Consider the following 72089-nt stretch of genomic DNA (forward strand, 5'->3'; position numbering starts at 1 on the left):
TTGGTGGTTGGTAGCGGAGTCGAGGGAACAAGCAGGGTTGGACACGGCCATGTTATTATCCCACACACAGTCTCTGTGGTTCATATGAACCCCATTCCTGGGAATTAGATTTGATCACAAATCACCCCTGTCTGTTACCACAGAAGGGTTCCGTCTGTCCCATTCCCAGCTAGGTTATGAGGCGCTTTGTCGCCAGTACCTATGACTGGTTGATAGGGGAAACCTCCATGCTTTTTATAGAAAAAGTAATTAGGGGAAAACTATTTAGTAAACTGAAATAAAACAACAAACCTGTTTGAAAAATTACAACTATTCCAAAACTATCTTTGACTCCAAAACTAAAATAGCCTAAAATAATAACCAGCATGAATTATGTTCAGTTTGAATAATTTATATCTTAATTTTGAGCAAAAATAGAATAGTGTTTTAAATATTTTTTATGTGGTTTTAAAGCTTCTGAACCTGGTGGCTGGTAAATGCTGCCATGGGATGGCAATGTTTCAAATAGACCTAGCTTGTGTATCACTGTCACTTGCTATCACCAGAAATACTTTAAGAATTGAGGATATTGGAAACTCCTTTCGATTCGTATTAACAGCTTAAATAAAATAACATTGGCATGAATTACCCTATGTGAACAAGAAGCACAACATTACAAATATTTTCAGAGATGTGAGATAATTAACTTGTTCTCTGTAATATCGTATAGATTTGCAATCGTGACATTACGTACTTTCAAGGTAAATAGGCATGTTTCTCGACTCATACCCTGACGTTAAAACGGGATTTCGTGAGAATTAGCTTAGGAACTGCGTTTCACAGCATGACAACGTGAACGTGATTGGTCGACCGTCTCTTGGACAGGCGTTATATACGCTTTGACATTTTCTGGAATAGTTTTTATTTGAAAACGTTTTTGTTTACTTGCCTGCCTATTGAATTTGGAATGCACTGTTCTGTTCATCTCTGGAACTCACTGAGATAATTCCTTTGATACAGCAGTAGCAATACAGGGATATAACATCTACAGAAAAGACAGGAATGCTTATGGGGGAGCTGTTGCTGTATACAGTGCATTCGGAAAGTATTCAGACCCCTTGACTTTTTCCACATTTTGTTACGTTAAAGCCTTATTCTAAATTGATTAAATTCTATTTTTCCCCCTTAAATTTAGCTAATATATTTGGCACACCTGCATTTGGGGAGTTTCTCCCATCCTTCTCTGCAGATCCTCTCTAGCTCTGTCAGGTTGAATGGGGAACATCACTGCACAGCTATTTTCAGGTCTCTCCAGAGATGTTAGATCGGGCTCAAGTCCGGGCTCTTGCTGGGTCACTCAAGGACATTCAGAGACTTGTCCCAAAGCCAGACTTGCATTGTCTTGGCTGTGTGCTTAAGGTCGTTGTCCTGTTGGACGGTGACCCTTCGCCCCCAGTCTGAGGTCCTGGGCACTCTGGAGCAGGTCTTTCATCAAGGATCTCTCTGCACTTTGCTCCGTTAATATTTCCCTCGGTCCTGACTAGTCTCCCAGTCCCTGCTGCTGAAAAACATCCCCACAGCATGATGCTGCCACCACCATGCTTCACCGTAGGGGTGGTCCAGGTTTCCTCCAGACGTGATGCTTGGCATTCAGGCCAAAGAGTTCAATCTTGGTTTCATCAAACCTTCCTTCTGGAAGGTTCTCCCATCTCCACAGAGGAACTTTGGAGCTCTGTCAGAGTGACCATCAGGTTTTTGGTCACCTCCCTGACCAAGGCCCCCCAATCGCTCAGTTTGGCCGGGTGACCAGCTCTAGGACGAGTATTCCATTTAAGAATGATGGAGGCCACTGTGTTCTTGGGGACCTTCAATGCTGCAGATTTTTTTTTGGTACCCTTCCCCAGATCTGTGCCTCAACACAATCCTGTCTCGGAGCTCTAAGGACAATTCCTTTGTCCTCATTGCTTGGTTTTTGCTCTGACATGCACTGTCAACTCTGGGACCTTATATAGACAGGTGTGTGTCTTCCAAATCATGTCCAATCAATTGAATTTACCACAGGTGGACTCCGAACAATTTGTAGATACATCTCAAGGATGATTAATGGAAACAGGATGCACCTGAAAGCAATTTTGAGTCTCATAGCAAAGGGTCTTAATACGTATGTAAGTAAGGTATTTCTGTTTTTTACCTGTTTTCACGTTGTCATTATTGTGTGTAGATTAATGAGGATTCAATTTTTTAAATCCATTTTAAGATTAAGCTGTAACGTAACAAAATGTGTAATAAGGGAAGGGCTCTGAACTTTCTGAATGATCTCTGTTTTATTTCATTTAAAAAAAATGTACCTTTATTTAACTCCCAATCACGGCCGGTTGTGACACAGCCTGGACTCGAACCAGGGTGTCTGTAGTGACGCCTCAAGCACTGAGATACAGTGTCTTAGACCGCTGCGCCACTCGGGAGCCCCAAAATCATGTTCTAGTGCTGTCCCCACCTAAAATAAATCTTGGTCAACCAAGAGTCATCTGTTATTTCTAACAATCGATGTGTGTATTTTTCCATATATAGACACACCTCATGTGTTTTAATAAAATCAACTGTATGTACTGAACTTGTCTGATGCTTTAAGCACGCTGTTTGATCAAATAATTAAGACACACAAATGACTCGAGGGAGCCAGAGATCAAGATAACCTAACCAGAAGAGAGAGAAATTCTGCCATTATGATCCTGAAGTTTCCGGTAATGGGCTACACCAGCGGTCGGCAACCTTTTCCATTTGGAGTGGCAATTTATCTGACCATTTCAACTGATCTGGTGCCAGTTAGGATTTACATATGCACATTTTCGTAGACCTACTGTAGGACCCATAACTTCACCTAACAACAACATAGACCTACTGTAGGACCCATAACTTCACCTAACAATAACATAGACCTACTGTAGGACCCATAACTTCACCTAACAATAACATAGACCTAGGACTATAAATAATTTAACATTTCAGGTGAAACATGGAAACTAAAATGTCTTCGTCATGACATTTCATAACCTGATCACCAGATAATTTTGTCAATAATCCCACTTGGCTACTCTTTAATGTGTTTTCCTGAATAAAGGAAAATAGCTCTGTGTGTTGTACAATAGCCTATACATCAAGGAACAGTTCTCTACACATTATGAGCTAAGTATCTCTGTGTGCAAACAGACTAACGAGACCCTACTGTAAATCAAGCAGACAATAATATTATAAACACCAATTTGTTAGGGCTGTTGGATCCAACGTGGAGCATGGCATAACTGTCTTTACCAGAGTAATGAATGAAGAAGCACTTTGATTGTTGTTGCATGTTGTGATGTTTGTCATTTGACTGTCATTCAGAAAATTATTTCCTGAATCAGCTGATGATAGTTGAACATGTGACTGTAACCTAATAGCTACAGTATGAAGAATTATGTCTAATTATTGAAGAACAGCGTAAATGACAGTATCCATTTGGGTGTTGTCAATAAAGTTTAGGTGACTCTTGGTTGGAACCATTGGATTTAGCAAACTCTGAAATGATTTAGGATTTCTGTGCCCATCAAAACTGTTTTCCCAGCGTAACATAAGGAGACACTAAATGTTACGTAGGTAGAGAGGATTTCAGAGATCTGAATACCAAAAACTGTCCCACAGCAAGATCCAGTATTTAAGTTGAAGTTCATCATCATATGACAAGCTTAACATTATGACTATAACTACTGTTCCCTGAAGGAGTGAAACTAGGTACAACATACTATTAAATCCACATGTTATGACCATAACTACTGTTCCCTGAAGGAGGGAAACTAGGTACAACATACTATTAAATCCGCGCCTCGCTGGAAGCCCCGCCTTCCACATGTGATGAGCGTGAGGCTCAGATTTATTCCTTCAATTTAATACCGCTCTTCACCGACCCAGGAAGGGGCGGGGCCAAACAGGTGTTGTACCTCGTTTCCCTCCTTCAGGGAACACTAAGTATAGTCATAAAGTTACACTCCCTTTCAGTCGGTCAACTTCGGTACAACATACATATGTTGGAACATATGGGGAAATACAATCATTCCCCATGCCGACCCAAACGGATACTAAATTAAACGGCCCATGGCAGACCACCCAGACCTGACCCTACAAGATGCGTCAGTTTTGTCAATTTATTCATTGTCTTTCATTTGAAATACTCCTGTCAATGTTAAGTAAGGACGCACACCTAATTACGCATATAGAAGTAGGACTAGTCTACCTGTCCTGCGCGCAAATGTAGGCCTATAAATGTGCCTATTTGGGGATGTCTGATAGTATTTCTGATTGTCTTAACGCACCACCACTAATGAGCTGAGGAGCTTCTCAAAGCAAATTTCTCTTCACCTCAAACAGCAAGTAAACAAAGTCTACTCAAAATCAATTAGAAATGAGAATAGTTCCTCAAAATATTTTTTTAATATTTCCATCTCTCACCCTTTCGATAACCAATCGGCACGAAAGGGAAAAATGTAATGCGCTGATCCAGTGGAAATGTCATAAAATACCTGATTACTTCTTATCCCTTTCACAAATAGCCTACAGCTGTGTCTGTCCCGAACTCACTGGCGAGGGTAACAGAGCCCAGAATATTTTATAAAATGTTTCAAGTTCGTTGTAGACAGGCCATGTGATTTATAGGATATTTATTTGCAATGTTTTTATTTGTTGGCTTTATGTAGGCTATTTTTTTTTACATAGTTGGCAATGGCAATAAAAGTTAGTTTTAGAATGTAGATTAATCAGACAATGATTTGAGATACTATTATAAATGAAATGAAACTGTTCCACGAAAATGTGTATATGAAAATCATAACTGGCACGAGATCAGTAGAAATGGTAAGATACATTTGCACTCCAAATGTAGGTTGCCGACTGCTTGTGTAGCCTATTACTAGCAACGTCAGAATTTACAAAGGCTAGCAGGAGGTGGTGGTTCAGGAAGAGTTCTCTCTCTTTTGGTTAGGCTATATTGATGTAATGGCATGAAAATAAATTGGCTGAATATTATACAATGACTTATCAAACGCTCTAACAATTTGACCCCCACAGGAAATCTACACTGGCAATTCTAGAATATACTAGATAGCCTAGAAACCTGGTTAAACTATGATTATGACATCATGGATGAATTCTAGAATATACTATATAGCCTAGAAACCTGGTTAAACTATCATTATGACATCATGGATGGCCAGTCCTTGTATTCATAGTGTATTGAATTCAGGGGGTAGCCCTGAGCTGAACTCAAACCTGGGTCCACTGACTGTCAAGCCAACACCTTATAACTGTTACGCCAAGATCTCTGGACTTCTTGACGAGGTCCCTAGGTTTTGGGTTACGGTTGATACAATAGCTTTCTCTATGAATTTGAGAGTGGTTACATTTCTCCAGCCCCATCCTTCAGCTGTTACCAAACCAAGTCTCAGGGTTGACATTTTGTTGCTGTTTAAAAACTAGGTTACCCCTTTAAAAAAGCCACATCAATCAATCTGCAGTTGAAACAATAACAAAGCTGTCATTCCATCAGTTTTGGTAAAATAAGATTATGGATAGGGCTGAAAAAATTTAACTACTCTCAAATTCATAGACAGACAGACCGGTGGAGGCAAGGACTGACCATCCATGATATCGGCTTTATAGTTTTAACCATGTTGAGGCTATAAAGTGTTGATTTACATTGTTTCTAAACATTGGAGTAAAAAAATATTATTTGGGGTTCTGATGGGGTACAACAGTTGAACTAAGCTCATGAGGCAAGTGTTATATTCTTCAAGAATCAATGGCTATAAATAAATAATTTAAAAGTCCAAATATGGGTGTAGCAATTGCATATTTCCCCTTTAACACCACACATCAGTTCAACAACTGCAGAGTTTGTGCCTCGGTATTTAAGACAGTACTTGCTAGTATTAATCAGGGCCAGGTTTCTCAAAACCATCTTACGGCTAAGTTCATCGTTGGATGCCTTAAGATGCGTTTGGGAAACCGGCCTCAGATATCCTCTTCTTCCTCGTTCTCCTTTTTCGATGTGACAGTCATCTCCCCCTCCTCGTCTTTCACTCCAAATACTGCATCCTCCTCCTCTTTCACTCTGAACGCGTCTTCCTCTTCCTTCACTGAAACGTATTTCTCTTCTTTCACAGTAACAGCCTCACCCTCTACTTGTTTTTGTATTGTAACAGCCTCCTCTTCCTTCTCCTCTTTCACCAGAGCTTCTTTCTCCGTCCAGCAGACCTCCTCTTCTTTAGCAGGTAGAGAGTAGCTTAGTGACCTCATGGTCGGAGACGTTAGCTAGCTAGGCTAATGCTAACTTAACCAGCCCGCTAGCTGACTAATAACAACAACACTGTAAATATGAAATTAAATCGGATAATAAACTAGATGACAGAAGTGGGTTTATAACACAGTGGCTGACTAACTGTTGCTGCTGTTGAAAGAAGCGTTCCATCCACTAGATTATACGCCACACTAGCAGCATCGCCTTAAAATCTCATACCGCCATCTGCTGACTGGAGTGGGTAACGCAGTTGAGTAAAATGTATATTTAATTTTCAGACAAAAAGTTAAAGGGTAGGAATCAGGGACGTCGCTAGGCCTAAAATATTCATTCGCCCCCCCCCAAATAAATCAATATCAGTCAATATATTTTTCTGTGATGTATTTTTTTCGTCAACCGTTCCATCGCATCTTAAACTTCTTCCGGGCCGGCACTAGGACTGGGGATTCTGCTGCTGCACTAGTGACGGTTAGACTTTCTTCATCAAAGATGGTGGACAGAAATACTAGGAGAGAGGGGTACCCCTACACTGAACTGGATCAAAGATGGCGGACAGAAATACTAGGAGAGAGGGGTACCCCTACACAGAACTGAACTGGATCATAGATGGCGGACAGAAATACTAGGAGAGAGAGGTACCCCTACACAGAACTGAACTGGATCCAAGATGGTGGACAGAAATACTAGGAGAGGGGTACCCCTACACAGAACTGAACTGGATCAAAGTTGGCGGACAGAAATACTAGGAGAGAGGGGTACCCCTACACAGAACTGAACTGGATCAAAGATGGCGGACAGAAATACTAGGAGAGGGGTACCCCTACACAGAACTGAACTGGATCAAAGATGGCGGACAGAAATACTAGGAGAGAGGGGTACCCCTACACAGAACTGAACTGGATCAAAGATGGCGGACAGAAATACTAGGAGAGAGGGGTACCCCTACACAGAACTGAACTGGATCATAGATGGCGGACAGAAATACTAGGAGCGAGAGGTACCCCTACACAGAACTGAACTGGATCAAAGATGGCGGACAGAAATACTAGGATGGAAGCAAATGTAAGGGATTATAACGTCATAACGAATCATGCAAAAACATGTACAATTGACAGGAATGTTAGTTAATGTAGAGACAAACGATTACACATTTTTTTATCATAAAGTTAATTTACGAAAATTGTGATTTAGTAAGCTAGCTCACTAGCCAGCTAGCTGGCTAGCTTTATGGGTGTTGTGACATGAGTATGAAATTGTACTTCTGGTTGTTTTGGGGACTCCTGAAACAACCAGCAAACCAGGCTGTCGTTTTGTGAAACATTGGATGTATAGAATCTAGCTAGCTGGAGAATTTACTGCAAATTGAATGTACAATTTTGTAAGCTTGCCTTGCTGATATTTGCCATGCAGATAGATTAAATAACGTAGCTAGCTATGTTCTTGCTTATTGTGCAGTGGGTGATTTAAAATCCCTGTATGCCTATGGATGTGTAGCTAGCTATCTAGCCGATCTGTGTATGGACCCAAACGTTTGGTATACATATTAGTTCAGAACCTAGCTATGAACCTCAGCTATCATAGCCAGTTGTATCAACTTCAAAACAGCCTGAATGACATTAATTAAGCCTATGGATTGAGTAGAATATAATATAATGTTGTGCCAAGGATGCAAGTCGTATATACATGTAGTTATTACCATACATGAGATCCCCACATTGTAGCCTGTACATTTAATATATTCACTGATCATGTACTCTACCTTGGCAAATAAAGGTGCAGTTTAGGTATGAATGTCTTTGAGATTATTTTAGGAGTATCAAATTCCAGTCTTTGAATGACACTGTGTTTGCATGTATGTATTACAATTATACACTTCAACAGTGTTTACCAATCTTGGTCCTGGGACATCAATGGTTACACATTGTAACTAATAGACTAGAAACAGGATTTAACTAGTTAATTCATATATACAGAAATAGAATTTAAAAAACAGTACACTACACTTCCTATGCATCATGTAAATACTCTTAACACCGGTTCATCTCAATATCTAATGCCCTTCATCTGCACTGATCTGATAAACACAGGGTAGGTGTAGTATTTCATCAAATTACACTTCATTTCAACCAGTAGAGAATGTGAAACGCTTTATTGAAAAGCTCATTATCCAAATGTTATAAATACAAGTTCAATCTGTACTTCAATGCACATCTGTTGTGCATTATAAAAACAGAGGAAGAAAGAGGGGGCGAGAGAGTTGTAAAAGACAGAAAGGGAAAGAGGTAAGCACATAGGAGCAGGGAAGGCAGCACATGATTAATGAATCACAGTGCTACCTAAATATTCTCTCAGTTCATCACAATTACATAATAGTGTCTCTAGTTGGCCCAAAGGTTATCTTAAAAGCGGGTGAGGTGGCGATGACGGGACTGGGGGTTGGCATCCTCTCTCACATCAAAACATATCTGCAGACGAGAGACAGATGGAGAGAGAGAGCATGTTTAAGCCTTGTGCTTTTAGTTTTTATTCTAACATTGTTAGTCATCAATCAGGTGAAATGCAAAACTGATCTTGGATCATTAACTCTGGGACTACTGCATCTCTATCTGTATTTCAATGTAAAGCATATCTTTAATAATACTTCCTGTATAATATAAACTGTCCTTGGATCATTAACTCTGGGACTACTGCATCTATCTGTATTTCAATGTGAAGCATATCTTTAATAATACTTCCTGTATAATATAAACTGTCCTTGGATCATTAACTCTGGGACTACTGCATCTATCTGTATTTCAATGTAAAGCATCTCTTTAATAATACTTCCTGTTGACCTGACCAAGTGACCTCGCACATCTGATCATGCTGTGCCCTCGATGTAGCCAGTTCAGATGCAGGAGGGGTTCACCGACACAGCTGATATAACCTAGAGGATTTAGAGAACCTCACAAAAAACAGACTTCATTATAATCAAATTACACCACACTGAATATTATGTTACTATTATCTCCATCCTCACTTCTAGGGACAGGAACTACACAAAAGTACCTGCCCTATCAAGAATAGCCTACTCTCTCACCTCACTGACAGGTGGGGCTGCTATCCTTTCACCCTCCATGGCTATTCTGACTAAACTCAAAATAGACATATACAGTATTCATGGAATTTACATAAATCAAATACGTTTGTATTATTTACATAGTTTATATACACATTATTCAAAATAAACATATATGTTTGATATTTACCTACAAATGCATTTGGAGTTCGTTTTTTACAGTGATAAATAGATAGCTAGCTAATATGAAGTTAGGTAGCTGGTGATATTTCATTCACTTAGTTATCTATCTATACAGTATTTGAAGTTGTCTAGATAGCTAGCTAGCCAACTAGATAGCTCATTTAGCAGCTCATTTGAGTTAGCCTGCACTGTAGCTAGCTAGCTAATAATACATCGTTTTTTTTTTTACATTTTCAAAATCTATTTACTTACTTACTTGAATAGGTTCTCCCAGCCATGTGGACAATTGGAAACAGAGCAGCAAAGTTTGTCACCAGAGCGTTTTAGAGGATATTACTATTGAACTATGTACCCATTTAATAGCCAGACCTTCATACAAACTTGCTCTGCTGAATTCTTGACTCGAGTCCCAATGGGCGGCCTAAGCCTCACACAGCAATTTACCGCTATTTATCTAGTGTACATTCACCCTCAGTCACCTTGCCCTAGAGAGATTTACATGGTTATCAAAACGTCACACCAGGGTACGCCTAAACAAAGCACAGCCCCGTGGGAAAAATGAATGGTGGAAAAACGATGTGAACCATTTCCCTGTTTGACCTGTAGTTGTTATGGATATTATGACTCTGCAGAGCCCCAAAGTGGACGTGTCAAAATATGTTACATTGATAAAGCACACTTTATTTAACCTCAATGTCAACTTGTTTTTACATGGCGTTGTAGATTTTAGCGCTATACAGGATGTATTTTGGATGTTTTCAGTGTGTTTTTAACCCTTTCAGACAATGAGATTAATCGCAAAAAAAACAATTGTCAGAACACAGGCTCTCTATTCTCTCATGTGTTTTCAGGTCCTCTGACTGGGAAAATGTCTTTCCACAATGAGAGCAGTAGTATGTCTTCTCTTCCTTTGTATTTGTTTGTATTCTTTCATGCTTTTTCAGGTACCTTAACCTGGGAAATCTCTTTCCACAGTGGGAGCAGTGGTACGTCTTTTCTCCTGTGTGTCCTCTCATGCTGGTTCAGGTTTCCTAACTGGGCAAAATGCTTTCCACAATGGGAACATTGGTAAGGCTTTTCTCCTGTGTGTATTCTCTCATGCTCCTTCAGGCTCCCTAACTACGTACAACTCTTTCCACAATGGGAACATTGGAAAGGCTTTTCTCCTGTGTGTGTCCTCTCATGCCTTTCCACGTTCCCTAACCACCTAAAACTCTTTCTGCACGAGGAGCAGTTTGTATTCTCTTGTGTGTTTTCAGGCTCCCTAACTGAGTAAAACACTTTCCACACTGGGAGCAGTGATGTCGTCCTGCTGGTTTGGACGTCTCAGGTTCTGGTTCCTGCTGGTTCCTGCTGTCAGAAGGAGAGTTTGGTCTCTCTCCTGTCAAAGACAAACAGATTATTTAATTAAACAGAATGAACCTGAATGAAACCTCCACATGATAAAACTTCCTATGACGTTCAATCTAGACTAGATCCCTCAATCACCTGAAGTCAGTTTTTACAAGTATTATTAAACCGACTTCAAAATGCAGGTCTCTGTGTGGTTCTTAGGATGTCCATGCAGGTGATTCACTTCTAACCGAAGTCTTGCAGGTGTTTACATGGTTTAACACATCTGCCAGGTGAACGAAAAATCTAATTTCAGTACCAGTGTATTATATATTATTTTTCTCAGCAATTTTGTGATATCCAATTGCAACTCCTCTACGGACTCGGGGGAGAGGCGAAGGTCAAGAGCCATGCGTCCTCCGAAACACGACCCTGCCAAGCAGCACTGCACTTCCTGACACACTACTGAAACACGACCCTGCCAAGCCGCACTGCACTTCCTGACACACTGCTGGAACACGACCCTGCCAAGCCGCACTGCACTTCCTGACACACTGCTGGAACACGACCCTGCCAAGCCGCACTGCACTTCCTGACACACTGCTGAAACACGACCCTGCCAAGCCGCACTGCACTTCCTGACACACTGCTGAAACACGACCCTGCCAAGCCGCACTGCACTTCCTGACACACTGCTGAAACACGACCCTGCCAAGCCGCACTGCACTTCTTGACACACTGTTCGCTTAACCCGGAAGCCAGCCACACCAATGTGTCGGAGGAAACACCGTCCAGCTGGCGACCGAAGTCAGTCGCTAGAGCGCGATGGGACAAGGACGTCCCGGCCGGCCAAACACTCCCCTAACCTAGACGATGTAGGGCCAATTGTGCGCCACCCTATGGGACTCCCGATCACAGCAGGTTGTGATACAGCCTGGATTAGAATCAGGGACTGTAGTGTGCCTCTTGCACTGAGATGCAGTGCCTTTGACCGCTGGCCACTTGGGAGGCTCTGCTTAAATATTTATATTCCGGAGTCTGACATCGTTCTAATATTTATTAATTTCTTGTTATTTTGGGGATTTGTGTGTGTATTGATTTGTATTGGTAGGTATTACTGCACTGTTGGAGCTAGAAAAGTAAGCATTTCGCTGCACCTCTGATAACATCTGTAAAATGTGTAAGCAACCACAAACATTTGATGACAAGTCTGATTTATTAGGGAAGTTTTTAGGATGTAAAGACTACTATAATAATAGACATTGTGGACTACAGTATTTAACTAAAATAATATATTCAATGCATGATTAATGCATTTTGTTGGTGGCCCGCTCTTTGATGGTATACACATGTTACAGCGTAGCTTCATCAATTGCTACATTATAAACAACATAATAAAAAGTAGGACTTACAGTTTTAAACCTGCATCAGTTCAACAACTGCAGACAGTTTGTGTCCAAGATAGTACTTACTGTTGGTAATAAGATCCCTAGTCGCCTCCTCCTCCTCTTTCGATGTGACAGTTATCTTCCCCTGTTCCTCCACCTCTTCTTTTACTGTAACATCCTCCTCCTCTCTCACTCTGAACGTGTCTTCCTCTTCTTTCACTGTAACATCCTCCTCCTCTCTCACTCTGAACGCGTCTTCCTCTTCTTTTACTGAAACGTCTTTCTCTTCTTCTTTCACTGTAACAGCCTCCACTCTACTTCTTGTTTTACTGTGACATCCTTCTCTTTCACAACAATGTTCAGCCCCAGAGCTTTTTTTCTCCGTGCAGCAGACCCCCTCTTCTTTAACAGGAGGGGAGTAGTTTATGGAGCTCATGTTCGGGGATGTTAGCTATCCAGCTAGCTACTAGCAAGGTAAATATACAATTAAAGGGGGTAACTAGCTAAACGGCATAAGCCGACAGAAGTGTGTTTAAAACATAGTGGCTTAAATACACCGAAACAGTCTAAACAGCTTGAATCTTTCAGCTATGTTGGCTACCGAGGTGGATGACTCGCTGTTATTGTTGAAGTGTTTCGTCCACTAGATTATACGTCACACTAGCAGCGTCGCCTGAAAGACACGCGTGCCGACGCAGTTGAGGACAAAGTTATGTTTTTACAAACAAATCGTTTTAAATGTTTTATTATTAAATAATAATATTACATTGAGACTATCAGATAGATGCATGTGTTGATTAGTGCAGATCATAATCAGTGAGAATCAAACTTTACATCAACTTGACATCTGCATTTTTAAGGAAGTTTCTGATTAATTCAGTCAAACTATCAGATAATGATAAATAAGCAGCGACGTCACAATACATCATGTAGATGTATATAATGAACAGACTAGGTCTATACTGCTCCTACATGGTGTAACAATACATCATGTAGATGTATATAATGAACAGACTAGGTCTATACTGCTCCTACATGGTGTAACAATACATGATGTAGATGTATATAATGAACAGACTAGGTCTGGTGTGGGGCTTTAAGGCAGTGCTGTTAGTGTGACGTATAATCTAGTGGACGGAACGCTTCTTTCAACAGCAGCTACAGGTAGTCAGCCTCCTCGGTAGCTTGCTAGCCAAAATAGCCGAACCAATAAATCTCTTTAGACGCGTTAGTGTATATTAGCCACTGTGTTTTAAACCCACTTCTGTCGTCTAGTTAGTTATCCGATTTAATTTCATATTTACGCTGTTGTTGTTATTAGTCAGCTAGCGGGCTTAAGTTAAGTTAGTTAGCATTAGCTAACTAAGTTAGCATTAGCCTAACTAGCTAACATCTCCGACCATGCGGTCACTAAGCTACTCACCTCCTGCTAAAGAAGAGGCGGTTATCACAGTAAAACAAGAGGATGAGGCTGTTACAGTTAAAGAAGAAAAAGAAGCGTTCAGAGTGAAAGAGGAGGAGGATGTTACAGTAAAAGGAGAGGAGGATGTTACAGTAAAAGGAGAGGAGGATGCAGTTTATGGAGTGAAAGAGGAGTGGGAGATGACTGTTACATCGAAAAAGGAGGAGGAAGAAGAGGAGGAAACTGGATATCTGGGCCCGGTTTCCCAAACGCATCTTAAGGCATCCAATTGTTCTAACGATGAATTTAGCCATAAGATGGTTTTGAGAGACCGTTCCCTGATTAACTCTAGTAAGTACTGTCTTAAAAACAGAGGCACAAACTCTGCAGTTGTTGTACTGATGTTTGGTGTTAAAGCGGAAATCTGCAATTGCTACATCCATATTGTGACTTTTAAATTATTTATTTATAGCCATTGATTCTTGAAGAATATAAACCATGCTTCATGAGCTTAGTTCAACTGTAAATAAGCTTTTTTTACTCTAATGTTTAGAAACAACGTAAATCAACACTGTATAGCCTCAACATGGTTAAAACATGGTTAAAACTATAATGTTGTTATCATGGATGGTCAGTCCTTAGGTCTTTATGTCTGTAGTTACATTTCTCCAACCCCATAATCATCTTATTACCAAAACAGTGGTGGAATGACAGATTTGTTATTGTTTGAACTGCAGATTGCTGGGTTGTGTTTTTGTTTTAAACAGCAACAAAATGGCTGCCCAGAGACTTGGTTTGGTAAACAGCTGAGGGATGGGGGAAGGAGAAGTGTAACCACTCTCAAATTCATAGAGAACGATATTGTAGAAACCGTAACCCAACACCTAGCGACCTCGTCAAGAAGTTCAGACATCTTGGCATAACAGTTATAAGGTGTTGACTTGACAGTCGCTGGACCCAGGTTTGAGTTCAGATCAGGGATACCCCCTGAATTCACTACACTATGAATACAAGGACTGGCCATCCATTAGGTCATAATGATAGTTTAACCAGGTTTCTAGGCTATATAGTATATTCTAGAATTCATCCATGATGTCATAATGATAGTTTAACCAGGTTTCTAGGCTATATTGTATATTCTAGAATTCATCCATGATGTCATAATGATAGTTTAACCAGGTTTCTAGGCTATATAGTATATTCTAGAATTGCCAGTGAAGATTTCCTGTGATTATTAGAGCTGTTGATAAGTCATTGTATAATATTCAGCCAATTTATTTTCATGCCCTTACATTAAAGGCAAGACATACCTAGATTCAATTACATTCATGAATTGGTTTGAAACCTTTGTTTTAAACCCTTCTCAAAGTTGGTGCCTTGACGGATTTGTAAAAAATGGTTTGTCATGAAACACTTATTTATTTATTTAAATGTAACCTTTATTTATCTAGGCAAGTCAGTTAAGAACAAATTCTTATTTACAATGACTGCCTACACTGGATGACGCTGGGCCAATTGTGCGCCGGCCTATGGGACTGCCAATCATGGCCGGTTGTGATACAGCCTGGATTTGAACCAGGGTGTCTGTAGTGACACCTCAAGCACTGAGATGCAGTGTCTGCTGCGCCACACGGGAGCCCCAAAATCATGTTCTAGTGCTGTCCCCAACTAAAATACATCTTGGTCAACCAAGAGTCATCTGTTCTTTCTACCAATCGGCCCATGTGTTTTTATAAAATCTATGTGCTGAACTTGTCTGATGCTTTAAGCACACTGTTTGATTAAATAAATAAGACACACAAATGACTAGAGGGAGCCGGTCGTCAACATAACCTGACTAGAGGGAGCCGGTCGTCAACATAACCTGACTAGAGGGAGCCGGTCGTCAACATAGCCTGACTAGAGGGAGCCGGTCGTCAACATAGCCTGACTAGAGGGAGCCGGTCGTCAACATAGCCTGACTAGATGGAGCCGGTCGTCAACATAGCCTGACTATGCTAAATCCAATAGTTCTAACCGAGAGTCACCTTAAATTTATTGACAACACCCAAATCGATACTGTCATTAACGTCATTCTTCAATAATTACACATCATTCGTAATACTGTAGCAATTTAGTTAGTCACATGTTCAACTATCATCAGCTGATCCAGGAAATCATTTTCTGAATGACAGTCACATGGCAAACATCACGACATGCAACAACAACCAAAGTGCTTCTTCATTCATTACTCTGGTAAAGACAGTTATGCCGTGCTCCACGTTGGATCCAACATCCCTAACAAATTGGTGTTTATAATGTTATTGTCTGCTTGATTTACAGTAGGGTCTCGTTAGTCTGTTTGCACACAGAGATACTTAGCTCATAATGTGTAGAGAACTGTTCCTTGATGGATAGGCTATTGTACAACACACTGAGCTATTTTCTTTTATTCAGGACGTTTTGAATGACAACACATTACAGAGTAGCCTAGTGGGATTATTGACAAAATTATCTGGTGATCAGGTTATGAAATGTCATGAAAGACATTTTAGTTTCCATGTTTCACCTGAAATATTAAATGACTTATAGTCCTAGGTCTATGTTGTTGTTAGGTGAAGTTATGGGTCCTACAGTAGGTCTATGTTGTTGTTAGGTGAAGTTATGGGTCCTACAGTAGGTCTGTTACTGTTAGGTGAAGTTATGGGTCATACAGTAGGTCTATGGTATTGGTATAACTAGTTGTTTCTGCATTAGCATGGAGGAGTTTCTGTAACCAAATTGTGTGGGCATCGCCCTCGTGCCGCTAATGTATTAAACACAGAAAGGGGCCTATATTGGAGACCAAAAGTCGTCTGGCACACTGCTTAGGATTTCAACAACTTTAATAACTTATTTCTAGCCTACAATCATCAATGTCATTGATGTTACGACTAATGTGAAGCAGGACAAAATATGACTATTGTTGTTCACTTGACTGTCTTAAGACAATTGTCAAATAATTTTAACATTCATTACAGACGTCAATTGTTGTACAACATCATGGCTACGCTGGTGGCATCACCTTTCACAGTGGAATTCTGCTGGGCCTTTAACCATCTGTCTGACTTGTTGTTCACGCAGGAGAGAGACGTGACTGTCGTGGATCCTCTGGGGAGCCTCAACAACATCATGATGCTGACGAGGCACAGAAGAGTCTCTCCAGATCAGAACACCTCAAGAAACACCAGCGGAGACCCACAGGGAAGAAATCTCACCGCTGCTCTGACTGTGGGAAAGGTTGCAAATCTTCATCAGAATTTAAAATACACCAGCGAGTACACACAAGAGAGAAATCTCACCACTGTTTTGATTGTGGGAAGAGTTACTTAAGATTAAAATCACTAAAAGAACACATGAGAATTCACATAGGAGAGAAACCTTTTAGCTGTGATCAGTGTGGGAAGAGTTTTACTACATCAAGCCATCAGATTGTACACCAGAGATCACACACAGGAGAGAAATCTTATAGCTGTAATCAATGTGGGAAGAGTTTTAATACATCTAGCAACCTTATTGTACACCAAAGAACACACACAGGAGAGAAACCTTATAGCTGTGCTCAATGTGGGAAGAGTTTTACTCAGCTAAGCGGTCTGATATACCACCAGAGAACACACACGGGAGAGAAACCTTATAGCTGTGATCAATGTGGGAAGAGTTTTACTACATTTAGCAATCTGACTAAACACCAGAGAACACACACAGGAGATAAACGTTATAGCTGTGACCAGAGATAATCTGATTAAAGATCTCTGATCAAATATTAGAATATACATGCATGAAGGAGTTGTTTCATGATTTCAATGAATTAATGTCACAATTTAGAATGTTAACACATTGTAGTAGGAGTATTTTAATGATGTCATAATGTAGAACCCTAAACGTTTGCCCCCTTATCAATTGATTTCAGCATGATATGGATATTAGCCTCAGGGGAAAAATCCAGGCTCTGAATTGAAAGAGTACTACACTGCTCAAAAAAATAAAGGGAACACTTAAACAACACAATGTAACTCCAAGTCAATCACACTTCTGTGAAATCAAACTGTCCACTTAGGAAGCAACACTGATTGACAATAAATTTCACATGCTGTTGTGCAAATGGAATAGACAAAAGGTGGAAATTATAGGCAATTAGCAAGACACCCCCCAAAAAGGAGTGATTCTGCAGGTGGTGACCACAGACCACTTCTCAGTTCCTATGCTTCCTGGCTGATGTTTTGGTCACTTTTGAATGCTGGCGGTGCTCTCACTCTAGTGGTAGCATGAGACGGAGTCTACAACCCACACAAGTGGCTCAGGTTGTGCAGTTCATCCAGGATGGCACATCAATGCGAGCTGTGGCAAAAAGGTTTGCTGTGTCTGTCAGCGTAGTGTCCAGAGCATGGAGGCGCTACCAGGAGACAGGCCAGTACATCAGGAGACGTGGAGGAGGCCGTAGGAGGGCAACAACCCAGCAGCAGGACCGCTACCTCCGCCTTTGTGCAAGGAGGTGCACTGCCAGAGCCCTGCAAAATGACCTCCAGCAGGCCACAAATGTGCATGTGTCAGCGTATGGTCTCACAAGGGGTCTGAGGATCTCATCTCGGTACCTATTGGCAGTCAGGCTACCTCTGGCGAGCACATGGAGGGCTGTGCGGCCCCACAAAGAAATGCCACCCCACACCATGACTGACCCATCGCCAAACCGGTCATGCTGGAGGATGTTGCAGGCAGCAGAACGTTCTCCACGGCGTCTCCAGACTCTGTCACGTCTGTCACATGTGCTCAGTGTGAACCTACTTTCATCTGTGAAGAGCACAGGGAAGCTCCACAGTGAGGTGGAAAGTTACTACGGATATTGCAGGAGTTTCCTCTTGAAATCAGACATGCCTGTGGTAAGGACAACTTGGTTGCTGATTGTCTCAAGGGTCGGCAGTTAAAAAGTTTTGTGTTTAGCCAGTGCGTTGCCATGGATCACAATTTATTTTGACTGCATGTTTTTCTTTATTGGAGATGAGTTTTGTTTGGTCTCGGGGACGAGAGTTCTAGAAGCTAGTGAGTTTTAGGATTCTATAGAAAGAAAAAGGAGAAAAATAATACTATTGTATATTATTTAGAAATACGTGTTTTTTCTTGCTTTTAATTGTTTACAGCCAGTAGACACAATGTTTATATTGTAGAAGGTGACGCATTGTAGTTGATTATAATGTGAAATGGAAGTTGTTTTCTGTTGGTGAACAAACTTGTCCAACACAAATATAGGATATATTTGTTGTCTTAAAGGGGAAGGTGTTACAGGCTTTGGTTTTTATGTTCGACTTTAGCACGTAGGAAAGGGGGATACCTAGTCAGTTGTACAACTGAATGCATTCAACTGAAATGTGTCTTCGGTGCACTGATTGGTGTCACCTCGTTAGTCAGTATGTATTACACCTGTGCTGGCTTGTCCATCTCGTTAGTGGGAAGGAGTTTCACCTGAGCTGGTCCAGGTTCTATTTAAGAGTGTCTGGCCCAGTGCTCCAGTTGTCTTGATAGATGTGGAGAGTCAACACTTTTAGTTGCTCCACCTTTTTGGTTTGCTTCCTGTCTTTAAGTTTGGTGTGGGTTTTTCTTTTGTTTGCCTCTTCTTGGGCAGATTTAGTGGGTCTCATGGTGGTTGTCTTTTAGGTCCCAGTTGTTGTTACTAGTCAACTTTCAGTGGACACCCCCATAGTGTCATTCAGAACCCCTCCTAAACTCCACCTGTTTAGTTGTGGTTGTTGTCAGTGACTTTGTTAGTTCCCTCTTCTGTTTAAGGGACATTTTTTGTTTTCTTGCTGGGGAACGTAACAACAAACAATGTAGTAAAACAAGCTTCTATTTTGGGTTGTAGCATCCAGCTCTTGTTAATCAAAGGCATTTCCTTGAAATGTTCATTAGTCTTTCAGTTGTTATTCTTCTGTTTGCTGTGTATGGTTTTTATTTGTTTTTCTGTGAAATGCATTGCGTTGCATCCATGTCTGAAATGCGCTGTATAATTAAAGCTTGGTTTGGGTTGAACCTATTGCAAAATAAATGAACCCAATGACCAACCAATCAACAGACTCTTGCTCAGTATGAAAAACAGAGTAAATTCAGTGCATTTGTTGAAGATGAAAAATGTTGAAATCAACAATAAGTCAAAGGATTCAACTACTGAGAACTGAAGCAAACAAATGGATCAAACCGATCAATCTCACTTTTCAAGCCTGCTGAAGGAGTGGTCAACACCACCCCCGGCTCTACCAGGGGCTTGAGGTGGTCTCCCACACCTCTGCTTATGTCATGTTCTGTGGCCTTGCCGTTCCATTTCTCGACTGCACCTGCAACGCAAAGTAACACATTTAGTCATATTATATAAACCACTCAGGTCCGATTTCACATAAATGGCTTAAGCTTAGTCCCGGACTAAAATGCTTGTTTGAGCTGTCTTAACTCAAAGCGACTTGCACAGACGTATCTTAAAATAGTGGTAGATTTAGCCTGTTCTGGACTAAACAAAGCCGATTGCAAGAGGGAGGATTAGAGCTACTTCAGGACTAAATGGAAGCTTAAATTAATATTTCAAAGAGGCAGGTTTAAACTTCTGCTTAGTGCTGTTTGTGAGGGAGCCTGGACTATGTGGAATGTCTAAATGAAGACCAACATGCACTACAGAGGCCAGACCAGTACTGGTGGATAGGAGTAATCCATTACATTACTTTGAGACAGCTTTCGTATATACAAAGAAAATGCATTGGAGATAATATCTCGACTTTCCTCTCTGTCTCACAGAGGACGGCCTTTACCCAATTCTCTCCAAGTTCTGATCACTAAGGCTTTTGGCATCTGGAATCTTTCATTGTGAAACTGGTGATTTGTGTGGTGCCAGTGAAGCAACTGTGTGTTTAATTGTTCACAAAGTCTGCAGGGACATTTGTGAACTGAGGAGTCTTTACATCAAGTTTCCTGATGCTGCTGGCCAAGCCAACTATAAAGTGCAATTCCATGAATATGGGCACTTCCCAGAGTATATTACGGTGAGAAACATGGTCTACTAATAGTTACTACATAGTAATATGATCTACTAATAGTTACTACATAGTAATATACAACTATAAAGTGCAATTCTATGAATATGGGCAGTTCCCAGGAGTGATTGGCTGGTTAGATGGATGTCATGTTCCCATCAAGTGTCCATCAACTCCTGATGCTGAGGAGTACCGTAACCATAACAACTGGTTTTCCATCACCTCCTGATGCTGAGGAGTACAGTAACCATAACAACTGATTTTCCATCAACTCCTGATGCTGAGGAGTACCGTAACCGTAACAACTGGTTTTCCATCAACTCCTGATGCTGAGGAGTACCGTAACCATAACAACTGCTTTTACATCAACTCCTGATGCTGAGGACTACCGTAACCGTAACAACTGGTTTACCATCAACTCCTGATGCTGAGGAGTACCGTAACCATAACAACTGGTTTTACCATCAACTCCTGCTGCTGAGGAGTACCGTAACCATAACAACTGGTTTTCCTTCAACTCCTGATGCTGAGGAGTACCGTAACCATAACAACTGGTTTTCCATCAACGCCTGATGCTGAGGAGTACCGTAACCATAACAACTGATTTTCCATCAATCCTGATGCTGAGGACTACCGTAACCGTAACAACTGGTTTACCATCAACTCCTGATGCTGAGGAGTACCGTAACCATAACAACTGATTTTACCATCAACTCCTGCTGCTGAGGAGTACCGTAACCATAACAACTGGTTTTCCTTCAACTCCTGATGCTTAGGAGTACCGTAACCATAACAACTGGTTTTCCATCAACGCCTGATGCTGAGGAGTACCGTAACCATAACAACTGGTTTACCATCAACTCCTGATGCTGAGGACTACCGTAACCGTAACAACTGGTTTACCATCAACTCCTGATGCTGAGGAGTACCGTAACCGTAACAACTGCTTTTCCATCAACTCCTGATGCTGAGGAGTACCGTAACCATAACAACTGATTTTCCATCAACTCCTGATGCTGAGGACTACCGTAACCGTAACAACTGGTTTACCATCAACTCCTGATGCTGATGAGTACCGTAACCATAACAACTGGTTTTACCATCAACTCCTGCTGCTGAGGAGTACCGTAACCATAACAACTGGCTTTCCTTCAACTCCTGATGCTGAGGAGTACCGTAACCATAACAACTGGTTTTCCATCAACACCTGATGCTGAGGAGTACCGTAACCATAACAACTGGTTTACCATCAACTCCTGATGCTGAGAAGTACCGTAACCATAACAACTGGTTTTCCATCACCTCCTGATGCTGAGGAGTACAGTAACCATAACAACTGATTTTCCATCAACTCCTGATGCTGAGGAGTAACGTAACCGTAACAACTGGTTTTCCATCAACTCCTGATGCTGAGGAGTACCGTAACCATAACAACTGATTTTCCATCAACTCCTGGTGCTGAGGACTACCGTAACAACTGGTTTACCATCAACTCCTGATGCTGAGGAGTACCGTAACCGTAACAACTGGTTTTCCATCAACTCCTGATGCTGAGGAGTACCGTAACCGTAACAACTGGTTTTCCATCAACTCCTGATGCTGAGGAGTACCGTAACCATAACAACTGGTTTTACCATCAACTCCTGCTGCTGAGGAGTACCGTAACAACTGGCTTTCCTTCAACTCCTGATGCTGAGGAGTACCGTAACCATAACAACTGGTTTTCCATCAACGCCTGATGCTGAGGAGTACCGTAACCATAACAACTGGTTTACCATCAACTCCTGATGCTGAAGGAGTAACCGTAACCAGTAACAACTGGTTTTCCATCACCTCCTGATGCTGAGGAGTACAGTAACCATAACAACTGATTTTCCATCAACTCCTGATGCTGAAGAGTACGTACCGTAACAACTGGTTTTCCATCAACTCCTGATGCTGAGGAGTACCGTAACCATAACAACTGATTTTCCATCAACTCCTGATGCTGAGGAGTACCGTACCAGTAACAACTGGTTTACCATCAACTCCTGATGCTGAGGAGTACCGTAACCATAACAACTGATTTTCCATCAACTCCTGATGCTGAGGAGTACCGTAACCATAACAACTGGTTTACCATCAACTCCTGATGCTGAGGAGTACCGTAACCATAACAACTGGTTTTCCATCAACTCCTGATGCTGAGGAGTACCGTAACCATAACAACTGGTTTACCATCAACTCCTGATGCTGAGGAGTACCGTAACCATAACAACTGGTTTTCCATCAACTCTTGATGCTGAGGAGTACAGTAACCATAACAACTGGTTTACATCAACTCCTGATGCTGAGGAGTACCGTAACATACAACTGGTTTTCCTATCAACTCCTGATGCTGAGGAGTACCGTAACCGTAACAACTGGTTTTCCATCAACTCCTGATGCTGAGGAGTACCGTAACCATAACAACTGGTTTTACCATCAACTCCTGCTGCTGAGGAGTACCGTAACCATAACAACTGGCTTTCCTTCAACTCCTGATGCTGAGGAGTACCGTAACCATAACAACTGGTTTTCCATCAACGCCTGATGCTGAGGAGTACCGTAACCATAACAACTGGTTTACCATCAACTCCTGATGCTGAGGAGTACCGTAACCATAACAACTGGTTTTCCATCACCTCCTGATGCTGAGGAGTACAGTAACCATAACAACTGATTTTCCATCAACTCCTGATGCTGAGGAGTAACGTAACCGTAACAACTGGTTTTCCATCAACTCCTGATGCTGAGGAGTACCGTAACCATAACAACTGATTTTCCATCAACTCCTGGTGCTGAGGACTACCGTAACAACTGGTTTACCATCAACTCCTGATGCTGAGGAGTACCGTAACCGTAACAACTGGTTTTCCATCAACTCCTGATGCTGAGGAGTACCGTAACCGTAACAACTGGTTTTCCATCAACTCCTGATGCTGAGGAGTACCGTAACCATAACAACTGGTTTTACCATCAACTCCTGCTGCTGAGGAGTACCGTAACCATAACAACTGGTTTTCCATCAACGCCTGATGCTGAGGAGTACCGTAACCATAACAACTGGTTTACCATCATCTCCTGATGCTGAGGAGTACCGTAACCATAACAACTGGTTTTCCATCACCTCCTGATGCTGAGGAGTACAGTAACCATAACAACTGATTTTCCATCAACTCCTGATGCTGAGGAGTACAGTAACCGTAACAACTGGTTTTCCATCAACTCCTGATGCTGAGGACTACCGTAACAACTGGTTTACCATCAACTCCTGATGCTGAGGAGTACCGTAACCGTAACAACTGATTTTCCATCAACTCCTGATGCTGAGGAGTACCGTAACCATAACAACTGGTTTTCCATCAACTCCTGATGCTGAGGAGTACCGTAACCATAACAACTGGTTTCCATCAACGCCTGATGCTGAGGAGTACCGTAACCATAACAACTGGTTTACCATCAACTCCTGATGCTGAGGAGTACCGTAACCATAACAACTGGTTTTCCATCACCTCCTGATGCTGAGGAGTACAGTAACCATAACAACTGATTTTCCATCAACTCCTGATGCTGAGGAGTACCGTAACCATAACAACTGGTTTACCATCAACTCCTGATGCTGAGGAGTACCGTAACCATAACAACTGGTTTTCCATCACCTCCTGATGCTGAGGAGTACAGTAACCATAACAACTGATTTTCCATCAACTCCTGATGCTGAGGAGTACCGTAACCATAACAACTGATTTTCCATCAACTCCTGATGCTGAGGAGTACCGTAACCATAACAACTGGTTTTCCATCAACTCCTGATGCTGAGGAGTACCGTAACCATAACAACTGGTTTCCATCAACGCCTGATGCTGAGGAGTACCGTAACCATAACAACTGGTTTACCATCAACTCCTGATGCTGAGGAGTACCGTAACCATAACAACTGGTTTTCCATCACCTCCTGATGCTGAGGAGTACAGTAACCATAACAACTGATTTTCCATCAACTCCTGATGCTGAGGAGTACCGTAACCATAACAACTGATTTTCCATCAACTCCTGATGCTGAGGAGTACCGTAACCGTAACAACTGGTTTTCCATCAACTCTTGATGCTGAGGAGTACCGTAACAACTGGTTTACCATCAACTCCTGATGCTGAGGAGTACCGTAACCGTAACAACTGGTTTTCCATCAACTCCTGATGCTGAGGAGTACCGTAACCGTAACAACTGGTTTTCCATCAACTCCTGATGCTGAGGAGTACCGTAACCATAACAACTGGTTTTACCATCAACTCCTGCTGCTGAGGAGAACCGTAACCATAACAACTGGCTTTCCTTCAACTCCTGATGCTGAGGAGTACCGTAACCATAACAACTGGTTTTCCATCAACGCCTGATGCTGAGGAGTACCGTAACCATAACAACTGGTTTACCATCATCTCCTGATGCTGAGGAGTACCGTAACCATAACAACTGGTTTTCCATCACCTCCTGATGCTGAGGAGTACAGTAACCATAACAACTGATTTTCCATAAACTCCTGATGCTGAGGAGTAACGTAACCGTAACAAATGGTTTTCCATCAACTCCTGATGCTGAGGACTACCGTAACAACTGGTTTACCATCAACTCCTGATGCTGAGGAGTACCGTAACCGTAACAACTGATTTTCCATCAACTCCTGATGCTGAGGAGTACCGTAACCATAACAACTGGTTTTACATCAACTCCTGATGCTGAGGACTACCGTAACCTTAACAACTGCTTTACCATCATCTCCTGATGCTGAGGAGTACCTTAACCATAACAACTGGTTTTACATCAACTCCTGATGCTGAGGAGTACCGTAACTATAACAGCTGGTTTTCTTACTACATAGTAATATGTTCAGAGGATATTAGGATGAGAAACATGGTCTACTAATAGTAACTAGATAGTAATATGGTTTACTAATAGTTACTACATAGTAACATGGTCTACTAATAGTTACTACATAGTATCATGGTCAGAGGATATTAGGTTGAGAAACATGGTCTACTAATAGTAACTACATAGTAAAATGTTCTACTAATAGTTACTACATAGTAACATGGTCTACTAATAGTTACTACATAGTAACATGGTCAGAGGATATTAGGGTGAGAAACATGGTCTACTAATAGTAACTACATAGTAAAATGGTCTACTAATAGTTACTACATAGTAACATGGTCTACTAATAGTTACTACATAGTAATATGGTCTACTAGTAGTTACTACATCGTAATATGGTCTACTAATAGTTACTACATAGTAATATGGTCTACTATTAGTTACTGCATAGTAAAATGGTCAACGAATAGTTACTACATAGTAATATGATGTACTAATAGTTACTACATAATAATATGGTTAGAGGATTTTAGGGTGAGAAACATGATCTACTAATAGTAACTAGATAGTAATATGGTTTACTAATAGTTACTACATAGTAACATGGTCTACTAATAGTTACTACATAGTATCATGGTCAGAGGATATTAGGGTGAGAAACATGGTCTACTAATAGTAACTACATAGTAACATGGTCTACTAATAGTTACTACATCGTAATATGGTCTACTAGTAGTTACTACATAGTAATATGGTCTACTAATAGTTACTACATAGTAATATGGTCTACTAATAGTTACTACATAGTAATATGGTCTACTAATAGTTACTACATAGTAACATGGCCTACTAATAGTTACTACATAGTAACATGGCCTACTAATAGTTACTACATAGTAACATGGTCTACTAATAGTTACTACATAGTAACATGGTCTACTAATAGTTACTACATAGTAATATGGTCTACTAATAGTTACTACATAGTAACATGGTCTACTAATAGTTACTACATAGTAACATGGTCTACTAATAGTTACTACATAGTAACATGGTCAGAGGATATTAGGGTGAGAAACATGGTCTACTAATAGTTACTACATAGTAACATGGTCTACTAATAGTTACTACATAGTAACATGGCCTACTAATAGGTACTACATAGTAACATGGTCTACTAATAGTTAATACATAGTAACATGGTCTACTAATAGCTACTACATAGTAACTTGGTCAGAGGATATTAGGATGAGAAACATGGTCTACTAATAGTTACTATATAGTAACATGGTCTACTAATAGTTACTACATAGTAACATGGTCTACTAATAGTTACTACATAGTAACATGGTCTACTAATAGTTACTACATAGTAACATGATCTACTAATAGTTACTACATAGTAATATGGTCTACTAATAGTACTACATAGTTACTACATAGTAATATGGTCTACTAATAGTTACTACATAGTAATATGGTCTACTAATAGTTACTACATAGTAATATGGTCTACTAATAGTTACTACATAGTAATATGGTCTACTAATAGTTACTACATAGTAACATGATCTACTAATAGTTACTACATAGTAACATGGTCTACTAATAGTTACTACATAGTAATATGGTCTAGTAAGTTACTACATAGTAATATGGTCTACTAATAGTTACTACATAGTAATATGGTCTACTAATAGTTACTACATAGTAACATGATCTACTAATAGTTACTACATAGTAACATGGTCTACTAATAGTTACTACATAGTAATATGGTCTACTAATAGTTACTACATAGTAATATGGTCTACTAATAGTTACTACATAGTAATATGATCTACTAATAGTTACTACATAGTAACATGGTCTACTAATAGTTACTGCATATTAACATGGTCGACTAATAGTTACTACATAGTAATATGGTCAGAGGATATTAGGGTGAGTAACATGGTCTACTAATAGTTACTACATAGTAACATGGTCTACTAATAGTTACTACATAGTAATATGGTCTACTAATAGTTACTACATAGTAATATGGTCTAGTAATAGTTACTACATAGTAACATGGTCTACTAATAGTTACTACATAGTAATATGGTCAGAGGATATTAGGGTGAGAAACATGGTCTACTAATAGTAACTACATAGTAACATGGTCTACTAATAGTTACTACATCGTAATATGGTCTACTAGTAGTTACTACATAGTAATATGGTCTACTAATAGTTACTACATAGTAATATGGTCTACTAATAGTTACTACATAGTAATATGGTCTATTAATAGTTACTACATAGTAACATGGCCTACTAATAGTTACTACATAGTAACATGGCCTACTAATAGGTACTACATAGTAACATGGTCTACTAATAGTTACTACATAGTAACATGGTCTACTAATAGTTACTACATAGTAACATGGTCAGAGGATATTAGGGTGAGAAACATGGTCTACTAATAGTTACTACATAGTAACATGGTCTACTAATAGTTACTACATAGTAATATGGTCTACTAATAGTTACTACATAGTAACATGGTCTACTAATAGTTACTACATAGTAACATGGTCTACTAATAGTTACTACATATTAACATGGTCAGAGGATATTAGGGTGAGAAACATGGTCTACTAATAGTTACTACATAGTAACATGGTCTACTAATAGTTACTACATAGTAACATGGCCTACTAATAGGTACTACATAGTAACATGGTCTACTAATAGTTACTACATAGTAACATGGTCTACTAATAGGTACTACATAGTAACATGGTCTACTAATAGTTACTACATAGTAACATGATCTACTAATAGTTACTACATAGTAATATGGTCTACTACTAGTACTACATAGTTACTACATAGTAATATGGTCTACTAATAGTTACTACATAGTAATATGGTCTAGTAATAGTTACTACATAGTAATATGGTCTACTAATAGTTACTACATAGTAATATGGTCTACTAATAGTTACTACATAGTAATATGGTCTACTAATAGTTACTACATAGTAACATGATCTACTAATAGTTACTACATAGTAACATGATCTACTAATAGTTACTACATAGTAACACGGTCTACTAATAGTTACTACATAGTAATATGGTCTAGTAATAGTTACTACATAGTAATATGGTCTACTAATAGTTACTACATAGTAATATGGTCTACTAATAGTTACTACATAGTAACATGATCTACTAATAGTTACTACATAGTAACATGGTCTACTAATAGTTACTGCATAGTAACATGGTCTACTAATAGTTACTACATAGTAATATGGTCTACTAATAGTTACTACATAGTAATATGGTCTACTAATAGTTACTACATAGTAATATGATCTACTAATAGTTACTACATAGTAACATGGTCTACTAATAGTTACTGCATATTAACATGGTCTACTAATAGTTACTACATAGTAATATGGTCAGAGGATATTAGGGTGAGTAACATGGTCTACTAATAGTTACTACATAGTAACATGGTCTACTAATAGTTACTACATAGTAATATGGTCTAGTAATAGTTACTACATAGTAATATGGTCTACTAATAGTTACTACATAGTAACATGGTCTACTAATTGTTACTACATAGTAATATGGTCAGAGGATATTAGGGTGAGAAATATGATCTACTAATAGTTACTACATAGTAATATGGTCTACTAATAGTTACTACATAGTAACATGGCCAGAGGATATTAGGGTGAGAAACAGATGTACCCATGACTGAGGCAGATGTGCTCATGGCTGAGGTTAACCTTTCATGCATGGTCGTCTTCTTTGTTCTCTGCTGAAAGGTGGTGGCAGCATCTTCTCTCAGGGATGCTATAGCAGATGTGGAGGGAACACACTCGCTGTGTAATGGCTCTTCCAACCTGTTCACATTACACACTCACTGTGTACTGGCTCTTACATCCTGTTCACATTCCACCCTCACTGTGTTCTGGCTCTTCCAACCTGTTCACATTACACCCTCACTGTCTACTGGCTCTTCCAACCTGTTCACATTCCACCCTCACTGTGTACTGGCTCTTCCAACCTGTTCACATTCCACCCTCACTGTCTACCGGCTCTTCCAACCTGTTCACATTCCACCCTCACTGTGTACTGGCTCTTCCAACCTGTTCACATTCCACCCTCACTGTGTACTGGCTCTTCCAACCTGTTCACATTCCACCCTCACTGTGTACTGGCTCTTCCAACCTGTTCAAATTCCTTTCCTCTGGAAAAAGAACACGGTTAGAAGCACAAATAAACTCATATGGTCCTTAGAATGAATAAGAATAAAGATTGACTCAGACAGTGGAATATATTTACCAAAGGAAGTAACAAGTTTACTGTCTTTGGTATATGTACCATTTGTGCTCAGTTCTTCATTTGAACTGTCCAAATGGTCATCGTCCGGTGTACCATCCAGAGGTCGGTCATCGTCCGGTGTACCATCCAGAGGTCGGTCATCGTCCGGTGTACCATCCAGAGGTCGGTCATCGTTCGGTGTACCATCCAGAGGTCGGTCATCGTCCGGTGTACCATCCAGAGGTCGGTCATCGTCCGGTGTACCATCCAGAGGTCGGTCATCGTCCGGTGTACCATCCAGAGGTCGGTCATCGTCCGGTGTACCATCCAGAGGTCGGTCATCGTCCGGTGTACCATCCAGAGGTCGGTCATCGTCCGGTGTACCATCCAGAGGTCGGTCATCGTCAGGTATACCATCCAGAGGTCGGTCATCGTCTGGTATACCATCCAGAGGTTGCTGCTGCTCTATTATTTCAGACAGGTGTCGTGGCAATTTCCTGTATTACCAAATGATGAGAGAGCAAACCACACACCAGTCAGAGTTATACTTAAACTTCACCTTTAATAATAATTAAGCTTTTGCAATAGCATTTGACTTTCAACATTTCAGTATCTCTAATGAAAAGTTGAGAGTGCCCAACATAATGGCAACTGAGATCTTTTATAGCAAAGATCCACCCCCTAGTCGACATGACAAACCACAGATAGGAACTGTTCACAAAGAAAGACTTTTACTTGAGAGAGGAGTATCCCATAGCTAGACAGCATTCGCTATAAATTATCGTTCAGTTTGGTCTCCTAAACAAGGTTCTTATCTCGTTCTTGGTACTTTATAGCACTAAAACATTACCTCATCCAATGGCATATATCAATTGTCAATTCTAGATACTCCCATCTCAAATACACCCCAACCTGGGCAAACTCACTGAAGACAGTGAGCCTCTTAGGTCATATATTAGGTCAAGATAAGGGCAACCTCAGCGGGGACATACAATGGTTCCAGACACTGCCATACTCCTCCTCCCAATGAGAAAAGGAGGGAGTGACTGGCATAAAGACATTGTATGAGATAACTAACTGGTTCCCCATTAATCACGCCATCCCTTCACATGGTTTAGGAATAGTTACAGACACATTCCCATAAGAAGACAATGTTCCATTCTGTCCTCCTCCCCTTCTGATATTCTGCATAGCACCACATGGTTTAACAGATACATTGACATATGAAGACAAGCCTGACCTCTCCCCTCTCTGGGCCCCAAGTGACTAAGCCCTAGCTGAGAAGTGATAACTGCAACTGCCAACCCTATAGTCCAAAGGGAAATATTCTAATGACAAGTATCTCACAAGCATATTATGAAAATAAAACATCTTATCTATGTTACCCAACTAATTCTGATTCATCCCCAACACAGGAAGTCACTCAATTCATCAGTGTTGTCTTGTTTTGGTGGCCCACCACCAGTAGTAAATCGCTCTCTTCTGATCTCTGCTTTCTCTCTTTTTAAAGCCAGTTTAAGGTTCTTCCACAGAGTCTATAAAAGGCAGATATCATTTAATAATAGAAGTGATGTCACAAAAATATGAATATGAAATGTGAAATCCTGATAATAATGCAGATATCTCACCTGAAGGTTTTGTACTCTTCTTGTGGTCACATTTCCATTGAATTCACAGCAAATTGCAGCCCAACCTGCTTGTTCTACTGCTCAGTAGCAGCAGTGTGGTTTTACCTTCGATAACTGGATGGTTGAACAACATTTGTTTCGGAGTGTTTTTTCATGCATACTAAAGTTTTTTTGAACAAATTATTTTTGCCTCTGTCATTGTTTCGTCTCAAGATTCACACCAGTATTGGTGTTTTCTATTCTGGGTTTTAATGAGAACCATTAGACCAACAGCATGTGTTCATATTGAACCTAATCAGGATTAACCCAGGTGTTCATACTGAACCTAATCAGGATTAACCCAGGTGTTCATATGGAACCTAATCAGGATTAACCCAGGTGTTCATATGGAACCTAATCAGGCTTAACCCAGGTGTTCATACGTAACTTAATCAGGATTAACCCAGGTGTTCATACTGAACCTAATCAGGTTTAACTCAGTTGTTCATACTGAACCTAATCAGGATTAACTCAGGTGTTCATACTGAACCTAATCAGGATTAACCCAGGTGTTCATACTGAACCTAATCAGGATTAACCCAGGTGTTCATACTGAACCTAATCAGGCTTAACCCAGGTGTTCATACTGAACCTAATCAGGATTAACCCAGGTGTTCATACTGAACCTAATCAGGATTAACTCAGGTGTTCATACTGAACCTAATCAGGATTAACACAGGTGTTCATACTGAACCTAATCAGGATTAACACAGGTGTTCATACTGAACCTAATCAGGCTTAACCCAGGTGTTCATACTGAACCTAATCAGGCTTAACCCAGGTGTTCATACTGAACCTAATCAGGCTTAACCCAGGTGTTCATACTGAACCTAATCAGGATTAACCCAGGTGTTCATACTGAACCTAATCAGGATTAACCCAGGTGTTCATACTGAACCTAATCAGGCTTAACCCAGGTGTTCATACTGAACCTAATCAGGATTAACCCAGGTGTTCATACTGAACATAATCAGGATTAACCTAGGTGTTCTCATTTAGGCTTACTTACCTGACTCCAGGACTCCAGTCTCCGACTAACTAAGCCAAATTTAAGCCACATACTTTTCAGTTTCAACAAATGCACTGGGTTGGTTGAAAAGTGAAACTGTTTTGACATAGTGGAAGATACACTGAATTGATACTGTTTTTCATACTAAGATGGACTAAAATATGTGCTCATTGGTTATGCAAGAGGGCGGCAGGTAGCCCAGTGGTTAGAGCTGACAAGGTAAATATATGTTGTTCTGCTCCTGAACAAGGCAGTTAACCCACTGTTCCCTGGTAGGCAATCATTGTAAATAAGAATTTGTTCTTAACTGACTTGCCTAGTTAAACAAAGGTTAAATAAAATTAAAATTAAGTATGTTGATTGTCAGTCATGAGGTTCATTTGTTTTGCAATATGTTCAAATCAAATCAAGCTTTATTTACACAGCACATTTCAGACATGGAACGCAATGGCTTCACAGGAAAAAACAAATAAAAAACAATGAAAATAAACATAAATATTTACTACACAACAAACATAAGAGGATAAAAAATAGAAGATTAACAACTGAAAGACTAATGAGCATCCTAAGGAAAATCCATTGATTAAAATATTAACAATTGGATGCAACATTCAACCATAAGGAGATGGACAAGCCAGCACAGGTGTAACACACTGACTAACGAGGTGACACCAATCAATCTTCTAGAAAACAGCTAGCTACATTTGGGAGTGTTGCATTTTGATTCAAGTGGGTCGTGTCGTGGAAATTCAGTACTTCGAGAGACTTGGTCATTTCTTCAAACAATCATCTTTATTTAACATTGATTAATTATTGCAATAATGAAAACGTCAGCCCAACAGTCTTAACTGACTGTTAGTCAGAGAGCCAACCCTTTACAGACAATGCAGTTTATATAGCTAATACCCAGAATGCTTGGTTCCACCCCTCCCATATATACTGGCCTAATATCCCTTCCCGCCCCAGCTCAGTACCACCAGTGCCTACACCACGCACCAGGCTTCCAGTGCGTCTCCAGAGCCCTGTTCCTCCTCCACGCACTCTCCCTGTGGTGCGTGTCTCAAACTCAGTGCCTCCAGTTTCGGCACCACGCATCAAGCCTCCTGTGCGTCTCCAGAGCCCTGTACACACTGTTCCTTCTCCCCGCACTCGCCCTGAGGTGCGTGCCCTCAGCCCGGTACCTCCAGTTCCGGTACCACGCACCAGGCCTATAGTGCGCATCGAGAGTCCAGTGTGCCCTGTTCCTGCTCCCCGCACTAGCCTTGAGGTGCGTGTCTCCAGTCCGGTACCACCAGTTCCGGCACCACGCACCAGGCCTACTGTGCGCCTCAGCAGGTCAGAGTCGGCTGTCTGCCCAACGCCGCCTGCACTGCTCGGCTGCCCAGCACCGTCTGAGCCATCCGTCTGCCCAGCACCGTCTGAGCCATCCGTCTGCCCAGCGCCGTCTGAGCCATCCGTCTGCCCAGCGCCGTCTGAGCCATCCGTCTGCCCAGCGCCGTCTGAGCCATCCGTCTGCCCAGCGCCTTCTGAGCCATCCGTCTGCCCAGCGCCTTCTGAGCCATCCGTCTGCCCAGCGCCTTCTGAGCCATCCGTCTGCCCAGCGCCTTCTGAGCCATCCGTCTGCCCAGCGCCTTCTGAGCCATCCGTCTGCCACGAGCCATTAGAGCCGCCCGTCTGTCCCGAGCCATTAGAGCCGTCCGTCAGTCAGGAGCCGCTAGAGCCGTCCGTCAGTCAGGAGCCGCCAGAGCCGCCAGCCAGTCAGGAGCTGCCAGAGCCGCCATCCAGTCAGGAGCTGCCAGAGCCGCCATCCAGTCAGGAGCTGCCAGAGCCGCCATCCAGTCAGGAGCTGCCAGAGCCGCCAGCCAGTCAGGAGCTGCTAGAGCCGCCAGCCAGTCAGGAGCTGCTAGAGCCGCCAGCCAGTCAGGAGCTGCCAGAACCGCCAGCCAGTCAGGAGCTGCCAGAGCTGCCCTACAGTCATGAGCTGCCCTCCAGTCATGAGCTGCCCTCCAGTCATGAGCTGCCCTCCAGTCATGAGCTGCCCTCCAGTCATGAGCTGCCTTCCAGTCATGAGCTGCCTTCCAGTCATGAGCTGCCTTCCAGTCATGAGCTGCATTCCAGTCATGAGCTGCCACTCAGTCATGAGCTGCCACTCAGTCATGAGCTGCCACTCAGTCCGGAGCTGCCACTCAGTCCGGAGCTGCCACTCAGTCCGGAGCTGCCACTCAGTCCGGAGCTGCCCCTCTGTCCTAAGCTACCTCTCTGTCCGGAGCTACCTCTCTGTCCGGAGCTACCTCTCTGTCCGGAGCTACCTCTCTGTCCGGAGCTACCTCTCTGTCCGGAGCTACCTCTCTGTCCGGAGCTACCTCTCTGTCCGGAGCTACCTCTCTGTCCGGAGCTACCTCTCTGTCCTGAGCTACCTCTCTGTCCTGAGCTACCTCTCTGTCCTGAGCTACCTCTCTGTCCTGAGCTACCTCTCTGTCCTGAGCTACCTCTCTGTCCTAAGCTACCTCTCTGTCCTGAGCTGTCTCCTCTATGTAGGAGGGGCCTTAGTGAAGGTTCCTGGACCATGGTCGGGGGCGAGGGTCGCCACTCAAAGGACGCTAAGGAGGGGGACAAAGACAGTGGTGGAGTGGTGTCCTCGTCCACCGCCGGAGCCGCCACCGCGGACAGATGCCCACCCAGACCCTCCCCTTGAGTTGTAGGGGTGCGCCCGGAGTTCGCACCTTGAGGGGGGGGGTTCTGTCACGTTCCTGACCTGTTTTCTGTTGTTTGGTATGTGTTTATTGGTCAGGGCGTGAGTTTTGGGTGGGCAGTCTATGTTTTCTGTTTCTATGTTGGTTTTGGGTTGCCTGGTATGGCTCTCAATTAGAGGCAGGTGTTTGACGTTTCCTCTGATTGAGAGTCATATTAAGGTAGGTTGTTCTCACTGTTTGTTTGTGGGTGATTGTTCCTGTGTCTGTGTAATCCACATGGGACTGTTTCGTTTGTTCGTTCGTTTTAGGTAGTCTGTTCCTGTTCTTGCGTCCTTCGTCTATGTAAGTTCGTTTGTTTCAGGTCTGTTGCCTTCGTTTATTGTTTTGTAGTTTGTTCTAGTGTTTTGTCAGAGTTTCGTCTGTTTTGAAATAAATCGTTATGTATTCATCACCCGCTGCGCCTTGGTCCGTTCATACACCACCAGACGAACGTTACAGTAACAGTCTTATTTTCAAAGTCTTTTCAATTACATTTTTGCTAGGTGGGATAGCCCAATGTCAAAACACAGTTTTAACATGTCTAAATCAATAACCAATATGCAGAAACAGTTTGTGATTTTGAAAACCTAAACATAAATGTGCTATGTACACAAACATCTGCCACAATAATCATATTGTATTTTTTTAAACAAGCAGCTTATAAACTGCATAAGCACCAAAAACGCTGTTGTTTTGACAAGTAGCAATAAATCACTAATATCGATTGGGGGGGAAATCAGGTTGTATGTGCTGTTGAAACTAACACAACTAAAAAAACACATGGAAATGGGAGATATGTTTTACCTCACTGGTTAGAGGACAACCTGCAGAAGACAGTCAGCTACATTTTGGAGTGATGCATTTAAATGTAGGGGGTCGCTAAACAAAGGAACGCAACACTTATTTGTCATCACTCCTCGATATCATGTTGAAATCATTTGCATGAGAGGGGGAGATGAGGTTGCACGTCCTGTTAAAACTAACAGCTAAAAAAACACATGGAATCTGGGAATAATGTGTATATCACTGGTTAGAGGACAACTTCTAGAAAACAGCTAGCTACATTTTGGAGTGTTGCATTTTGATTCAAGTGGGTCGTGTCGTGGAAATTCAGTACTTCGAGAGACTTGGTCATTTCTTCAAACAATCATCTTTATTTAACATTGATTAATTATTGCAATAATGAAAACGTCAGCCCAACAGTCTTAACTGACTGTTAGTCAGAGAGCCAACCCTTTACAGACAATGCAGTTTATATAGCTAATACCCAGAATGCTTGGTTCCACCCCTCCCATATATACTGGGGGGCACCAATAGCCACTTTGGGCTCATCCTGTCTTTATCTGCACCTGTCGTTATCTTAACCCCGGACCCTGGCCTAATATCCCAGATGTTATCTTAACCCCGGACCCTGGCCTAATATCCCAGATGTTATATTAACCCCGGACCCTGGCCTAATATCCCAGATGTTATATTAACCCCGGACCCGGGCCTAATATCCCAGATGTTATCTTAACTCCCGACCCTGGCCTAATATCCCAGATGTTATCTTAACCCCCGACCCTGGACTAATATCCCAGATGTTAACTTAACCCCCGACCCTGGCCTAATATCCCAGATGTTATATTAACCCCCGACCCTGGCCTAATATCCCAGATGTTATATTAACCCCCGACCCTGGCCTAATATCCCAGATGTTATCTTAACCCCCGACCCTGGCCTAATATCCCAGATGTTATCTTAACCCCGGATCCTGGCCTAATATCCCAGATGTTATATTAACCCCGGACCCTGGCCTAATATCCCAGATGTTAACTTAACATCTGGGATATTAGGCCAGGGTCGGGGGTTAACTTAACCCCAGACCCTGGCCTAATTTCCCAGATGCCAGGATGTCTAAGGACCATTGATGCCTTTGTTATACTCCTCTCTATCCCAGCTAAACATACACCATATCTTGTCTATGGAATGCAGGCTCAATCAGACCGGAGACATATGTCTCACATGCACCACTAATCATAGAATGGAATGTGGTTATTTAGTTTTAAATCTCTTCCCACATTGAGTACAGCTATAAGATTTCTCTCCTGTGTGTGTTCTCTGGTGTAATATCAGACTGGATGATTGAGTAAAACTCTTCCCACATTGGTTACAGTTACAAGGTTTCTCTCCTGTGTGCGTTCTCTGGTGTTTAGTCAGACCGCTAGATGTAACATATCTCTTCCCACATTGATCACAGCTATAAGGTTTCTCTCCTGTGTGCGTTCTCTGGTGTTTAGTCAGACCGCTAGATGTAACATATCTCTTCCCACATTGATCACAGCTATAAGGTTTCTCTCCTGTGTGTGTTCTCTGGTGTGATTTTAAACATCCTGAAGAAACAAAACACTTTCCACAGTCAGAGCAGCGGTGAGTTTTCTTCCCTGTGGGTCTCGGCTGGTGTTTCTTGGGGTGTTGTGATCTGGAGAGACTTTTTTCTGCCTCTTCAGCTTCATGATGTTGTTGAGGCTCCCCAGAGGATCCACGATAGTCCCGTCTCTCTCCCGTGTAAGCAACAAAGTCAGACATGGTTTAAGACCCACAACAGCAGAAATCCACTGTAAAAGGCGATGCCAACAGCGTAGCCATGTTGTACAACAATTGACGTCTGTAATGAATGTTAAAAGTATTTGACAATTGTCTTAAGACAGTCAAGTGAGAAAGTCCTATTTTGTCTTGTTTTCACATTAGTAGTAACATTGATGATTGTAGGCTAGAAGAAAGTTATTACAGTTGTTGAAATCCTAAGCACTGTGCCAGATGAGTTTGTCTCCAATATAGGCCCCTTTCTGTGTTTGCTAAAATTGCGACAAGGGTGATGCGCAAGCAATCTGGTTTCAGAAAGTCCTCCATGCTAATGAGGATACTACTATTTACCAAAATTGCTTCTAGTTTTTCACAATGTATTCAGAATATTACAGCTCATTATCAGCGCAAGATCAGGATGCTTCTCAAGGAAACTCACATTAAGCTCTGTGTCTATTCACTAATTCACCACCGTGGGGTCATAGGCTGACAGCAAAAATAGCCTCCATTTACAGTGCATTTCACATTACTTTTGGATTATAATTGTAAGGCTTGTTTGAATGTCCTGATTAATATAATGTTTGTGTTATTGTCAAAATTAACAACTTTATATTTAAAAACAACTTCAACCAGTAAAATGCTCTTTGGCTAGTTTTCCATCAGCCTGACAATGAGGGTTTGTACACTAAGTGTTTAACAAATTGGCCCATAACTTCACCTAACAAAAACATAGACCTACTGTTGTACCCATAGCTTCACCTAACAACATAGACCTACTGTAGGACCCATAACTTCAGCTAACAACAACATAGACCTACTGTAGGGCCCATAACTTCAGCTAACAACAACATAGACCTACTGTGTGACCCGTAACTTCACCTAACAGGATTATAAATAATTTAATATTTCAGGTGAAACATGGAAACTAAAATGTCTTTGTCATGACATTTCATAACCTGATCACCAGATAATTTTGTGAATAATCCCACTAGGCTACTCTTTAATGTGTTGTCATTCTAAATGTCCTGAATAAAGGAAAATAGCTCTGTGTGTTGTACAACAGCCTATCAATGTCTATATTCCATCAAGGAACAGTTCTCTACACATTATGAATAATGTGTAATTATTTTTAGAATCACATGACAGGATCCATTTGGGTGTTGTGAATCAACTTAAGGTGACTCTCGGTTAGAACCATTGGATTTAGCAAACTCTGAAATGATTTAGGATTTCTGTGCCCATGAAAATTGTTTTCCCTGCGTAACATAAGGAGACAGTAAATGTTACGTAGTTAGAATGCATTTCAGAAATCTGAATACAAAAAAACTGTCCGACAGCAGATCCAGTATTTAAGTTGAAGTTCATCATATGACAAGCTTAACTTCCTTCCATTCTGCTAGCAAACGTGCAATCTTTGGAAAATAAAATTGATGACCACAAAGACTAAACTACCAACGGAACATTCAAAACGGAGTCGTGGCTGAACAACAACATTATCAACATACAGCTGGATGGTTATACGCTGCACCGGCAGGATAGAACAGCGGCGTCTGGTAAGACAAGGGACGGCGGACTATGTATTTTGTAAATAACAGATGGTGCACGATATCTAAGGAAGTCTCGAGCTATTGCTTGCCTGAGGTAGAGTATCTCATGTTAAGCTGTAGACCACACGAGCTACCTAGAGAGTTTATCTGTATTTTTCGTAGCTGTTTTACATACCACCACAGACTGAGGCTGGCACTAAGACCGCATGGAATGAGCTGTATTCCGCCATAAACAAACAGGAAAACGCTCACCCAGAGGCAGTGGTCTTAGTAGCCGGGGACTTTAATGCAGGGAAACTTAAATCCGTCTTACCAAATTTCTATCAGCATGTTAAATGTGCAACCAGAGGGAAGATAACTCTGGACCACCTTTACTCCACACACAGAGATGCATACAAAGCTCTCCCCCCCCTTCATTTGGCAAATCTGACCATAATTTTATCCTCCTGATTCCTGCTTACAAGCAAAAATTAAAGCAGGAAGCACCAGTGACTCCATCAATACGAAAGTGGTCAGATGAAGCGGATGCAAAGCTACAGGACTGTTTTGCAGCACAGACTGGAATATGTTCCGGGATTCCTCTGATGGCATTCAGGAGTACACCACAACCGTCATTGGCTTCATCAATAAGTGCATCGATGACGTCGTCCCCACAGTGACCGTACGTACATACCCCAATCAGAAGCCATGGATTACAGGCAACATCCGCACTAAGCTAAAGGCTAGAGCTGCCGCTTTCAAGGAGCGGGACTCTAACCCGGAAGCTTATAAGAAATCCCGCTATGCCCTCTGACGAACCATCAAACAGGCAAAGTGTCAATACAGGACTAAGATCCAATCGCACTACATCGGCTCTGACGCTCGTTGGATGTGGCAAGGCTTGCAAACCATTACAGACTACAAAGGGAAGCACAGCCGATAGATGCCCAGTGACAGAAGAGCTAAACTACAGCAAATAACACTGAAACATGCATGAGAGCACCAGCTGTTCCGGAAGACTGTGTGATCATGCCCTACGCAGCCGATGTGAGTAAGACTTTTAAACAGTTCAACATTCACAAGGCTGTAGGGCCAGACGGATTACCAGGATGTGTACTGCGAGCATGCGCTGACCAACCGGCAAGTGTCTTCACTGATATTTTCAACCTCTCCCTGTCCGAGTCTGTAATACCAACATGTTTTAAGCAGACCACCACAGTCCCTGTGCCCAAGAACACTAAGGTAACCTGCCTAAATGACTACCGAACCATAGCACTGACGTCTGTAGCCATGAAGTGATTTGAAAGGCTGGTCACGGCTCACAACACCATTATCCCAGAAACCCAAGACCCACTCCAAGTTGCATACCGCCCTAACAGATCCACAGATGATGCAATCTCTGTTGCACTCCACACTGCCCTTTCCCACCTGGACAAAAGGAACACCTATGTGAGAAGGCTATTCATTAACTACAGCTCAGCGTTCAACACCATCGTGCCCTCAAAGCTAATCAATAAACTAAGGAACCTGGGACTAAACACCTCCCTCTGCAACTGGATCCTGGACTTCCTGACGGCCGCCCCCAGGTGGTAAGGGTAGGTAACAACGCTGATCCTCAACACAGGGGCCCCTCAGGGGTGCATGCTCAGTCCCCTCCTGTACGCCCTGTTCACTCATGACTGCACAGCCAGGCACGACTCCAACACCATCATTAAGTTTGCCGATGACACAACAGTGGTAGGCCTGATCAACGACAAGACAGCCTATAGGGAGGTCAGAGACCTGGCCGTGTGGTGCAAGGACAACAACCTCTCCCTCAACGTGATCAAGACTAAGGAGATGATTGTGGACTACAGGAAAAAGAGGACCGAGCATGCCCCCATTGTCATCGACGGGGCTGTAGTGGAGCAGGTCACCACATCACCAACAAACTAACATGGTCTAAGCACACCAAGACAGTTGTGAAAAAGGCACAACAAAACTTATTTCCCCTCAGGAGACTGAAAAGATTTGGCATGGGTCCTCAGATCCTCAAAAGGTTCTACAGCTGCACCATCGATAGCATCCCGACTGGTTGCATCACTGCCTGGTATGGCAACTGCTCGGCCTCTGAACGCGAGGCACTACAGAGGGTAGTGCGAATGGCCCAGTACATCACTGGGGCCAAGCTTCCTGCCATCCAGGACCTCTATACCAGGCTGTGTCAGAGGAAGGCCCTACCTCTTCTAAACAGCTTCTACCCCCAAGCCATAAGACTCCTGGACATCTAATCAAATGGCTACCCAGACTATTTGCATTGCGAATTTACGAAGGCACCCAAATGAAATGTCCAATGAGAAAGCACAACGACTAAGAACGACGTGAACAATCAGGTCAATAAACGTTGGGTAGTTAGTTAGAATATAGTTAATATACTAGCACGTTTGTAGCCAACTAACGTTAGGTAGCTAGCTGACATACTGGTACATAATGGCTGTAAAGATATACTATGCGGTTTGTAAGGATAATGTAGCTAAAATAACATGTAACTTATTTGAAAAGTCATTACTTTATTACATTGCTCAACATTTGTCATAATTAGTTAAAGCAGTTCATGTGTATCCGCTCTCTCGTCGGACTTCGGCTGCATATTTTCCTCAAATCTGAAAATGTTAAAGCCACGCCCATTTCCTGAAGAATTGCATTATGTGCCCAAATGCACAGAAAGTGTCCTTTGCATGTATACTTTGTATTTTGGCGAAAGTAGTACGACATCCAGGAACTTTTGGCATACTAACTATACCATACTATGACAAATAAGCATACTATATACTCAATTTACTTCACAAATAGTATGGTTAGTATGAGTATTCAAACACAGCTCAAGTCTCTGGGCAGCCATTTTGTTTCTGTTTAAAAACTAGGATGTCCCTTTAAAAAGGCCACACATCAATCAAACAATCTGCAGTTCAAACAATAACAAAGCTGTAATTCCACCACTGTTTGGTAATAGTAACTAGTTTCAAATTCATAAACAGACCTATGGATGCAAGGACTGACCATCCATGATATCAACATTATAGTTTTAACCATGTTGAGGCTATACAGTGTTAGTTTACATTTGGATTGTTTCTAAACATTGGAGTACAAAAAGCTTATTTGGGGTTCTGATGGGGTACAACAGTTGAACTAAGCACATGAGGCATGTGTTATATTCTTCAAGAATCAATGGCTAGAACTAAATAATTTAAAAGTCCAAATGTGGATGTAGCAATTGCATATTTCCCCTTTTACACATCAGGTTAACACTTGTAGAGCTTGTGCCTCTGTTTTTAAGACAGTACTTACGAGTGTTAATCAGGGCACGTTCATCATTAGAACCATTGGATGCCTTAAAATCTCCCCCTCCTCTTTCACTCCAAAAACTGCATCCTCCTCCTCCTCTCTGAACGCATCTTCCTCTTCTTTAACTGAAATGTCTTTCTCTTCTTCTTTAATTGTAACAGACTCACCCTCTACTTGTTTTCGTATTGTAACATCTTTCTCTTCCTCCTCCTCTTTCACGAGAGCTTCTTTCTCCGTCCAGCAGACCTCCTCTTCTTCAGCAGGAGGAGAGTAGTTTAGTGAACTCATGGTCGGGATTGTTTCAGTATGATATGTTGGATAAAGGAATAAAGACAGACACCAATGTCAAGTTCAATAGCCTTGTTAAGCATTGTACAAATCCCTACACGTGGAGTCTGGGGAACAGTCCAGCTAGTCGATTACCTATCAACTAGACTCCGTAACATCATCCTTTTCAATAGAAAGTGCAAACATATCAGCATAACATTGAGTTCTTAACAGTCAAGTCATAACAATTGAAAAGCATGACATTTTCTTTTTACTTCAGTTGTCATCTTCCTTCCTTTTTTTTTTTTTTTTTTTTTTATAAACAGAGGACAAGTTAACACAGTCTCTTGCTTACAGAGTGAGCCTGTCCGGTGGCTTGCACAGCCGACCCACCTGTGAGTAAGTATTGGCTCTGACAGGGGTAGGATTAGGGCCACGAGCTGGAGAGTTTGGTGGGGTAGAAGCCTCACCTTGAGTTGGCTCATGTCTCAATTCTGCACCCCTTACCCTTAGGCCTGGACTGTGATCCAGCTCATCTAGGTGAGTGTATGGCATGTTCTGGTTTGTCTGCTCTGCTACGCGCAGATCCAACCGATTGCGACAATAGAGGGAGCCACCAACATCCACCAGGTAAGAACGTGGTGCAACTCTCTGTAGGCATGTGCCCAGCCTCCAAAGTCCTGTGTGGTCTCCCGGCAGCGGTTTCATCCTTATAGTTTCACCCACCTCCAGCTCTGGTAGGTCTCGAGCAGTCCGGTCGTAGAAGCACTTAGCGAGCTGCTTTCTGTGACGCAGTTTGTCCGTGACGCCAACCATGACGCAGGGCTCAAGTAGCTTGTTAGCTACGGGGATAGTAGTCTTCAGACGTCTGGACAGAAGGCGTTGTGCTGGGCTGCTGTCCATGTTTTCGGTGGGTGTGTTCCTCCACTGTAAGATCGCTTTCCATGGGTCGTTGCTGTCGCGCAAGGCCCTGCTTAACAGGTTTTTTGCAATCCTGACAGCTGATTCTGCCTTGCCATTTGCTTTTGGGTGTCTTGGAGAGGAGGTCACGTGGTCAAACTCCCATTCTGAGGCGAAACGCTTGAACTGTGCAGTGAATTGTGGGCATTGTCCGTGATTACCTTGTCAGGCTGACCTTGCCTTGCAAACTGCGCCTTGCAGCGCTTTATGACCGTCTCTGCAGACAAGTCAGGGAGCAGTTCAATTTCCCAAAAGTCAGAGTAATGATCAACGATGAGAAGATAGTCCTTTTGTCTGTGGCTGAATAAGTCCATGCTGATGATTTGCCAGGCCCTTGTGGGCAGTTCGTGTGACATCATGGTTTCCTTTTGCTGTTCATGAGCGTACTCGTTGCATGTGGTACAGTTGCTGACAAAGTCTTTAATTTCTGCTTGCATGTTTGGCCAGTATAATGTTTCACGTGCCTGGCGGTAGCATGCGTCACCTCCAACGTGACTGGAGTGTATGCGGGTAAGCATCTCTGGAAGTAGTGATTTGGGAATAATGACCTTCTGACCTCTGAACAAGACGCCATTTTGCACACTGATCTCATCTCGAAAGGTCCAGTATTCTCTCACTGTGAAAGGTGTCTCCTCTTTCAGATATGGCCAACCTGCGAGAGCCATGGACTTCAGTGACTGTAGGTGTTCGTCCTTGTCAGTATGTTGCCTGATCTGGGCTAGGCGGTGATCTGTGACGTTTAAGTAGTCTGCCTGATTGATCTGTTGAACATCTTGTTGTTCCTGCTGTAGCGAACAGATGGCCTGCCGCTGATAGGCAGTGCCTCTACCTGTACATTGTGCTGTTGCCCTGCTCAGTGTGTCACTGATGTACATCTCTGGTCCTGGCTTGTAAATGACCTTCAGGCTGTAGTTTTGCAAAGTCAGCAGCATGCTTTGAAGCCTCTTGGGCGCGTTGAGGAGAGGTTTACTGAATATGGTAATGAGTGGTTTGTGGTCAGTTTCAGCAGTGACCAGCTCTCTACCATATAAGTAGTGATGGAATCGCTGGCAGGAGAAGAAGATGCTGAGGCACTCTTTCTCAATTTGTGCATAGTTTTGTTCGGTGGGGGTGAGCGCTCTCGAGGCAAACGCAACGGGCTGGCCTTCCTGCATAAGGCAGCATCCAAGTCCCCTTTGGCTAGAGTCGCTCTGGATTGTGACAGGCTTCGTGACGTCGTAGTAGCGCAACACTGGCATGGATGAAGCCAGAGATTTCATCTCCTGCACTGCGGCCTCGTGCTTGGGTAGCCAGTGCCATGGTGTGTCTTTGTCCAGCAACCGGCGCAGAGGCTCACAGACTGCTGATAGGTGTGGCATGAACTTTGCAAGATAGTTTGCAAAGCCGATGAGACGCTGTACTCCTTTTGCATCAGACGGGTTTGGCATGTCGAGGATCGCTTGGACCTTGTCTGGGTCTGGCTTCAGGCCTCTTGCCGAGAGAATGTGGCCATGGAAGTGGACGTCTTTCACCTTGAACTGCAGCTTCTTCAGGCCAAGACGAAGCTTAACTGATCGGCAGCGCTCCATCAGTTCCAGGAGCTTCACATCGTGGTCGCGTTCTGCTTCTTCGTCTGTTTCACCACAGCCTACGATCAGGATATCATCGGCGATGGGTTCAATGCCCTTGAGCCCAGCCAGTAACTCGTGCTGCTTGCGTTGGTATACCTCAGGCGCCACTGAGACACCAAACGGGAGCTTGAGCCAGCGTTTCCGACCCCAGGGGGTCCAGAAGGTAGTCATGACGCTGCTTTCTTCGTCCAGCTTGCATTGAAGGAATGCATCTCGGGCATCCACCAAGGTGAAAATCCTGGCCTTGGGAAGCTTATAGAGGACATCCTCTAGTGTCGGCATGATGTAGTGGGATCGTTTCAGTGCTTGGTTCAGATGCTTTGGGTCGATGCAGACCCTCAGCTTCTCTGTTTTTTTCACTATGACCATATTGCTGATCCAGTCAGTTGGTTCAGTCACAGATGTCATGTGGCCATCGGCCTCATACTTGTCCAGCTGGGCCTTCACAGCCACTTTCATTGCAATGGGCACATTGCGAGGAGCACACTAGACTGGAGTGATGCTCTCATCCACTTCAAAGTGTACCTCCCCAGGCACTGATTCAACGGGCATGTTGAATACATCGTCATATCTGCTGAACATGATCCACAATGTGCAGGTCATTTGGTACAGTGAACTGCATCAGTCCCAGGCGTTTGCATGTAGAGCCTGAGAGGAGAGGATTTTGACTGGTTTTCACAATCTCAAACTCCAGCTTGTGTTTGCGTCCCCGAATAACACATTCGGTCTCAAAGGTGCCCATAGAGCTCATTAGTTCTCCTGAGTACAGCTTTAGTCTAGTATCGCTGGGCAATAGATGTGTGTCAGGTGCCAGATTGATTTTGTCTTTGTAGCTCATTACGTTGCATGTAGCACCCGAATCCAGTTGACATTGTTGTTGCTTGTTGTGTAATCGTAGTGTCACAAACCATTTCTTCCCTCTTGAGTGTACAGCCCCAATGGATTCATGCATGTAAATGTCACTTTCACTGTTCAGCTCTGAACATTGAGTAACATCATCAACACAGTGAATCTTGCCCTCACTCACCCTTCTTTTGCTTTTGAGACACACTTTTGCAAAGTGATTATTAGTTCCACAAGCTCTGCATGGTTTTCCGTAGGCAGGGCAGTGCTCTTTGCCACGTGTGTGTGTATTCCCACAGTATTTACATGCTACGGGGCTCTCTGTGTTCACCGTTCGTGGTGAATTACTCTGCCTCGATTGGTTTTGTCTGAATGTCTGCCTAGCAACAGCGTGAACAGTATCAACGTCGGAGCGTGGGGTTTCCGTTTCCATTGCTCTCATTCTCATGTCAGTGACTTCAGCAGTGCGGCACATTTCGATGGCAGTTACTAATGTTAAGCCTCTCTCTCTCAGTAGACGCCGGCGCGTATTCTCATTTGCAATTCCCAGTACTATTTTGTCACGAATCAATTCATCTTTCAATCTCCCGTATTCACAAGTGGCGGATTTCTCTCTCAAACGGGTTACAAAGTTGTGTACTGACTCACCCTCTTCCTGTTTGCAGCTTCCGAAAACGAACCGCTCGTAAATTACGTTTCTGGCGGGTTTGAAGTAATTCTCCAATGCATCCAATATAGCCTTTGCATCACACTGTTGTCGTGCCGTGAGGGTGAGATTGTGCCGGTAGATATGCCTGCATTCGCTGCCCATTAAACTCCTCAGGGTTGCCGCTTGTACCTCGTTGGGTTTCTCATGTAGACCGGTCGCCAGCGCATAGTCCTCGAATTCATCCCTGAAGTTGTCCCAATTAGTATTCCAGTCCCCATGTGAGAACCATGTGATTTGGTGGCGGAATGTTCGCTGCCATAGCAATGGAATAGGAGATTTCTTTGCCTTCAGTCATGGAGGTAGGTAGTGATGCTAGCTAGCCAGCTAACAACGAGTTGATCAGTGTTGTGAGTAGGAAACGGCGTGTGTTCGCATATGGAACGTAACTGCACCTATACTGTACTTAGCTACAAAAATAACAAACGTGTGTTTTCCGAGCCACTTCTGATACCATGTTTCAGTATGATATGTTGGATAAAGGAATAAAGACAGACACCAATGTCAAGTTCAATAGCCTTGTTAAGCATTGTACAAATCCCTACGCGTGGAGTCTGGGGAACAGTCCAGCTAGTCGATTACCTATCAACTAGACTCCGTAACAGGGATGTTAGCTAGCTAGGCTAATGCTAACTTAACCAGCCCGCTAGCTGATTAATAACAACAACACTGTAAATATGAAATTAAATAGGATAACAAACTAGACGACAGAAGTGGGTTTAAAGCACAGTGGCTAATATACACTAAAGCGTCGAAATAGCTTAATTGGTTCAGCAATTTTGGCTAGCAAGCTACCGAGATGGCTAACTAACTGTTGCTGCTGTTGAAAAAAGCGTTCCGTCCACTAGAATATACGTCACACTAACAGCATCGCCTTAAAGCCCCACATGATGTATTGTTACACCATGTAGGAGCAGCAAAGACCTACAGTAGCTGGCTACTTATTTAGATTTAGTTTGACTTAATGAAACTGACTTAAATGTGCTGTAATAAAAAAAAAATATTCGCACTACTCAATCAACACATTCAGGTCTTTGTATGTCTCAATATAATAGTATTATTTAATTAAATCCATATAATCTTTGTCTGAAAATAAAATATGATCCTCAACTGCGTTTCCCACTCCAGTCAGCAGACGGCGATGTGCGTCTTTCAGGCGATGCTGCTAGCGTGACGTATAATCTAGTGGACGGTTCTTCATAAACAGCTAGTCAACCACCTCGGTAGCTTGCTAGCCAACATAGCCGAAAGATTCAAGCTATTTATACGCTTTCAGTCTATATTACCTACTGTGTTTTAGACACACTTCTGTCGTATCTACTTGTTAACCTATTTAATTTAATATTTACGTTGTTTTTAATTAGTCAGCTATAGTAGCTGACAGGTTAAGTTAGCACTAGCCTAGTCGCTAATGATAGCTAGCTAGCTAACATCCCCGAACATGAGCTCCCTAAACTACTCCCCTCCTGTTAAAGAACATGAGGTCTGCTGGACGGAGAAAGAAGCTCTGGGGCTGAACATTGTCGTGAAAGAGGAGGAGGAAGAAGAGGACGTTACTGTGAAAAAAGAAGTTGGGGGTGAGGCTGTTACAGTGAAAGAAGAAGAGAAAGACTCGTTCAGAGTGAAAGAGGAGGAGAATGTTACAGTAAAAGAAGAAGAGGAAGGGAAAGAGGAGGATGTAGTTTTTGGAGTGAAGAAGGAAGGAGAGATTACTGTCACATTGAAAGATGAAGAGGATGAGATTGGAGATCTGATTAACACCAGTAAGTACTGCCTTAAATTTGTTTTTAACTTTGGATATTCGGAGTTGGCTAGTCAATACCTCTTCAACGGAGGACCCTGGGATGATGACTGGTATGTCTAGAATCAGACGACGTAGAGAGCAAGCTACCCCTTGTTTTCTCTGTTCCGTTTCCAAAAAAGTGACTTAACATACACCCTTCTCAAATATATATATCTGCTGACCGCAGACTGGGGGGAACGGCATGTAGTGATTTTAATGTAGTGATGTTTTACTACACACCGTGCCCCCCAATAGTGCCATGCGAGAGTCGGGTTGGCTACACCAAAGATTATGGATATACTGTCAAGATGTCTCTGCCCTAACAAGGGGAGTCGTTGTCCACAAAGCGGCACTGCGGGTTGTCTAGCTCCCGCCTATCCTGTCTTTGGATTGGTGGATACATCTTATTATTGTAATCTATTGTTTATATTCTATGAGGGTTGTTGTCGTCAACCGCCTGTATTCAATGGAGAGAGATGCTAAGCTACTAGCATGAATATGCATAGCGATCTGGAGATAACTCCTATAGTGTTTTTATCAAAGTTGCTGGTGCGGCAGGCAGCCTAGTGCTTAGACCGTTGGGCCAGTAACCGAAAGGTTGTAAGATCGAATCCCCGAGCTGATAAGGTAAAAATCTGTCGTTCTGCCCCTGAACAAGGCAGTTAACCCACTGTTCCTACGCCGTCATTGAAAATAAGAATTTGTTCTTAACTGACTTGCCTAGTTAAATAACGTTTTTTGTTTAAAATTTCACGTGTCCACATAGCGATCTGGAGACAACTCCTATAGTGTTTTGTATCAAAGTTGTCGGTATGTCACGTGTCCACATAACAACTTAAGCATTATGAAACTTCTGTTGGATCAAGTAAACTTCACGTAGCAAATAAGCCATTCATTTTGTTGTTGACCAAATTCCACACTTTCCACATTGGGTTGATAATTGTTTCCACTTGGATACAACCAACTGTAGCCTACTGGCATGACCTAGAGAGATACAACCTACTGTAATCTACTGGCATGACCTAGAGAGATACAACCTACTGTAGCCTACTGGCATGACCTAGAGAGATACAACCACTTGGAGTTACAACCTACTGTAAGCTACTGGCATGTCCTAGAGAGATACAACCGACTGTAACCTACTGGCATGACCTAGAAAGATACAACCGACTGTAACCTACTGGCATGACCTAGAAAGATACAACCTACTGTAACCTACTGGCATGACCTAGAGTTACAACCTACTGTAACCTACTGGCATGACCTAGAGAGATACAACCTACTGTAGCCTACTGGCATGACCTAGAGAGATACAACATACTGTAGCCTACTGGCATGACCTAGAGAGATACAACCTACTGTAACCTACTGGCATGACCTAGAGAGATACAACCTACTGTAACCTACTGGCATGACCTAGAGAGATACAACCTACTGTAACCTACTGGCATGACCTAGAGAGATACAACCACTTGGAGTTACAACCTACTGTAAGCTACTGGCATGTCCTAGAGAGATACAACCAACTGTAACCTACTGGCATGACCTAGAAAGATACAACCTACTGTAACCTACTGGCATGACCTAGAGTTACAATCTACTGTAACCTACTGGCATGACCTAGAGAGATACAACCTACTGTAGCCTACTGGCATGACCTAGAGAGATACAACCTACTGTAGCCTACTGGCATGACCTAGAGAGATACAACCTACTGTAACCTACTGGCATGACCTAGAGAGATACAACCTACTGTAACCTACTGGCATGACCTAGAGAGATACAACCTACTGTAACCTACTGGCATGACCTAGAGAGATACAACCTACTGTAACCTACTGGCATGACCTAGAGAGATACAACCTACTGTAGCCTACAGGCATGACCTAGAGAGTTACAACCTACTGCAGCCTACTGGCATGACCTAGAGAGTTACAACCTACTGTAACCTACTGGCATGACCTAGAGAGTTACAACCACTTGGATTCAACCTACTGTAACCTACTGGCATGACCTAGAGAGATACAACCACTTGGATACAACCTTCTGCAGCCTACTGGCATGACCTAGAGAGTTACAACCTACTGTAACCTACTGGCATGACCTAGAGAGTTACAACCTACTGTAACCTACTGGCATGACCTAGAGTTACAACCTACTGTAGCCTACTGGCATGACCTAGAGAGTTACAACCACTTGGATACAACCTAGTGTAACCTACTGGCATGACCTAGATAGATACAACCTACTGTAGCTTACTGGCATGTCCTAGAGAGTTACAACCACTTGGAAACAACCTACTGTATCCTACTGCAGCCCTACTGGCATGACCTAGAGAGTTACAACCTACTGTAACCTACTGGCATGACCTAGAGAGTTACAACCACTTGGATTCAACCTACTGTAACCTACTGGCATGCCCTAGAGAGATACAGCCACTTGGATACAACCTTCTGTAGCCTACTGGCATGACCTAGAGAGTTACAACCTACTGTAACCTACTGACATGACCTAGAGAGTTACAACCTACTGTAACCTACTGACATGACCTAGAGAGATACAACCTACTGTAACCTACAGGCATGACCTAGAGAGATACAACCACTGGTATGCAAGCATTCTCACTTTTATGGGGTATTGTGATGTCATTATGAGGTATTGTCTGAAGATTGATCATTTAAAAAAATGTAATCCATTTTAGAATAAAGCTGTAACGTAACAAAATGTGTAAAAAGGGAAGGGATTTGAATGCATGTATGTTGTATGTTCTAGGGCTGTCCCAGATTTTTTTTTTTTAAATAGTATTTTATTTCTACCAATTGATTGGTTGAAATGTTATGACGTGTATTTTTCCATATAGACACACCCCATGTGTTTAATAAAATCAACCGTATGTGTTTAATAAAATCAACTGTCTGTGTTTAATAAAATCAACTGTATGTGCGGAACTTGAACTGAACTGATGCTTCAAGCGTTTAAGTAATTAAGACACACAAATGACTTGATTAAGCCAGAGATCAATATAACCAGAAGAAAATAACCAATTCCCGACCTGCTGCTGGCCTTCGTAAATTCTGACGTTATGCTCCTGAAGTTTCCGGTAAAATCTGCAAACTTTTTCCATTTGAAGTGCCAATTTATCTTACCATTTCTACCGAGGTACAACACCTGTTTGGCCCCGCCACTTCCTGGGTCGGTGAAGTGCGGTATTAAATTTAAGGAATAAATCCGACTCTCACGCTCATCACCTGTGGAAGGTGAGGCTTCCAGCGAGGTGTGGATTTAATAGTATGTTGTACCTAGTTTCCCTCCTTCAGAGAACAATAGTTATACTCATAACGTTACGCTTGTCATATGATGAACTTCAACTTAAATACTGGATCTTGCTGTGGGACAGTTTTTTGTATTCAGATTTCTGAAATGCACTCTAACTACGTAACATTTAGTGGCTCCTTATGTTACGCTGGGAAGACAGTTTTCATGGGCACAGAAATCCTAAATCATTTCAGAGTTTGCTAAATCCAATGGTTCTAACTGAGTCACCTTAAGTTGATTCACAACACCCAAACGCGGTTCTTCAATAATTACACATCATACTTAATACTGTAGCTGTTTAGTTACAGTCACATGTTCAACTATCATCAGCTGATCCAGGAAATCATTTTCTGCATGCCAGTCAAATGTGCTTCTTCATTCATTACTCTGGTAAAGACAGTTATGCCGTGCTCCACGTTGGATCCAACATCCCTAACAAATTTATGTTTATAATGTGTTATTATCTGCTCGATTTACAGTAGGGTCTCGTTAGTCTGTTTGCACGCAGAGATACTTAGCTCATAATGTGTAGAGAACTGTTCCTTGATGGATAGGCTATTGTACAACACACACAGCTATTTTCCTTTATTCAGGACATTTAGAATGACAACACATTACAGAGTAGCCTAGTGGGATTATTCACAAAATTATCTGGTGATCAGGTTATGAAATGTCATGACAAAGACATTTTAGTTTCCATGCTTCACCTGAAATATTAAATGATTTATAGTCCTAGGTGTATGTTGTTGTTAGGTGAAGTTATGGGTCCTACAGTAGGTCTATGTTATTGTTAGCTGAAGTTATGGGCCAATTTGTAAACACTTGGTGTTCAAACCCTCATTGTCAGGCTGATGGCAAAGAGCATTTTACTGGTTGAAGTGTTAAGTATAAAGCAGTTTATTTGCAACAATAACACAAACATTATATTAATCAAGACATTCAAACGAGCGTTACAATTATAATCCAAAAGATATGTGAAATGCACTCATAAGCAACCTGGAAATGGAGGCTATTTTTGCTGTCAGCCTATGAGAACTCCCCTGAGTTTTCTCCCACGGTGGTGAATTAGTAAATAGCGACAGATCTTAATGTGAGTTTCCTTGAGTAGCACTCCTGATCTTGCGCTGATAGTGAGCTGTAATATTCAGAATACATTGAGAAAAACTAAAATCTTTGCTCACCATTTTTGCTCCAGGCAGATATACTACGTCCATAACTAGCGGTTTCCTCATTAGCAGGGAGGAGTTTCTGCAATCAAATTGTTTGTGCATTGACCTCGTGCTGCAATTTTAGCTAACACAGAAAGGGGCTTATGTTGGAGACCAAAGGTCGTCTGGCACACTGCTTAGGATTTCAACAACTTTAGTGGTAACTAGAAATAAGTTATTAATGTGAAAACAAGACAAAATATGATTGTTGCTAACTTGACTGTCTTAATTGTCAAATAATTTAACAGACGTCAATTGTTGTACAACTTCATGGGTATGCTCTGGGCATCACCTTTTACCTCAAATAAACAGTGGTTTTCTGCTGTTGTGGCCTTTAACCATCTGTCTGACTTTGTCGTTCACACAGGAGAGAGACGGGACTATCGTGGGTCCTCTGGGGAGCTTCAACAACATCATGAAGCTGACGAGGCAGAGAAGAGTCTCTCCAGATCAGAACACCTCAAGAAACACCAGCAGAGACCCACAGGAAAGAAACCCCACTGCTGCTCTGACTGTGGGAAACATTGCAAATCTTCATCAAAACTTAAAATACATCAGCGAGTACACACAGGAGAGAAGCCTTATAGCTGTGATCAATGTGGGAAGAGTTTTACTAAATCAAGTAATCTGAAAACACACCAGAGAACACACACAAGAGAGCAGCCTTACAGCTGTGATCAGTGTGGCAAGACTTTTACTCAGTCAACCAACCTGGTATCACACCAGAGAACACACACAGGAGAGAAACCTTATACCTGTGATCAATGTGGCAAGAGTTTTACTCAGTCAAGTAGCCTGGTATCACACCAGAGAACACACACAGGAGAGCAGCCATATAGCTGTGATCAGTGTGGCAAGGGTTTTACTCGGTCAACCAACCTGGTTTCACACCAAAGAACACACACAGGAGAGCAGCCTTATAGCTGTGATCAGTGTGGCAAGAGTTTTACTAATTCAAGAAACCTGGTATTACACCAGAGGACACACACAGGAGAGAAGCCATATAGCTGTGAGCAATGTGGGAAAAGCTTTTCTCGGATAGGATACCTTAAAGGACACCAGAGAACACACACAGGAGAGAAGCCATATAGCTGTGATCATTGTGGAAAGAGTTTTACTCAGTCAAGCAAGCTGCTATCACACCAGAGAACACACACAGGAGGGCAGTCATATAGCTGTGAGCAATGTGGGAAAAGCTTTTCTCGGATAGGACACCTTAAAGGACACCAGAGAACACACACAGGAGAGAAGCCTTATAGCTGTAATCAGTGTGGGAAGAGTTTTACTCATTCAAGTAATCTGAAAACACACCAGAGAACACACACAGGTGAGAAGCCTTATGGCTGTGATCAGTGTGGCAAGAGTTTTACTCAGTCAAGCAACCTGGTATCACACCAGAGAACACACACAGGAGAGCAGTCATATAGCTGTGATCAGTGTGGCAAGAGTTTTACTCAGTCAAGCAACCTGGTATCACACCAGAGAACACACACAGGAGAGCAGTCATATAGCTGTGAGCAATGTGGGAAAAACTTTTCTCAGGGAGAAAGCCTTAAAGAGCACCAGAGAACACACACAGGATAGAAACCTTATAGCTGTGATCAATGTGACAAGAGATACTCTGTCAAGTGGTCCAGAAAATACAGAAAAATCAGAAAATACATGCAGGAGATCCACAGAGTGTAGAATGACCTCCAACACCAGACCTGGGTAGTAGAACACAGAGTGTGGAATGATCTCTAACACCAGACCTCTATATATCAAATCACATTTTATTTGTCACATACACGTGTTTAGCAGATGTTATTGCAGGTGTAGCAAAATGCTTGTGTTTCTAGCTCCAACAGTCCAGTAATATCTAACAAGTAATATCTAACAATACACACAATCTAAAGGAATGGAATTAATATATAAATATTTGGGCGAGTGATGTCAGAGCAGCATAGACTAAGATACAGTAGAATAGAATAGAATACAGTATATACATATGAGATGAGTAATACATAGACTAAGATACAGTAGAATAGGATAGAACCTCGTCTGTTCATTATATACATCTACATGATGTATTGTTACACCATGTAGGAGCAGTATAGACCTAGTCTGTTCATTATATACATCTACATGATGTATTGTTACACCATGTAGGAGCAGTATAGACCTACAGTAGCTAGCTACTTATTTAGATTTAGTATGACTTAATGAAACAGCCTTAAATGCTGTGGTAAACATTTTTTATTCGCACTAATCAATCAACACATTCCTGTCTTTGTATGTCTCAATATAATAGTATTATTTAATTAAATCCATATAATCTTTGTCTGAAAATAAAATATGATCCTCAACTGCGTTTCCCACTCCAGACGGCGATGTGCGTCTTTCAGGCGATGCTGCTAGCGTGACGTATAATCTAGTGGACGGTTCTTCATAAACAGCTAGTCAACCACCTCGGTAGCTTGCTAGCCAACATAGCCGAAAGATTCCAGCTGTTTATACGCTATCGGTGTGTTTTAGACACACTTCTATCATATCTACTTGTTAACCTATTTAATTTAATATTACGTGTTTTTTTATTAGTCAGCTATAGTAGCTGGCTGGGTAAGTTAGCACTAGTCTGGCCGCTAATGATAGCTAGCTAGCTAACATCCCCGAACATGAGTTCACTAAGGTTCACCCCTCCTGCTAAAGAAGAGGTGGTCTGCTGGACGGAGAAAGAAGCTCTGTGGCTGAACATTGTCGTGAAAGAGGAGGAGGATGAAGAGGATGTCACAGTTAAAAAACAAGTAGTGGGTGAGGCTGTTACAGTGAAAGAAGAGGAAGACACGTTCAGAGTGAAAGAGGAGGCTGTGACTGAAAGAAGAGGATTTTGTTTTTGGAGTGAAGAAGAAAGGGGAAATTACTGTCACATTGAAAGATGAAGAGGTGGCGATAGGAGATCTGATTAACACCAGTAAGTACCGCCTTAAATTAGTTTTTAACTTTGGATATTCAGAGTTGGCTCGTCAATACCTCTTCGATGGAGGGCCCTGGGATGATGACTGATATGTCTAGAATCAGACGACGTAGAGAACAAGCTACCCCTTGTTTTCTCCGTTCCGTTTCCAAAAAGTGACTTAACATATATATTTGAGAAGGGTCTATCTGCTGACCGCAGACTGGGGGGCACAGCATGTAATGGTTTTTGTGTAGTGAAGTTTTACTACACACCGTGCCCCCCAATAGTGCCATGCGAGAGTCGGGTTGGCTACACCAAAGATTATGGATACACTGACAAGATGTCTCTTCGCCCAAACAAGGGGAGTCGTTGTCCACAAAGCGGCACTGCGGGTTGTCTAGCTCCCGCCTATTCTGTCTTTGGATTGGTGGATTCATCTTATTATTGTATTCTATTTTTTTTTATTCTGAGAGTTGTTGACTTCAACCGCCTGTATTCAATGGAGAGAGATGCTAAGGTACTAGCCTCATGGCATGAATATGCATCTGGAGACAACTCCTATAGTTTTTTATTAGAACACACCGTTCTATACAGTCCACCTGATAGAGGTTCATATCTGACAGAGATGACCACACTGTTCTATACAGTCCACCTGATAGAGGTTCATTAGCGTCTTTAAAAAAAAAAATGGCTGTGTATGGTTTCAAATCACAAGCTTATGATTTGCCTATTTGGGCAGTGCGTGTGGCAATAGGCCTTGCTCATTATTTTTTCTTTATTTAACTAGGCAAGTCAGTTAAGAACACATTCTTTTTTTCAATGATGGCCTAGGAACAGTGGGTTAACTGCCTTGTTCAGAGGCAGAACGATAGATTTGTACCTTGTCAGCTCGGGGATTCGATCTTGCAACCACTAGGCTACGCTGCCGCCCCAGAGTTATTATTATTATTATTATTATTGATTTGCGGCTGTCATTGAAAAGCAGCTCAAATAGGTGTGAAGATAATGTCTCTTGAGTAGAATTTAAAATGTTGAGACAAGAAGAAGGGGAGGGTTGTGTGGTGAAGATATAGGTGAGTCTCTCTTCAGAATGTCCTCCGCTGGCTTCCACCAATTCTTACTCCTTCATTGTTTCATTGTGTTAATTGATTGCCCTTGGATTAAGTTTATTATATCAATTCCCCTTTACAATTGTCACCAGTAGTAAATGTACCGTCACTTCCTGTCATTTGGTTACATTCATTTCTGTTAATGCATGTATTAATTAGTCATTTAAAAAAATGTATTTCACCTTTATTTAACCAGGTAGGCCAGTTGAGAACAAGTTGTCATTTACAACTGCGACCTGGCCAAGATAAAGCATAGCAGTGCGACAAAAACAACAACACAGAGTTACACATAAACAAACCTACAGTCAATAACACAATAGAAAATAGAAAAATCTATGTACAGTATGAGAAAATGCAGAAGAGTAGGGAGGTAAGGCAATAAATAGGCTATAGAGGTGAAATAATTACAATTTAGCATTAACACTGGAGTGAGAGATGATGATGTGCACGTAGAGATACTGGGGTGCAAAAAGAGCAATAGGATAAATAACAATATGGGGATGAGGTAGTTGGGTGGGCTATTTACAGATTGGCTGTGTACAGGTACAGTGATCGGTAAGCTGCTCTGACAGCTGATGCTTAAAGTTAGAGAGGGAGATATAAGACTCCAGCTTCAGTGATTTTTGCAATTCGTTCCAGTTATTGGCAGCAGAGAACTGGAAGGAACGGCGGCCAAAGTAAGTGTTGGCTTTGGGGATGACCAGTGAAATATACCTGCTGGAGCGTGTGCTATGGGTGGGTGTTGCTATGGTGACCAGTGAGCTGAGATAAGGCAGGGCTTTACCTAGCAAAGACTTATGGATGACCTGGAGCCAGTGGGTTTGATGACGAATATGTAGTGAGGGCCAACCAACGAGAGCTTACGGCAGTGGTGGGTAGTATATTGGGCTTTACCGCTCTCATTTTGTTTGGAGTGCTCCATGTGAGCAATGAGCATGTCTGGTTTCTCTGTCCTGATAATGTTGAGGGAGCGCCCACCTGAGCATAGAACTACTTGGCGGAAATGTAGGAAAGTGTTTTTTTAAAACATCTATTGTGACGTCCCCCGGCAAGAAAGCCAAAAATGTCTCTCAAACAGAAGAGTACTCTCAACCAGTAATACATATGAACTACTGTATCATGTCTGCATTATAAATAGTATATCACTAGTTAACTGAAATACCACTCTTGGCTTTGGGCAAAGGACCAACACAGTCCACCAGAACCCTGCTGAAAGGTTTGTCAAAAGCAGGAATAGGCTGCAAAGGTGCAACCGGTACAGCTTGGTTCGGTTTACCTGTCCGCTGGCAAACGCCACAGGATTTACACAACATCCTGTTTCAGACGTCTTACTGACCCCAAGATGACCTGCCATGCTACCGTCATGAGCCAACCTCAGTATCTCTTGTCGAAGCGCAGCTGGAACAACAATTTTATATAAACTGGGCCATTCGTCTTGCCCAGAAGTGGCGCGAGAACACCATTTCCTCGATAGAACACTGTTTCCTCATTAGAGCGCCATTTCCTCGTTAGAGCTCCATTTCCTCGTTAGAGCTCCATTTCCTCATTCGAATGCCATTTCCTTGTTAGAACGCCATTTCCTTATTAGAACACAATCTCTGTCAATGTTACCAACAGAAAACTCGTCTTCTGGATGTATCTCAGCAAAAAGAGGGGAGAGGGAAACATCTTTTACATTCTTTACTCTGTTCAGCAATCTGCTGCTTCCTAGAAAAATCTTTACTCTGTTCAGCAATCAGCTGCTTCCTAGACATCCAAGTGTCAACTGTAGGGATCCTCTCTTCATTCAGAGGTTCTACAAACTTTCACCTTTGGTGTTTTCAAAGGAGAGGTCAACTCAGGAGGTTTACCGAAATCAGGATCACCCATAAACGTCTCAGACAGATCGACCATGGTGGGATCGCTGACATCCTCAACACTAGACTTGCTCCCGGTGACTTTCTTAGACAGAGCACGTGTAACGTCACATGCTGGGAACACTGTAGGGTAATTTTCTGATAACCCATCAGGCCTCAATTCTGGGTTCCTTATAAACTACAGGATTTGGCACAACTTTTCCTACAGTCAAATAATTTCCCAATATGAATGAGACCCCCTTCAGCGGTAGGCCAGCCAGGCCTCACTCCAACGACAACGGAATGAGACATAAGATCAGATTCCAGTTCCACATTATAGAAACAAACTTCCATGCAACCCATCTCCACGCCTTGTACTAACACACTGTAACCAGTTGCTGAAGTGTCAAAGGCAAAACACCCTCCAACATGAAGGGCTTCCCCAGTATAGTACTTAGAAACACCCTCCAACGTGAAGGGCTTCCCCAGTATAGTACTGTAGAAACACCCTCCAACATGAAGGGCTTCCCCAGTGTAGTACTGTAGAAACGCCCACCAACATGAAGGGCTTCCCCAGTATAGTACTGTAGAAACACCCTCCAACATGAAGGGCTTCCCCAGTGTAGTACTGTAGAAACACCCTCCAACATGAAGGGCTTCCCCAGTGTAGTACTGTAGAAACACCCTCCAACATGAAGGGCTTCCCCAGTGTAGTACTGTAGAAACACCCTCCAACATGAAGGGCTTCCCCAGTGTAGTACTGTAGAAACACCCTCCAACATGAAGGCCTTCCCCAGTGTAGTACTGTAGAAACACCCTCCAACATGAAGGGCTTCCCCAGTGTAGTACTGTAGAAACACCCTCCAACATGAAGGGCTTCCCCAGTGTAGTACTGTAGAAACACCCTCCAACATGAAGGGCTTCCCCAGTGTAGTACTGTAGAAACACCCTCCAACATGAAGGGCTTCCCCAGTGTAGTACTGTAGAAACACCCTCCAACATGAAGGGCTTCCCCAGTGTAGTACTGTAGAAACACCCTCCAACATGAAGGGCTTCCCCAGTGTAGTACTGTAGAAACACCCTCCAACATGAAGGGCTTCCCCAGTGTAGTACTGTAGAAACACCCTCCAACATGAAGGGCTTTCCCAGTGTAGTACTGTAGAAACACCCTCCAACATGAAGGGCTTCCCCAGTGTAGTACTGTAGAAACACCCTCCAACATGAAGGGCTTCCCCAGTGTAGTACTGTAGAAACACCCTCCAACATGAAGGGCTTCCCCAGTGTAGTACTGTAGAAACACCCTCCAACATGAAGGGCTTCCCCAGTGTAGTACTGTAGAAACACCCTCCAACATGAAGGGCTTTCCCAGTGTAGTACTGTAGAAACACCCTCCAACATGAAGGGCTTCCCCAGTGTAGTACTGTAGAAACACCCTCCAACATGAAGGGCTTCCCCAGTGTAGTACTGTAGAAACACCCTCCAACATGAAGGGCTTCCCCAGTATAGTACTGTAGAAACACCCTCCAACATGAAGGGCTTCCCCAGTATAGTACTGTAGAAACACCCTCCAACATGAAGGGCTTCCCCAGTATAGTACTGTAGAAACACCCTCCAACATGAAGGGCTTCCCCAGTGTAGTACTGTAGAAACGGTTTCCTCATTAGCAGGGAGGCGTATCTGCAATCAAATTGTGTGTGCTTTGCCCTCGTGCTGCAATTCTATATTGGAGACCAAAAGTCATCTGGCACACTGCTTAGGATTTCAACAACTTGAATAACTTATTTGTAGCCTACAATCATCGATGTTACTACTAATGTGAAAACAAGACAAAATATCACTATTGTTGCTATCTTGACTGTCTTAATTGTCAAATTTAACAGACGTCAATTGTTGTACAACTTCATGGGTATGCTCTGGGCATCACCTTTTACCTCAAATAAACAGTGGATTTCTGCTGTTGTTGGCCTTTAACCATCTGTCTGACTTTGTCGTTCACACAGGAGAGAGATGTGACTATCCTGGGTCCTCTGGGGAGTCTCAACAACATCATGATGCTGAAGAGGCAGAGAAGAGTCTCTCCAGATCAGAACACCTCAAGAAACACCAGCAGAGACCCACAGGGAAGAAATCTAACTGCTGCTCTGACTGTGGGAAGAGATTCAACTCTTTATCAGACCTTAAAATACATCAAATAATTCACACTGGAGAGAAACCTTACGTCTGTGATCAATGTGGGAGGAGTTTTACTCAGCTAAGCAGCCTGATAATACACCAGCGGGGACACACAGGAGAGAAATCTTATAGCTGTGATCAATGTGTGAAGAGTTTTACCTCATCCAGCTATCTAACTATACACCAGAGAACACACACTGGAGAGAAATCTTATAGCTATGATCAATGTGGGAAGAGTTTTACTCAGCTAAACGTCCTGAAAGAACACCAGCGGGGACACACAGGAGAGAAACCTCTTAGCTGTGATTAATGTGGGTAGAAGGCACCTAGGAGGTGTAAACAGGGCCGAGGCAGTAGGCTCTGAGTGTGTATTCCTGTGTGAGGGGGGGGGGGGGCACCTTGGAGGTGTAAACGGCCGAGGCAGTGGGCTCTGAGTGTGTATTCCTGTGTGAGGGGGGCACCTTGGAGGTGTAAACAGGGCAGAGGCAGCGATCTGTGTGAGCTGGATGAAAACTAGAATCTGTGTTTAGTTAAGACTATTTATGATATAGTATAAGCTATAAGCACCTGTAATTGTTTTAAACCTGTAATTTTTATGAATTATTATAAAAAAATAAAAACAATTGTTTGTTACTTTTACACCTTTTTCGTGGTATCCAATTGGTAGTTACAGTCTTGTCTCATCACTGCAACTCCCGTATGGGCTCGGGAGAGGCGAAGGTCGAGAGCCGTGCGTCCTCCAAAACACAACCCAGCCAAGATACACTGCTTCTTGACACAATGCCTGCTTAACCCGGAAGCCAGCCGCACCAATGTGTCGGAGGAAACACCATACACCTGGCAACCCTGTCAGCGTGCATTGCGCCCGGCTCGCCACAGGAGTCGCTAGAGCGCGATGGGACAAGAACATCCCTGCCGGCCAAACCCTCCCCTAACCCGGACGACGCTGGGCCAATTGTGTGCCGCCCCATGGGTCTCCCGGTCGCGGCCGGCTGCGACAGAGCCTGGACTCTAACCAGGATCTCTAACTGCACAGCTTGCCTTAGACCACTGTGCCACTCAGGAGAATTCATTTGTTTTTGAACAGGACAATGACCCAACACACCTCCAGGCTGTGTAAGGGCTATTTTACCAAGAAGGAGAGTGACGGAGTGCTGCATCAGATGACCTGGCATAAAGAAAGATGTGGAACTCAGAGCACGCTGCGCCTTGGTCCGTCTCTACACACAGCCGTGACAGTCCTGCTAGCCATTCAAAATGTAACGATTACTTTTGGGTGTCAGGGAAAATGTATGGAGTAAAAAGTACATTATTTCCTTAGAAATGTAGTGAAGTAAAAGTTGTCAAAACTATAAATAGTAAAGTACAGATACCCCCAAAAATGACTTAAGTAGTACTTTAAAGTATTTTTACTTAAGTACTTTACACCATTGTAGGTGCTTCAATAGAGTCTGACGTTCGGGGGTTGTTGGACATATAAGATGGGGTGCTGGTGAGCTTCTGCCCCCATTTTAGGTCGTCACACAAATATTCCCCCACCCATGTCCAGGGGTCTCAGTGTTATGTCCCTTGACGCCATTATACCAGTCGCAGTGTTCAAATGGTGTATCTGTGAATCACAACTTGAAAGACAATGAGTGACAACATTTCCACATGTTAAGCCATACAACATATAACTGAAGCATACAGTAGTGCAAGAGTTTGCTGCTGACATCTCTGTTGACGAGTCTACGATATGTAAAACACTAAACAACAATGGTGTTCATGGTAGGACACCACGGAAGAAGCCACTGCTGTCCAAAATAAAACGTTAGCAAAATATTCTGTAGACAGATGAAGCTACAGTTGGGTTGTTTGGAAGGAACACACAACACCATGTGTGGAGAAAAAAAGGCACAGCACAGCAACATCAAAACCTCATCCCTACTGTAAAGTATGGTGGAGGGAGCATCGTGGTTTGGGGCTGTTTTGCTGCTTCAGGGCCTGGACAGCTTGCTATCATCGAGGGAAAAATAAATTCCCAAGTTTATCAAGACATTTTGCAGGAGAATGTTAGGCTATCTGTCCTCCAATTGAAGCTCAACAGAAGTTGGGTAATGCAACAGGACAACGACCCAAAACACAATAGTAAATCAACAACAGAATGGCTTCAACAGAAGAAAAAACACCTTCTGGAGTGGCCCAGTCAGAGTCCTGACCTCAACCCGATTGAGATGCTGTGGCATTACCTCAAGAGAGCAGTTCACAGCAGACATCCCAAGAATATTGCTGAACTGAAACAGTTTTGTAAAGAGGAACGATCCAAAATACTACAGAAAATGTTTGGTTGAGGTTATTGCTGCCAAAGGAGGGTCAACCAGTTATTAAATCCAAGGGTTCACATACTTTTTCCACCCTGCACTGTGAATGTTTACACGGTGTTTTCAATAAAGATATGAAAACGTATAATTGTGTGTTATTAGTTTAAGCAGACTTTGTTTGTCTATTGTTGTGACCTAGATGAAGGTTAGATCACATTTTATGACCAATTTATGCAGAAATCCAGGTATTTCCAAAGGGTTCACATACTTTTTCTTGCCACTGTATACTGCATCTTACCCCAGCTGTAGGTCCATTGTATGTGTGATCGTTTTAAGCCTCAACATCAACCAGCTCTGGTGGCATTGGGGACTTGGGATGCTTGCTCTCAAAGTGCTGCTTGAATGTCTTCAGGTCAGGCATCTGCGTCTGTAAGGGTCAGGTAAGGAATGGAGGATATTAACAATCATTGGCTGAGACTACATTTTCGGGTGACAAACAAAGTAATAAGATGCATCAAACTACTACACATCACACAGGCCAGTACAATGGACTGCACTGAGAGAAACCTAAAGGTAGGCACGTGAAACGTTCAGGTTGCTGCACAGACTATGGAGGCTCTAGTCTAGAGTGCCAGGCATTTGTTCAACTCTCTAAATGCTTAAATGACTCTGACGTTCAGGGGTGGTTGGAGAGACTGCTGGTGCTGGTGAGCTTCTGCCCCTATTTTAGGTCGTCACACAAATATTCCACCCATGTCCAGGGGTCTCAGTGTTATGTCCCTTGAAATATATGTACTTTTGGTAATACTTTGTGAGTAGGCAACAAATACAATCATCTTAAATTGACTTGTTGAATTTGTTTGCAATTGTAAATTGTATATTGCGCACGTTTCCCTAATGCGGACAGTTTGTGTTACTACCTTACACAAGCTTGCATTTTCACCCTATAAAACTTAGTGGAATTACACAAAATGTTAACCTCAGATTGGTGATGTTAGTCTAAAAGTTTATAGACATCACGATGACAAGATTGATTGTTTTAAACAGATTTGTCACGACTTCCGCCGAAGTCGGTTCCTCTCCTTGTTCGGGCTGCGTTCGGCGGTCGACGTCACTGGTCTTCTAGCCATCGGCGATCCACCTTTCATTTTCCATTTGTTTTGTCTTGTTTTCCCACACACCTGGTTTACATTCCCTCATTACTTGACATATATATAACCCTTTGTTCCCCCCATGTCTGTGTGTGGAATTGTTTGTTGTAAAGCGTATGTGCACTATTTTGTTGATCTGGGTGCCGTTAGTTTTTTCCTCATTAAACTGCTCCGGTTATTACCCAGTTCTGCTCTCCTGCGCCTGACTTCCCTGCAGCCTGTTACGCACCTCTTACAAGATCAATATCTTAGGTTTTGTTTCATTGATTTTTCCAAGCGCTGGGATGCGCAGAACTTAGAACGCGGAGTTAATGAAATGCCCAGGAAATGGCACAGAAAATTTGGGGCGGTCTCTCCATAAAAGTCAATGGCCACACACCAATACATGGATTTGACAGTCAAACTATTACTTAAATACCAGTTAACTGTTGTCACTGTTGTTATTCCATAGAGGGTCGTGATTCGTTTAGGTTAACTAACAAAACAAGTGGTCTGGTCTCTTTTCCATGATGGAAGCCTCCCGAAATCAACATCCAACATTCCAAAATATAGATATAAGCCTTCAAGTACTCATCTAACCAACTTCTTCAGGGCCAGCCAGGCCCCCTGTCGCCCCCCAGGTTCCCTGATACCAAACCCCCATAAGAAAAAGCCCAAATACGACCTGCCCTTGCCCAGTATACATACAAGGTCAGGGGACAACACTGGTTTTTCGTCTTGTAGTTAAACTTGTTTTATACACAGTTTAAAGGGACAGTTCATCCCAATTACAAAATTACTTAAGTTGCGTTTACATTTCATTTGAAATCCAATGTGTACATTAGTCTTTCCTGGTTCATAACATATTTTTTGGTCCCTTTCAGATCACAGCCATGTCAACAGTGGGCGTCAGGCTTGTAAGAGACATGAATTATATGTGAGATTCCGTGAACAAGGCTGGAAGGTGAGATTCTATCTCTCTTAACTACTCATTGTACTGAATAGATAATCATGAGCTAACATTGTACCACCTTATTTGCTGTAACACAGTTAGTATTTTTAGGGAAGCAAGGCATTTGTGTAGGATGTGCATTGTAGAGTATGTTCTTTGCATTCTTTATCATATATTTCTCATTTAAAGAGTCTATTCTAGTCATTCATCTAATCTTGTCATTCGATTTCTATGGTGTTTCTCTCCATTAGGACTGGGTATTGGCTCCTACGGGTTACTCTGCCTTCTACTGTGATGGAGAATGCCTCTACCCTCTGTGTTCCTGCATGAACTCCACCACCCACACTATGATCCAACTAGTGGTCAGTATGCACTAATACACCCTCTCTCACATGAACGCTAACATTACTGGTTTCAGTGGGAAAGATGGTAAATGGTTCAGACATTAATGGAAAATATAAAAAACTAAGATACCCAAGTTACCAGAGTCTACAATGGCAGACTGTTAATGTAGAGTAGGGATAGTGAGAAGTAACATTCAAGACTGAAGAAATTACCCCCTCTAGTGGTATACTTTATACTGTACCAGGTTACTACACACACTGATAATACAAAACATTGAGGACACCTGCTCTTTCCATGACATAGACTGACCAAGTGAAAGCTATGACCCCTTATTGATGTCACTTGTTGAATCCACTTCAATCAGTGTAGATGAAGGGGAGTTAAAGAAAGATTTTAAAACCTTGAGAGAATTGAGACATGGATTGTGTGTGTCATTCAGAGGGTGATTCGGCAAGACAAAAGATTTAACTGCCTTTGAACGGGGTATGGTAGTAGGTGCCAGGCGCACCGGGTTAAGTGTGTCAAGAACTGCAACACTGCTGGTTTTTTCATTCTCAATAGTTTCCCATGTGTATCAAGAATGGTCCACCACCCAAAGGACGTCCAGCCAACTTGACACAACATGGGCCAGCATCCTTGTGGAACGCTTAGGGCAGCTTGTATAGTCCATGCCCCGACGAATTGAGGCTGTTCTGAGGGGAAAAGGGTGTGCAACTCAATATTAGGAAGATGTTCCTAATGTTTTGTGCACTCAGTGTATGTAGTCCTACATGTTTTTAAATAGTACAGTATCACAACCCACAGTACAAAACCATATAAAGTGTGGGCCTGTAGTATCTGTAAATCAACTAAACGTTGTTTTTTATTTCCATATGCAGATAATAAAGCATCATTGTTCATGTAATAATATAATATTAGCATTATACCTCTAGGAAGAGGAAATGGTCATATAATCAAATGGATGAAAAGACAGAAACAAAAATGTTTTTGAACTGCAACTTATTTTATTTAAAAATGTCAAATTCAGTGCAAAGTAATGTAGTGCATTGGTGTCTAGATCCCTGTTGGGTGGCAAAGTGTCACAAGAATCCTGTGGGGAGAGAAAACAAGAGAATACATTAAATTAATGGGTGTTAACTAATCAGGGTTCAACAAAGCACGTCAAGTCCTCAATTCCTTCAAAGGAGAGAGAGAAGGAGAAAGGAGTATGGTCCCTGCAGTAGGACTACATGCTGGCCATGAGGTTCTCCAAGTGGTACTCCAGGAGGCTGGAGAGCTCAGTGACCAGAGACTCTGGGTTAAAGTACCAGGCCAGCTGCTGGCCAAACATGTCATCTAGCAGAGCCATCAGCCCGCCCTGAAGAGAACACCACACAACACATAGAAAATGGCTCTGAGTTACTAGCTTATCAAGAGGAGAGAGACAATTAGAAATACTCCCCCTAAAATGGCATTGGAACCTGGTTAACCATGAATAAGGAAGTAAAAAGGAAGTACACTAAGAATATGGAAGTAAACAGGAAGTAACCTCTTGACTCTTACATTGAGCAGCAGCAGGTATCTGTCAGCCTCTGGCTCCATGTTGGCAGCAGTGGGCAGGAAGGAGTACAGGAGAGCGTACAGACGCTCCACGAACCCACCAGGGTGCTAAAGGAAACAAAGCAGGAGAAAAGAGAGAATAGAAGAGAAGAGGAATTTAAGTGAAACTGCTAATAGAGAGATATCAAAACATGTACCAGTGAGATGCTACTTACCACCATCAGGGACTTCTGAGCTGTCATTAACCCAAACAGCACCAGCTCAAAGAGGACATCTATCATGTTCACATGATGGATCTAGGACAAGAAAACACGTTTGGAGAAAATAGGAATGATTTCATATAGATCAGCTACTGTGATGTATAAAAGACACGCATGTGGAAGAACTCAGTGAGACTTGAAAGAGTTAATGAACTCACCTTTGCCTCAGCCAGCTCCCTCTCAATGTCATTCCGCTTGGAGGGGTCACTCAGGTAGTCCACAAAGTCGTTATAGGTACGGATGAACTTGGCCTCGTCCTATGACAAAGAAAAAGCATCTTAGTGAACAGAACACATTTCCCCTCAGGGATGCTCTCTTTCCCTTGAAAGAGAATGAGTTAGTGAGTTACCATGTGGTTGGCCTGAACCAGTGCACCCAGGAGGACCTTTCCCGCCACAAACAGATGGTTCCTGCTCAGGGTGGAACCAAGCAGGGTCTAGGGAAGAGGGACGAGTTAGGGTGAGACATCTTCCTCTAGGAGACAGAACAAGAAGTTACAGAGAGAAAAAGAAAAGTGGGTCCACTCACAGTGAAGGCCTGGCGCAGGGAGACGAGCCTCAGGGCGATGTCCTCCACTCTCTTGGTGGTAAGGTAGAGGCTGTGAAAGGGAGGGAATGGAGCATGTCAACCATTAGAGTCAATGGGGGATAACAGCATTATGACCACTATCCTTCAGCATCTGACAAGTCCAGACTACACAGACATTTAGAGGAACTCACTTTAGCAGAGGAACCTCCCTCTCCTCAGGCAGCAGGTCCTCCTCCCAGCCCTACGACAACAAAACAAGCATGCAAAATCAGTGACCAATGCAATGACATAACAAACAATCGGTCAATGGAAGGATCTTAATGCTCCTAGTCAATAGTATGTGTGTGTAACGTCTGACCTCATAGCAGTTGTGGCCCTCAGGCTCTGGGTCAGTGAACTGCTGAGTGGTGGGCGTAGAGAAGGAGGCAGCCTCCGACCACGCTGAAGAGGAGAGAAGCCCGTCCAGCCCCATGTGGAGAGTGGCGTACACCACTGAGACATCAGTCTGCTGCTCAAAACACACACAACACACCCGTTTACCACACACACGTTATTAGAATACACACCAAATCTAATGCAAAAATGCCCACTAATGTCTAGTCTATATACATAGGAAATCGTTTATTTACCTGGTAGCAGCCAAGCGTCATGTCCACAGACGTCTCGTGGCGGAGGTGAGACGCATAGTGGGTCACCCTGCCAGCCACACGCTGACAGAGAGAGAATACATGTTAAGGCCAAATGGAATAAGTGAAGAAAAGCCTAATCTAATACTATTTCAGTAGAATTTACATCTTACCTGGATCCAAGTGATGGACTGCACTTTGGTGGCACAGTAGGGGATGCCCTCTGGACTAAGCCTGGCTGTCTCCTTGGAGATGGCCCACACCAGTTGAGTCTCCAGGCCTCTCACCCTACTCACGTGGTGCATCCTCACCACCACCTGCTGTTGAGATAAACAACAAGACAACATCAACAAAACCACTTCAGCGATTGCTGTGACACATTTCCATCAAGATCAAATGACTGACAATGTAGATTAGGATTAGGTAGTTACAAAGACACATACCTGGGATCCCCCACGCATGTAGGTGATGATGGGGCTGATGAACTGGAAAGTTCTCCAAGCTTTAACCACCGGACCGGCATTGTTCTGCACATTACAATACATTCATGTTGGAAACAGTAAACATTGTAACCGTGATGTGACTGTGTGTTTGTGTGTGGGGGTCTCTTACCCTGATCACAACAGGCCCACAGTACAGGGGGCTGAACCTAATCGGAATCAACTGCCAATTCCCAGTGGCCTCCTAAAGCAGAAAGCAGACAAGAGATTTGTTTCATGTCAAAGAGACAACTTGAATATCTGGGATACAGAAAATTGTACCTCAAGGAGAGTCTGCACATCTGGCACATCCTCAAGGATGATAGCAGCATTCTGGACATCAAGGAGGACTGGCAGCTGTGGAACATCTGGCACATCATCCAATGGCACATCCAACTGGACCTCATCCAGGACAGTTGTTTCTAAAATGAGGAACATTGGAATATAAAATAAACAATTGTTAGAACATAAAACGTAGCAAGATTGCTAATACTAGCTAGCTAGGTAGCAAAAGTCGATCGCTTAGCAACAGTTACTAAAGTTAATATTAGCTAGCAAGCTAGCTAGCTACAACATCTCTAGCACAAGCATTTTTGCCAAGCTGAATTATAGAAATACACAACATTTCGCAAATTATAACGACATTGTTAAATGTAGTAAAATGAGAGTTTTAAACTCCACATACCCTCTTTGCTGTCGCTGTCCACCTGTCGACGATCACGAACCCTGCAAAACAGAAAAAGGCAAGAAAAACAAGCCACAAATGAATTTGAACAACCTGTCGACGCAGTAGGCCGCCGACGTCCACGCACTCTCTCCGCCAGTCTTGAAAAGCACCCAGGCATTTTCCAGTCGATGTTCTTTCTCAGGCCTCAGAAATCAATCAAGTTTGTTGTCAGCAGCAAACTGAAGTTGTTTTCGCACAGAAAACGTTCCATAGAACATCGGTTAGATGTCTCTTGGCAACACACGTTCGAAAATGATTGTTTACAAAATTGACAACTGTGTTGCCATGGAAATGAGTTTGGAATTCTGTTTCCCTTTAAAATCCGTTAAAATTGCTTGTCATCATTCTAGTGACGTCGACTTGCTCCTTCGTAGCTCAGTTGATATTTTTTTTATTTTTTATTTCACCTTCATATTAACCAGGTAGGCAAGTTGAGAACAAGTTCTCGTTTACAACTGCGACCTGGCCAAGATAAAGCAAAGCAGTTCGACACATACAACAACACAGAGTTACACATGGAGTAAACAAACATACAGTCAATAATACTGTAGAAAAACAAGTCTATATACAATGTGAGCAAATTAGGTGAGATAAGGGAGGTAGGGCAATAAATAGGCCATGGTGGCAAAGTAAATATAATATAGCAATTAAAAACTATAGATGCATGTGCAGTAGATGCATGTGCAAAGTGGAAATACTGGGGTGCAAAGGAGCAAGATAAATAAAATAAATATAGTAGGGGATGAGGTACTTGTTTGGGCTATTTATAGATGGGCTATGTACAGGTGCAGTGATCTGTGAGCTGCTCTGGCAGCTGGTGCTTAAAGCTAGTGAGGGAGATAAGTGTCTCCAGTTTCAGAGATTTTTGTAGTTCGTTCCAGTCATTGGCAACAGAGAACTGGAAGGAGAGGCGTCCAAAGGAGGAATTGGCTTTAGGGGTGACCAGTGAGATATACCTGCTGGAGGGCGTGCTATGGGTGAGTGCTGCTATGGTGACCAGCGAGCTGAGATAAGGCGGGACTTTACCTAGCAGGGTCTTGTAGATGACCTGGAGCCAGTGGGTTTGTCGACGAGTATGAAGCGATGGCCAGCCAACGAGAGTGTACAGGTCGCAGTGGTGGGTAGTATATGGGGCTTTGGTGACAAAACGGATGGCACTGTGATAGACTGCATCCAATTTGTTGAGTAGGGTGTTGGAGGCTATTTTGTAAATGACATCGCCGAAGTCGAGGATCGGTAGGATGGTCAGTTTTACGAGGGTATGTGTAACGACTTTCTTCCTGGGATGAAGGAGAGGACCAAAATGCAGCGCAGTTAGTGTTCAACATGTTTAATTAAACAATAAACGATGAACATTAACAAATAACAAAATAACAAACGTGAAAGCCGAGACAGTCCTATCTGGTGCAGAACACAAACACAGAGACAGGAAACAACCACCCACAATCCCCAACACAAAACAAGCCACCTATATATGATTCTCAATCAGGGACAACGATTGACAGCTGTCTCTGATTGAGAACCATATTAGGCTGAACACAGAAACAGACGAACTAGACACACAACATAGAATACCCACCCCAACTCACGCCCTGACCAACTAAACACATACAAAACAACAGAAAACAGGTCAGGAACGTGACAGTATGTTTGGCAGCATAAGTGAAGGATGCTTTGTTGCAAAATAGGAAGCCAATTCTAGATTTAACT

At 42.5% G+C, this 72089-nt stretch overlaps 2 protein-coding genes and 2 long non-coding RNA genes across 4 annotated transcripts; 1 reads left to right on the forward strand and 3 right to left on the reverse strand.

Moving 5' to 3' along the window:
- Positions 1 to 10204: 10204 nt before the first annotated feature.
- On the reverse strand, positions 10205 to 12516 carry LOC120022470. Its single transcript, XR_005472604.1, has 2 exons — positions 12353 to 12516; positions 10205 to 10929 (listed from the first exon to the last, which is right to left on the reverse strand). It is a non-coding gene; the product is annotated as an uncharacterized LOC120022470 (long non-coding RNA).
- A 4420-nt stretch (positions 12517 to 16936) lies between these two features.
- Positions 16937 to 55299, forward strand: LOC120022462 (zinc finger protein 271-like). Its single transcript, XM_038966380.1, has 2 exons — positions 16937 to 17405; positions 54005 to 55299. Exons 1-2 carry the CDS (start codon positions 17045 to 17047, stop codon positions 55024 to 55026), a joined length of 1383 nt encoding a protein of 460 aa, XP_038822308.1. The 5' UTR covers positions 16937 to 17044; the 3' UTR covers positions 55027 to 55299.
- A 6433-nt stretch (positions 55300 to 61732) lies between these two features.
- Positions 61733 to 69198, reverse strand: LOC120022384. Its single transcript, XM_038966275.1, has 10 exons — positions 69177 to 69198; positions 68906 to 69055; positions 68739 to 68788; positions 68548 to 68617; positions 68369 to 68455; positions 68178 to 68276; positions 67975 to 68055; positions 67763 to 67867; positions 67220 to 67310; positions 61733 to 61749 (listed from the first exon to the last, which is right to left on the reverse strand). Exons 1-10 carry the CDS (start codon positions 69195 to 69197, stop codon positions 61733 to 61735), a joined length of 771 nt encoding a protein of 256 aa, XP_038822203.1. The 5' UTR covers position 69198.
- A 1-nt stretch (position 69199) lies between these two features.
- Positions 69200 to 69846, reverse strand: LOC120022773. Its single transcript, XR_005472635.1, has 4 exons — positions 69786 to 69846; positions 69617 to 69700; positions 69347 to 69493; positions 69200 to 69257 (listed from the first exon to the last, which is right to left on the reverse strand). It is a non-coding gene; the product is annotated as an uncharacterized LOC120022773 (long non-coding RNA).
- Between the last annotated feature and the right edge of the window lie 2243 nt (positions 69847 to 72089).

The sequence above is a fragment of the Salvelinus namaycush genome, chromosome 27 (assembly GCF_016432855.1).
Source record: "Salvelinus namaycush isolate Seneca chromosome 27, SaNama_1.0, whole genome shotgun sequence".
Taxonomy (NCBI): domain Eukaryota; kingdom Metazoa; phylum Chordata; class Actinopteri; order Salmoniformes; family Salmonidae; genus Salvelinus; species Salvelinus namaycush.

Coding starts and splice junctions, on each gene's coding strand:
- LOC120022462 (XM_038966380.1), top strand. CDS start 17,045: ATGAGAATTCACATAGGAGAGAAACCTTTTAGCTGTGATCAGTGTGGG. Junction 17,406..54,004: donor AACACACACAGGAGATAAAC/GTTATAGCTGTG, acceptor TACATCAGCGAG/TACACACAGGAGAGAAGCCT.
- LOC120022384 (XM_038966275.1), bottom strand. CDS start 69,197: ATGACGCTTGGCTGCTACCAG. Junction 69,056..69,176: donor TGACGCTTGGCTGCTACCAG/GTAAATAAACGA, acceptor TGTTTTGAGCAG/CAGACTGATGTCTCAGTGGT. Junction 68,618..68,738: donor AGGGAGGTTCCTCTGCTAAA/GTGAGTTCCTCT, acceptor TCCCTTTCACAG/CCTCTACCTTACCACCAAGA.